The sequence below is a fragment of the Rutidosis leptorrhynchoides genome, chromosome 6, assembly GCF_046630445.1.
Source record: "Rutidosis leptorrhynchoides isolate AG116_Rl617_1_P2 chromosome 6, CSIRO_AGI_Rlap_v1, whole genome shotgun sequence".
Lineage (NCBI taxonomy): Eukaryota > Viridiplantae > Streptophyta > Magnoliopsida > Asterales > Asteraceae > Rutidosis > Rutidosis leptorrhynchoides.
In genome coordinates this window covers 125,074,588-125,146,676 of record NC_092338.1, presented here as the reverse complement: position 1 = coordinate 125,146,676, position 72,089 = coordinate 125,074,588, and the positions used below count along the sequence as shown (strand labels likewise).

Below are 72,089 nucleotides of genomic sequence, written 5' to 3'. Positions count from 1 at the left end.
CGGAGAATGAGTGTAGGGACTGCGGGTCAGAAGTGACATGATGTGATGCCCCGGTGTCAATAATCCAGTCTTGGGAATTTTGGTGAGAGGTAGTAGTGTAGTTGGCTGTAGGAGAGACTTCATTGTCTTTTAAGAACCGAGCTAGGGTGCGGCAATCTTTTGCGAAGTGTCCTACTCGTGAGCAAAAATTGCACGTTGCATCGCTATTGTATGGTGGTGAAGAGCTGTGACAACCCGGAAATTTCTGAGTTAATTTAAACAAAAACCTCTACATGACTTCATTTAACTTTGAACGAATACCGACGATTCACGAACAAATAATTTTAAAACTTGAAATATAATACGACTTAATTGTTATAACTAAAAATGTAAAACTTTATAATATTATTACTTTTATTATTATTATTAGTATTAATATCAGTATTAGTTATATTATTATTTGCAATATATAATGAAATGTGATACAATTAAATTGTAATATTATTATTATCATTTCTAGTATTATTGTTATTATTATTATTATTAAGAGTATTATCATTACTAATATTATTATCATTATTGTTAGTATTAGTAATATCATCATTATTATTATTTGTATTATCATTTTTGTTATTAAACTTATTTATCATTTTTTTTTACTAGTATCTTATCAATATTATTATTAATATTATTAACATAATTATTATTAATTAGTATTATTTTGACATTATTAATATCATTAATATTATTATTAATTTTAGTATAATTATTAGCATTTTTATTATATTTATTAATATTATTAAAAAAATATACAGATATATATTAAAGAAAAAAAAAGACAGGAACCTAATACCTAATTTAGGTCACCAAATTCTTAATTATATATCGTGATTATTTTTTTAATCATTCTCTGATTAATTGAAATCCAGTCGACATATACAAATACATTATAATTAAATCTAATGGAGTACCAGTTGATCACACGTTCTATATATACTCACTGCAGTTCATGAATCAAATTCAGGAAAAAAAACAAAAAAAGAGTTCGTTCCCTGTTGTTGTTCATTTTTTTAAAAACTCGAATTCGAATCATTTTTCAAATTGTGTTAATGTCATGTTGTTAGTAATCATCCACTTAATCTATCTGCAAAATCCGAGGTTCCAATTCATTATATCAAGCTTTAATTCGTGAGTCAAAGTTTTAAAATCAAAAAGTCAACTCATTGTTCATCGTAAAATTTGAATTCATGTTTCTGTTTTAATTTAAATTGATGATTCCTAACGTTTCTAGGAATGATTTAAAACCTTTTTCATTTAGGAATCAGAAGCTAATACGTTTTCTAAATCGAAATCAATTTATTTTTTTTTCTTTTTCAAACCGAAGGCAGCAGTAGCAGCTGCACTCTTAAATTTTTTTATTTTATTTCTTTTTCGTTTCTGTTAAATTCAAACAATCACGCGGTGTTTATGTTTCAATTTTACAACATAATTCAACGGTAATTTAGCTTTTATGGGTTTGATTGTTCTTTGATCGAATTGAACTTTTGAAGAAGAAGAAGAAGAAAGGAACTAAAACAGAAAATTAGTTATATAAATTTGGAAATCGTTTAATATCATAAAAGTAGCAACAGCGGAGTGGTGTGTGGTGTTAGCGGGTGAGCGAGAGGTCACGGGTTCGAGCCCCGTCTTGGGCATTTCTTTTTGATAAACTTTCTAAAGGTAGTTTTCTTTATCAAGTTTTTATTTTTATTATTAATGTTATTATTATTAGCGTTATAATTATTATCATTATTATTATTATTATGATTTTAATCATTATTATTATTATTAGTACTATAACTATTATTATTATTACTAATAAAAATTATCAAGTATTATTAACATAATTAAAATTAAAAATTTCAATTACTATTATTATTGTTACTACTAAAACTATTATTACTAGTATTATTAGTAGTGTTATTATTGTATTATTATTATCATTTTACCACTAGTATCATTATTGTTATCATTATTAATATTATTATTGTTATAATTATTATTACTATCAGTATTTTCATTACCCTTATAATCAAATATAACTTTTGATTATTAATATTAATATTATTTTACTAAATAGATATTATGTATATAAAAACGTATTTACGATTAATATTACATATAAGTATGTGTTAACCATATTATCAATTTTATATGAATATTCATATATAACAAATTAGATATTTTTAAAACAAACCAAATATATATTAATATAATTATATAAATATTTATCATTTTGGATACATATATACAAATTATATATATATATATATATATATATATATATATAATATATATATATATAATATATAATATAAGTTATAATATGTGAAATTGTTTAATTACGATTATAAGTTTTAATATATATAAAACTAATATAGGTTCGTGAATTCGAGGACACCTCTGTACTTGTTCAAGTGTATCATGCGCATATCATACAAACTATCGTATCGTGAGTTCATCTGCTCCCTTTTTATATATTTTTGGGCTGAGAATACATGCGCAACTTTTATAACTGTTTTACACGTATCAACTATTAAACTGTGATATGTTGGGCTATGACCAGCAAGTCCCCAACCGAAAAGTATAAACGATAACTTATTATAGGGAAAACTTGAAAGTCTAGTCTAAATATCAGTACCAACTGTTAAACTATGCTATACCCGGCTATGTCCGACTAAGTCCCTACAGTGATATTTTTAATTGCTGCGGCATTCTTAATTATTGGGGATAGGCCTATCGGGAGTAATGTCCCCGATACATTTGACTAAGTCTTTGTATTACTTGATAATGAAATTAAACGACAAAGACAGAACAACTTGTCACGGGGCAAACAACGTTTAGTCTAAATATCACGCACTGGCATAAATTTTTGATCCTGCGAGAGATCAACTTGACTGGATCTGAGTAATCTACTTATGAAAACAAATCTTGTGGTCTAACACTATTACTGAAATCATTATTTATGACAAACCTATGAACTCACTCAACCTCGTGTTGACTTTTTAAGCATGTTTATTCTCAGGTACTTAAATATTGCTTCCGCTGTATATCTACTGCTTTGATGATGATTGCTTGCTATGCTTGGAGTCTTCATTACATATCATATCAATTAAAGACATATTTATCTTCCGCTGCAAAACTCAACAAAACGTCTCATGTAGAGTCGTTCTCGTTTATACAACTGGATTTGATATAATTAGTCACAAAAACCCCAGGACCTATTTGGGGGTGTGATATATTATTATCAGAGCAGGTTGTTGTAGAGAACCAGGATTGCATTTTATGTGTGCCTTATATAATTAGGTACCTTAGCAATGTAGGACTACAACTTTCCCTGACCATAATGCCTTTAATTGTTGCTTTTAACTGTTAAATGCTACACTATACCTTAGAAACTATGCTTATTAAATTCTTTAATATTTCTTAGAATCCGAGCCAATTTGAGAACTCTGTCTACTCTCCAATTATGCCACCACATTCAAATTGTAGTGACCTGAACTTTTCCATGTTTATATATATTAATTGAGATTGATATTTACATGACTAAATGTTTCCAACGTGTTAAGTAATCAAACTTGTTAAGACTTGATTAAATGAAATAAGTTTCATATAGACAATTGATCACCCATGTTGACCAGCGATTCACGAACGTTACAAAATTGTAAAAACTACATGTTGTGGTATATATATATACATATATATATGGTTGACATAAGATTATGATGAGTAAGTATCGCACTAAGTATATTAACAATGTGTGATATACATAAAAAAATGAGATTACTAAGTTAAGAAACTCGAAATGATATATATAACGATTATCGTTATGATAACGTCTACTAAATACATATGTATCATATTAAGATATTGATACACTATATTTAACATGATAAAATGATATTTAAATATATCATTAAGTGTGTTAATAATGAACTACATATGTAAAAACAAGACTACTAACCCAAGAATTACGAAACGAGTCTTATATGTAACGATTATCGTTGTAACGATATTTTAATGTATATATCATATTAAGAGATATTCATACATCATAATATCATGATAATATAATAATTTAACATCTCATTTGATATAATAAATATTGGGTTAACAATATTAATTGAGATCGTTAACTTAAAGGTTTCAAAACAACACTTACATGTAACGACTAACGAAGACTTAACGACTCCATTAGAATGTATATACTTGTTGTATTTTGATATGTATTCTTACACTTTTGAAAGACTTCAAGAGACATATCAAAATACTTCTACTTAACAAAAATGCTTAAAATTACATTCTCGTTCAGTTTCTTCAACAATTCTACTTGTATGCACCCGTATTCGTACTCGTACAATACACAGCTTTTAGATGTATGTACTATTGGTATATACACTCCAATGATCAGCTCTTAGCAGCCCATTTGAGTCACCTAACACATGTAGGAACCATCATTTGGAAACTAGCATGAAATATCTTTTAAAATTACAAAAATGTGAGTAATCATTCATGACTTATTTACATGAAAACAAAATTACACATCCTTTATATCTAATCCATATACCAACGACCAAAAACACCTACAAACACTTTTATTCTTCAATTTTCTTCATCTAAGTGATCTCTCTCAAGTTCTATCTTCAAGTTCTAAGTGTTCTTCATAAATTTCATAAGTATAGTTTCATAAAAATCAAGAATACTTCCAAGTTTGCGAGTCTACTTCCAAGCTTTCTAATCCATTCCAAGTAATCATCTAAGATCAAGGAACCTTTTTTATTTAAAGTAGGTTATCTTTCTAATTCAAGGTAATATTCATATTCAAACTTTGATTCAATTTCTACAACTATAACAATCTTATTTCGAGTGAAAATCTTACTTGAACTGTTTTCGTGTCATGATTCTGTTTCAAGAAATTTCAAGCCATCCAAGGATCCTTTGAAGCTAGATCCATTTTTCTCATTTCCAGTGGTTTTATCCAGAAAACTTGAGGTAGTAATGATGTTCATAACATCATTCGATTCATACATATAAAGCTATCTTATTCGAAGGTTTAAACTTGTAATCACTAGAACATAGTTTAGTTAATTCTAAACTTGTTCGCAAACAAAAGTTAATCCTTCTAACTTGACTTTTAAAATCAACTAAACACATGTTCTATATCTATATGATATGCTAACTTAATGATTTAAAACCTGGAAACACGATGAACACCATAAAATCGGATATACGCCGTCGTAGTGAAACCGGGGGCTGTTTTGGTTTGGATAATTAAAAACTATGATAAACTTTGATTTAAAAGTTGTTCTTCTGGGAAAATGATTTTTCTTATGAACATGAAACTATATCCAAAAATCATGGTTAAACTCAAAGTGGAAGTATGTTTTCCAAAATGGTCATCTAGACGTCGTTCTTTCGACTGAAATGACTACCTTTACAAAAATGACTTGTAACCTGTAATTCGACTATAAACTTATACTTTTTCTGTATATATTCATAAAGTTAAGTTCAATATGAAACCATAGCAATTTGATTCACTCAAAACGGATTTAAAATGAAGAAGTTATGGGTAAAACAAGATTGGTTATTTTTGCTTGTTGTAGCTACGTGAAAATTGATAACAAATCTATATTAATCATATCCTAGCTAACATATATTGTATTATACATGTATTCTAATATATTATGTAATCTTGGGATACCATAGACACGTATGCAAATGTTTTGACATATCATATCGACCCATCTATATATATTATTTAGAACAACCATAGACACTCTATATGCAGTAATGTTGGAGTTAGCTATACAGGGTTGAGGTTGATTCCAAAAATATTTATAGTTTGAGTTGTGATCTAGCCTGAGACGTGTATACACTGGATCGTGGATTGATTCAAGATAATATATATCGATTTATTTCTGTATATCCAATTATGGACAACTAGTTGTAGGTTACTAACAAGGACAGCTGACTTAATAAACTTAAAACAGTACAACGTATTAAAAATGTTGTAAATATATTTTGAACATACTTTGGTATATATGTACATATTTGTTATAGGTTCGTGAATCGACCAGTGGCCAAGTCTTACTTCCCGACGAAGTAAAAATATGTGTGGCGGGTTAGTCGTAAAGGAGGTTCTCACAGTGTTACCTGTGATGAAGCATTGGCTCTTACTCCTTGTGATCCCTTACGAGGGTTGGCAGTAGCCGAGAGGCAGGCCCTAAAATCAGTATCTGAGGTACACTCAGTGGTCACCAGGCGGTTAGCTGGGAAGGCACTGGGTGGGACGGTGGTTGTCCCCACTGTAATTTCAGTTGGTATCCGAGCGTTGGTCTTAGAGAACTAGAAAATTGCATTAGTGTGTCTTACTGAGTTTGTTAGGATGCATTAATGAGTCTGGACTTCGACCATGTTTTTCTTCAAAAACGATTGCTTAACATTTTTTTGTTGGAAACTATATATTATTAACATGTAAATATTATGTGATATATTAATCTCCTAACGTGTTTGATATTGTGTGATAGATGTCTACCTCTAGTACAAATCCCATTGATTCACCTAATAATAATGAAGATTCGAATATATTTTGGGAAGATTCACAAATTCCCGAAGAGGAACCGGAAGAGGAGGAACCGGAAGAGGAGGAACCAGAAGAAGAGGAACCAGAAGAGGATGAATCGGAAGAGGAGGAACCAGAAGAAGAAGAGGTTCCGAAGGAAGAAATATTGATACCTATAGTAAATCGATTAAATAAAAGAAAATCCTCAACCAACGGACCAAAGTTAATAATGGTCAATGGTGTTTCTGCCGAGGAAGCAAAATATTGGGAAGATTACCAATTTTCCGATGAATCGAATCCCGATGAGGATTCCGATGATGTTATAGAAATTACCTCGACCCAATTTAATAAAGCGAAAGAAAATAATAAGGGAAAATTTATAAAAATAGAGAAACCCGATTCCAACCCCGATGAACTTTATATGTATCGACAACATCCGTATTTCCTAAATTGTAACAATGACCTGGGAACCTCTAAACCACCAGGTTTTTCTAAGCCATTATGGAAAAGGACGGCTCATATTAGAGGAACACAATATATTCCTAGAAAATTAGGAAAATGAACCAAGTCCGAAGAAGAAGAAACCAGTGATTCAGATTAGAAGGTTGTAATCATGTTGTGTATTATATGTATTGTAGTGTACTTGTACTTTTATGTTCTATGTAAAAATTGCTTGTATTGTTTGTTAATTATCTTTTACGAATCTAATCCTTGTCTATTTTACAGTATAAAAACAAAAATGGACGTTAAGGGTAGACAACCGAATATTTTAGAAGACCTACCAGAGGATATGATTGAGGAAATCTTGTCTAGAGTCGGTCAGAATTCATCAGCACATTTAGTTATGGTGAAATTAACTTGTCAAACATTTGAAAGACTTTCCAGAAATGCCTTAGTTTATAAAAGGCTTTCTTTTGATAGGTGGGGTATATCACATTGGGGAGACCGTAAGTTACGCCGTGTTTTCTTTAAAGCGTTAAATGCGGGGAACCCAAATGCAATTTTACGCTACTGGTTAAGAACCTATTTTGACTCAACATATCCCAACATAGAATTTCGTGAATTAGAAAGAGCTTCTAACATGCAACATAGGATTTCGTGATTGATGAGCAATTCCTCTCGGGTTACGTGGATGGTATGGAGACAATGCGTAATAACTTGGTACCGAGAAAGATAGAAATCTTTGTTTGGCGTGCCCTCAAAAAACGAATACCAGTTCGGTGCGAACTCGACAAAAGGGGTATCGATCTTCACTCCGTGAGATGCCCTCTTTGCGATGATGAGTTAGAATCTGCGGATCACATTTTAATCTTTTGCAAACACTCTATAGATATATGGGATCGGGTTTTTAACTGGTGTCACTTGGGATCCTTCTCAAATTATAGTTTGGGTGAACTCCTACACGGTAACATACCAAATGCATGCTCGGGTTTCGGCAAAAAACTAATACAAGCCATTGAATGGATTTGTGCGTATTTCATATGGAAAAATCAGAACAACATGGTCTTTCGCAATAAACATTGGACCGCTCCAGTGATTCTTAATGAAATACAAATTAAGTCTTTTGAGTGGATTTCGAGAAGATCGAAGGGAAAAAACTTTGATTGGTTGATTTGGCTCCATAATCCAAACGTGTATCTTACCTTGTATTTTGTGTGTTGTTTTATAATATCTCGTGTTGCTTGGTTTGCTCACTTTGCAAACTAAGTTGTGTCGTGTCTTGTAACCTTTTGCTGTAAGTGGCCATAATTTTGTAGGCACTTACTCTATTGTACATATCGCTTTTATAATTGAATATACTTGCTTGCTTTTCAAAAAAAAAACATAAAGAAGCATGTTATGCTTACGGATTAGTGATGTTCGCTTCTTACCTAAGTGGGAAAAAGAACATCGAATTGCAACTTTTAAATAAAACCTTCCCACAAGTGACGGATTCAGTAGTTGGGGTGAGAAACAAGGTTTTTAGATTATTACGGGGTTGTTGGACATTACGAAACCCTCGTCCTTTTGACGACATTACAACATGCTGCCTAGCTAATGGTCATAACGGTTATTTTCCACAAGACTAAGGATGGGAAGTCGTCTTAGTAAAACCAGAATGCATGACTTGTTTCTGGACTTATGAATTACGTGTCTTTATTTCCTTTGCTGAACAACTTGCGTATTAACTAGATTTATCTTCAAAACTGTCCTGTATCATAGTGTACTATATTTCATGTTATATGTAATATAGTGAAGTTGTAAGTTTGAAGAATATTTGTATGTGATATATTATTATAATCAGTTTTTCATATGGAATTGTAGTAGTTGAATTGTATATTAGCTACTAAGTATGAACTTAACGGGTAGGTAGTACCCGAATTTAAAATTATAAAACGCTAATATGAAGAAAAAGCTTTTATAAATGAGTTCATATTATGCTACGAGATACTATTAACTACTCTTAATATTCTGTATGATTAAATGGTTTCATTTGACTATTTTGAAGAAAATGGCACCGACTACTCGACACACCTTGAATATGAGCGAAGAGGAATTTCGTGCCTTTCTTGCTTCAAACTTAGCCGCAGTACAGGCTGCGCTACATACCAACAATAACTCTGAATCTAGCAATGCAGCTAACGGTGCAAGAAATCGTGTAGGATGCTCCTACAAAGAATTCACTGCCTGCAAACCTTTGGAATTTGATGGAACCGAAGGACCAATTGGATTGAAACGGTGGACCGAGAAAGTCGAAATAGTGTTTGCCATAAGTAAGTGTACTGAAGGAGACAAAGTGAAGTACGCTACGCATACCTTCACAAGTATTGCGTTAACATGGTGGAATACCTATCTAGAGCAAGTGGGACAAGATACTGCTTACGCGCTACCGTGGTCAGCATTCAAGCACTTGATGAACGAGAAGTACTGTCCCAGAACCGAGGTCAATAAGCTCAAGTCAGAACTTAGAGGGTTACGAACACAGGGATTCGATATTACTTCATACGAAAGACGATTCACAGAATTGTGCCTATTGTGTCCGAGAGCGTTCGAAGATGATGAAGAGAAGATCGACGCGTTTGTGAAAGGGTTACCGGAGAGAATCCAAGAAGATATAAGTTAACACGAGCCTGCCTCCATACAAAAGGCATGTAGAATGGCTCACAAACTAGTGAACCAGATTGAGGGAAGAATTAAAGAACAGGCGGCCGAAGAGGCCAACGTGAAGTTAGTCAAAAGAAAGTGGGAGGAAAACGGTGATAAGAGTCACCAAAACAACAACAACTATCCCAACAATCGCAACATCAATCGCAACTACAACAAACGGCACAACAACAACAACAACAACAACAACAACAACAACAACAACAACAACAACAACAACAACAACAACAACAACAACAACAACAACAACAACAACAACAACAACAACAACAAAAACAACAACAACAATCATCCCAACAACAATAACAACCGCAACAATAACAACAATCAGAAGCAGCTATGTCAAAGGTGTGAAAAGTATCACTCGGGGTTTTGCACCAAATTTTGCAACAAGTGTAAAAGAAATGGTCATAGCGCGGCGAAGTGTGAGGTCTACGGACCAGGGGTTAACAGAACGACAGGAACAAATGGTGTCGGAACGAGTAATGGCGGAGCAAGTAGTCTCGAAGCAAGTTATGCCAATGTAGTTTGTTATAAATGTGGAAAACCGGGCCACATTATTAGAAATTGCCCGAACCAGGAGAACACGAATGGACAAGGCCGCGGAAGAGTTTTCAATATTAATGCGGTAGAGGCACAGGAAGACCCAGAGCTTGTTACGGGTACGTTTTTTATTGACAATAAATCTGCTTACGTTTTATTTGATTCGGGTGCAGATAGAAGCTATATGAGTAGAGATTTTTGTGCTAAATTAAGTTGTCCATTGACGCCGTTGGATCGTAAATTTTTACTCGAATTAGCAAACGGTAAATTAATTTCAGCATATTATATATGCCGGAATCGAGAAATTAAACTGGGTAGCGAAATATTTAAGATTGATTTGATACCAGTAGAGTTAGGGAGTTTTGATGTAATAGTTGGCATGAACTGGCTGAAGGAGATGAAAGCAGAGATCGTATGTTACAAAAATGCAATTCGCATTGTACGAGAAGAAGGAGAACCCTTAATGGTGTACGGAGAAAAGGGCAACATGAAGCTACATCTTATTAGTAATTTGAAGGCACAAAAACTAATAAGAAAAGGTTGCTATGCTGTTCTAGCACACATCGAGAAAGTACAAACTGAAGAAAAGAGCATCAGTGATGTTCCCGTCGCAAAAGAATTTCCCGATGTATTTCCGAAAGAAGTATCGGGATTACCCCCACATCGATCCGTTGAATTTCAAATAGACCTTGTACCAGGAGCTGCACCAATAGCTCGTGCTCCATACAGACTCACACCCAGTGAAATGAAAGAATTACAATGTTAGTTACAGGAACTTTTAGAGCGTGATTTCATTCGACCAAGTACATCACCATGGGGAGCTCCTGTTCTGTTTGTGAAGAAGAAAGATGGTACATTCAGGTTGTGTATCGACTACCGAGAGTTGAACAAACTTACCAAAAAGAACCGCTACCCACTACCGAGAATCAACGACTTATTTGATCAACTACAAGGCTCGTCTGTTTATTTGAAGATCAATTTACATTCTGGATATCATCAAATGCGAGTAAAGGAGGATGATATTCCAAAAACTGCTTTTAGGACGCGTTATGGTCATTACGAGTTTATGGTTATGCCATTTGGATTGACTAATGCACCAGCTGTGTTCATGGACCTTATGATCCGAGTGTGTAGGCAATATCTTGACAAGTTTGTCATTGTTTTCATTGATGACATACTTATTTACTCAAAGAATGATCAAGAGCACGAAGAACATTTGAGAAAAGTGCTAGAAGTATTGAGGAAAGAAAAACTGTACGCTAAGTTTTCAAAGTGTGCATTTTGGTTGGAAGAAGTTCAATTCCTCGGTCACATAGTGAACAAAGAAGGTATCCAGGTGGACCCGGCAAAGATCGAAACCGTTGAAAAGTGGGAAACCCCGAAAACTCCAAAACACATACGCCAATTTTTAGGACTAGCTGGTTACTACAGAAGGTTCATCCAAGACTTTTCCAGAATAGCAAAACCCTTAACTGCATTAAGGCATAAAGGGAAGAAATTTGAATGGAAAGATGAGCAAAAGAAAGCGTTTCAATTGTTAAAGAAAAAGTTAACTACGGCACCTATATTGTCATTACCTGAAGGAAATGATGATTTTGTGATATATTGTGACGCCTCAAAGCAAGGTCTCGGTTGTGTATTAATGCAACGAACGAAAGTAATTGCTTATGCGTCTAGACAATTGAAGATTCACGAACAGAATTATACGATGCATGATTTGGAATTAGGCGCGGTTGTTTTTGCATTAAAGACTTGGAGGCACTACTTATATGGGGTCAAAAGTATTATATATACCGACCACAAAAGTCTTCAACACATATTTAATCAGAAACAACTGAATATGAGGCAGCGTAGGTGGATTAAATTGTTGAATGATTACGACTTTGAGATTCGTTACCACCCTGGAAAGGCAAATGTGGTAGCCGACGCCTTGAGCAGAAAGGACAGAGAACCCATTCGAGTAAAAGCTATGAATATAATGATTCACACTAACCTTACTACTCAAATAAAGGAGGCGCAACAAGGAGTTTTAAAAGAGGGAAATTTAAAGGATGAAATACCCAAAGGATCAGAGAAGCATCTTAATATTCGGGAAGATGGAACCCGGTATAGGGCTGAAAGAATCTGGGTACCAAAATTTGGAGATATGAGAGAAATGGTACTTAGAGAAGCTCATAAAACCAGATACTCAATACATCCTGGAACGGGGAAGATGTACAAGGATCTCAAGAAATATTTTTGGTGGCCAGGTATGAAAGCCGATGTTGCTAAATACGTAGGGGAATGTTTGACGTGTTCTAAGGTCAAAGCGGAGCATCAGAAACCATCAGGTCTACTTCAACAACCCGAAATCCTGGAATGGAAATGGGAAAACATTACCATGGATTTCATCACTAAATTGCCAAGGACTGCAAGTGGTTTTGATACTATTTGGGTAATAGTTGATCATCTCACCAAATCAGCACACTTCCTGCCAATAAGAGAAGATGACAAGATGGAGAAGTTAGCACGACTGTATTTGAAGGAAGTCATCTCCAGACATGGAATACCAATCTCTATTATCTCTGATAGGGATGGCAGATTTATTTCAAGATTCTGGCAGACATTACAGCAAGCATTAGGAACTCGTCTAGATATGAGTACTGCCTATCATCCATAAACTGATGGGCAGAGCAAAAGGACAATACAAACGCTTGAATACATGCTACGAGCATGTGTTATTGATTTCGAAAACAGTTGGGATCGACACCTACCGTTAGCAGAATTTTCCTACAACAACAGTTATCATTCTAGTATTGAGATGGCGCCGTTTGAGGTACTTTATGGTAGAAAGTGCAGGTCTCCGATTTGTTGGAATAAAGTAGGGGATAGACAGATTACGGGTCCGGAGATAATACAAGAAACTACCGAGAAAATCATCCAAATTCAACAACGATTGAAAACCGCCCAGAGTCGACAAAAGAGCTATGCGGACAGTAAAAGAAAAGATATAGAGTTTGAAATTGGAGAAATGGTCATGCTTAAGGTTTCACCTTGGAAAGGCGTTGTTCGATTTGGTAAACGGGGGAAACTAAATCCAAGGTACATTGGACCATTCAAGATTATAGATTGTGTCGGACCAGTAGCTTACCAACTGGAGCTACCTCAACAACTCGCGGCTGTACATAACACTTTCCAAGTCTTGAATTTGAAGAAATGTTTTGCTAAAGAAGATCTCACTATTCCGTTGGACGAAATCCAAATCAATGAAAAACTTCAATTCATTGAGGAACCCGTCGAAATAATGGATCGTGAGGTTAAGAGACATAAGCAAAACAAGATACCGATTGTTAAGATTCGAAGGAATGCTCGTAGAGGACCCGAGTTCACCTGGGAGCGTATAGATCAGATGAAAAAGAAATACCCGAATCTATTTCCAGAAGATTCGTCAACACCTTCATCAGCTTAAAATTTCGGGACGAAATTTATTTAACGGGTAGGTACTGTAGTGACCCGAACTTTTCCATGTTTATATATATTAATTGAGATTGATATTTACATGACTAAATGTTTCCAACGTGTTAAGCAATCAAACTTGTTAAGACTTGATTAAATGAAATAAGTTTCATATAGACAATTGATCACCCATGTTGACCGGCGATTCACGAACGTTACAAAATTGTAAAAACTACATGTTGTGGTATATATATAGACATATATATATGGTTGACATAAGATTATGATGAGTAAGTATCGCACTAAGTATATTAACAATGTGTGATATACATAATAAATGAGATTACTAAGTTAAGAAACTCGAAATGATATATATAACGATTATCTTTATGATAACGTCTACTAAATACATATGTATCATATTAAGATATTGATACACTATATTTAACATGATAAAATGATATTTAAATATATCATTAAGTGTGTTAACAATGAACTACATATGTAAAAACAAGACTACTAACCCAAGAATTACGAAACGAGTCTTATATGTAACGATTATCGTTGTAATGATATTTTAATGTATATATCATATTAAGAGATATTCATACATCATAATATCATGATAATATAATAATTTAACATCTCATTTGATATAATAAACATTGGGTTAACAACATTAATTAAGATCGTTAACTTAAAGGTTTCAAAACAACACTTACATGTAACGACTAACGAAGACTTAACGACTCCATTAGAATGTATATACATGTTGTGTTTTGATATGTATTCTTACACTATTGAAAGACTTCAAGAGACATATCAAAATACTTCTACTTAACAAAAATGCTTACAATTACATCCTTGTTCAGTTTCATCAACAATTCTACTCGTATGCACCCGTATCCGTACTCGTACAATACACAGTTTTTAGATGTATGTAATATTGGTATATACACTCCAATGATCAGCTCTTAGCAGCCCATGTGAGTCACCTAACACATGTGGGAACCATCATTTGGCAACTAGCATGAAATATCTCATAAAATTACAAAAATGTGAGTAATCATTCATGACTTATTTACATGAAAACAAAATTACACATCCTTTATATCTAATCCATATACCAACGACCAAAAACACCTACAAACACTTTTATTCTTCAATTTTCTTCATCTAAGTGATCTCTCTCAAGTTCTATCTTCACGTTCTAAGTGTTCTTCATAAATTCCATAAGTATAGTTTCATAAAAATCAAGAATACTTCCAAGTTTGCAAGTCTACTTCCAAGCTTTCTAATCCATTCCAAGTAATCATCTAAGATCAAGGAACCTTTGTTATTTAAATTAGGTTATCTTTCTAATTCAAGGTAATATTCATATTCAAACTTTGATTCAATTTCTACAACTATAACAATCTTATTTCGAGTGAAAATCTTACTTGAACTGTTTTCGTGTCATGATTCTGTTTCAAGAACTTTCAAGCCATCCAAGGATCCTTTGAAGCTAGATCCATTTTTCTCATTTCCAGTGGTTTTATCCAGAAAACTTGAGGTAGTAATGATGTTCATAACATCATTCGATTCATACATATAAAGCTATCTTATTCGAAGGTTTAAACTTGTAATCACTAGAACATAGTTTAGTTAATTCTAAACTTGTTCGCAAACAAAAGTTAATCCTTCTAACTTGACTTTTAAAATCAACTAAACACATGTTATATATCTATATTATATGCTAACTTAATGATTTAAAACCTGGAAACACGATGAACACCATAAAATCGGATATACGCCGTCGTAGTGAAACCGGGGGCTGTTTTGGTTTGGATAATTAAAAACTATGATAAACTTTGATTTAAAAGTTGTTCTTCTTGGAAAATGATTTTTATTAGGAACATGAAACTATATCCAAAAATCATGGTTAAACTCAAAGTGGAAGTATGTTTTCCAAAATGGTCATCTAGACGTCGTTCTTTCGACTGAAATAACTACCTTTACAAAAATGACTTGTAACCTATAATTTGACTATAAACTTATACTTTTTCTATATAGATTCATAAATTTAAGTTCAATATAAAACCATAGCAATTTGATTCACTCAAAACGGATTTAAAATGAAGAAGTTATGAGTAAAACAAGATTGGTTATTTTTGCTTGTTGTAGCTACGTGAAAATTGGTAATAAATCTATATTAATCATATCCTAGCTAACTTATATTGTATTATACATGTATTCTAATATATTATGTAATCTTGGGATACCATAGACAAGTATGCAAATGTTTTGACATATCATATCGACCCATCTATATATATTATTTGGAACAACCATAGACACTCTATATGCAGTAATGTTGGAGTTAGCTATACAGGGTTGAGGTTGATTCCAAAAATATATATAGTTTGAGTTATGATCTAGCCTAAGACGTGTATACACTGGGTCGTAGATTGATTCAAGATAATATGTATCGTTTTATTTCTGTACATCTAATTATGGACAACTAGTTATAGGTTACTAACAAGGACAGCTGACTTAATAAACTTAAAACAATAAAACGTATTAAAAATGTTGTGAATATATTTTGAACATACTTTGATATATATGTACATATTCGTTATAGGTTCGTGAATCGACCAGTAGCGAAGTCTTACTTTCTGACGAAGTAAAAATATGTGAAAGTGAGTTATAGTCCCACTTTTAAAATCTAATATTTTTGGGATGAGAATACATGCAGGTTTTATAAATGATTTACAAAATAGACACAAGTACGTGAAACTACATTATATGGTTGAATTATCGAAATCGAATATGCCTCTTCTTATTAAGTCTGGTAATCTAAGAATTAGGGAACAGACACCCTAATTGACGCGAATCCTAAAGATAGATCTATTGGGCCTAACAAATCCCATCCAAAGTACCAGATGCTTTAGTACTTCGAAATTTATATCATATCCGAAGGGTGTCCCGGAATGATGGGGATATTCTTATATATGCATCTTGTTAATGTCGATTACCAGGTGTTCACCATATGAATGATTTTTATTTCTATGTATGAGATGTATTTTGAAATATGAAATCTTGTGGTCTATTATTATGATTTGATAATAGATAGGTTAAACCTATAACTCACCAACATTTTTGTTGATGTTTTAAGCATGTTTATTCTCAGGTGATTATTAAGAGCTTCCGCTGTTGCATACTAAAATAAGGACAAGATTTGGAGTCCATGCTTGTATGATATTATGTAAAAACTGCATTCAAGAAACTTATTTTTGATGTAATATATTCTTATTGTAAACCATTATGTAATGGTCGTGTGTAAACGGTATATTTTAGATTATCATTATTTGATAATCTACGTAATGCTTTTAAACCTTTATCGATAAAATAAAGGTTATGGTTGTTTTAAAAATGAATGCAGTCTTTGAAAAACGTCTCATATAGAGGTCAAAACCTCGCGATGAAATCAATTAATATGGAACGTTTATAATCAATATGAACGGGACATTTCACAAATGCGACACCTGTTGATTCTGCTGACTCTGGCTCTAATCATTCACCGGTATATAAACCAACGAGTACTTCCGAATGGGAAGCTATTCAAAGCCTTCCTAACTACAATGGTGACTACTCAGGCTACGAGCCCGAAAAAGAGCCTATTGAGGAATCGTCTAAAAACTTATCTCTAAAGAGAAAGCAAACCGAAACCGCTACTGCTGATAAAGCCGGTCCATCAAAAAGGGCTAGCTCACCATTTCATGAAAACATCGCTCAGATAGAGGCACGCCTAAATAACCTAGAGAAAGAAAACAAAATCTTGAAAGAGATCATCATAGAATCCTTCAGAACTCAAACCGAAAGGCTAGAAGAACTTGTAAAGTATAACACAGAAAAAGTGATGGAGAAGGTGATGGAAGTAAAGGACGATGAAGAACGCAATAACCGCTGGGGAAAACAATCTCTTGCCTATTTGAGAGAAGATGTTGACCTTAGATTAAAGATGGAGGAAGACCATATGAATAATCAACTTTCTATGAGGGACTACATGTACCATGTAATCAACAATGATGTTTCCAATCTTTATGATAACCTCGAGTATCTTTATGAGGAACAAAAAGAGAAGAACGAGAAAGTTGAAAAGTTTTTGAAGAAGGTTGAGGACGAGAAAAAGACATATGAAGACTACTTCAATCTTAATATTTCCTAGTTATTTTTCCTATTTTCTATCTATGCAAAGGCTAGGCCTTAAACTATTTCTATCCCCGAATCGTGTAATAAGAAGGCTTGTTTAAAGCCTCGTTCTTAATAAAATAAAGTGTTTCGTTTATATCATATTCATCTTTATTCCACTTAATTTTTTTTTCAAACTTATGACCTATCAGATTTATCAAACTTCTATACACCCTTATGTTATTGAAGATAATGGTTCGTCCACAAGCTCCTGCTACTACTCCAAACACTCACGTATCTTATGCCTTTATGCATTGGTTTGCGAACTAGAAAATGTCACTGGGTTATCACAGTATACGAATTGAAATTCTTTAATCAATATCTGGTTACAAACTTATTATTTATAATCTCAACACGTCATACCACCATTATTACATAAATGGAGGACACATCATATCTTATCATATCTATCCCAATAGACTTTGTCTAACACTTTTCCTAAATTTCCTCCGTAAATTACGGAAATCTTTTTGCTATAAATGCGTATACAAGGAGACGAATATATCATTCAGTATTCAATACCCACTTCATATCAAACTCTATTCCAAACAGATAATATGAATTTCTCGAACTCCTCGAGCTCTAATGGCAGCGTAACCAGAACAAACGAACCAATCAGCCATCATCTGTTCTGGATGAATTGGAGATGGGTTTGTAGCCATCTCAATCAATGGAGGCAAGAAGAAGGTGATCCCTTCCACCAACCAAATTCACCTCTTGGCGAAGAACCTGAAGCACTTACCGGCAAACCAGTTCGGAACACCATTTTCTCTCTTCTTTCCAGAGTATCCCGTCACGAATATATAATATCGAAGATTCTAGATCTTATTCACCCCCTTGTTCCAACCGCCAATCATCCCGAAATAGTAGAAGAAGTCAATGAGCTTCGCGCTCGAGTGGTGAAGCATCAGTAGCACCAGCAGCATAACCAGCATCACCACCAGTACCATCAGTACCATCAACATCACCACCAACAGCATCAGCTTCATCAACAACAACATTCGCATCCCACGCCTCAACATCACACTCAGTACCTCAAAAATCAACATCATACGCCCATAGATACCAAGGAATATTGGTAATAATGAGTTAAGATGTATTGACTCATTCTTCGTGAAGAGTTATATATGTATACCTTATATATATAGGATTTGGAACAATAATAAATCTTGTCGTACTAAGCAATTACGTGTGAATCTCAACTAGTATGTACTACTTGGTTAATTCATATCACTAATATGCTATGATGTACACCCTTCGTTAATGACTTAACAATTGTTAATCACTGCTTCAACACAATAAACTACATTTCATAATAAATCAAGTGTAACGATGAATATATTGATTCATAACTTCATTAGCGAAATATTTCGCGACAATTATGAAATCTCTAAGGTTTTGGAGATTATTTACTCTCGTTCCAAACCGCAAATCAGATGAGTTTAATATATATTGACTCATTAAATCCATGATTATATCTGAAGAATACATATATGAACGTATATCTTCATAAAGATTGTAAATTCTGTTATACAAACTGTTAATTGTGAAAATATTTTAACGGGTAGGTAATACCAAAGAAATATTTACATCTCACATTAATACACTGTACATTCTTCAATTTTGATTCATAAATCATTAACTATACGCACTACCTTCACAATGATACACAATCATCTTCATACAAAATCAATTACACATTCTGAAATTAACATATCGGAATTCAAGTAAAGCTTTAGCAGGTCTTATCTTCCTAAAGATTACTACATTCATGAATTATATTCATTTGTATTCTGCAATGAATTATCACATCAAACCACCGAAATTATCATTCATCACTTTTAAAATCAATAACGCCTATTCGTTAACCATTAGATCCGTTCACGATTACAGTCAGCGTTTAATCATCTAAAAATAAAATTTCTTGAAACCATTGATAACCGATGATTCAAATATAGATGCATTAAATGCAGAGGAAACATTGTAGAAGGTCTTAAGGGCCAAAAGTTTGATGATAAAGAATGGTATAAGCTCAGATTTGGGACTGGAAAACGGATTGAGCAAAGTATGAAGGAGGCTGTGGATAAATCAAAAATATTAAACCTGCCTTCAAAGAATCCAAATAATTCAGTTTCTGCTGAGGTCATTAACGAATACCTTGCTCCTGACTATAAACCTTTACGGACAAATCTTCTTTATCATCCTTCGATCTTAGAAATTCTAAGATATCACTGTATCTTTCGTTATAAATATCCTCTATATTTCTGAAGATATCTTTATAACGATTCTTGTCCGCAATTAATTATCTCCTTGCGATATCTTTATCACATCATAAAGGAAACTGTTTTAGTTTCTATATTCTGTAAAATTCAAGTTTAAATTATGAATGATTTGAAGTAGTGTTGGGAATTGAAGCATGAGTTAGTATAATATAATGATGTCAGGCCAACGTGATTATATTACAGTAAGTCATGCTAAATTTTTAATGGAAGATGATGATTCATAGACTCTATAATCATCATTTGCCATGTTACACGACTCTTACATTCTATCTAATCTCTAAACATATCAAGAACATATATTCTTGATAGTTTTATCTGGTAATTTGACAAATCAAGATCGTGCTATTGCTTTCTTAGAACATTAAATATGTTCATTCGAAACTTCATACCTACAAATTCTGGACAATTAATCGCTTTACTTAGAGTCAAGAGGAGAATAAAAAGGCAAAGAGCTCCGACATATAAGGGAAAATATAAAACCCGATAACAACACTGAAATTACAAATCGTGTATATCAATGCGTATAGTAATATAAAGACACAGGAGAACTAAAAACACAATAAATCCTAGAACATAGTAGAAGTAAACAGACTCCTCTGGTGGGAGTTAGAAAAGAAGAATGATTGTGGCGATAACCAATATAAGGTCAAGAACAAGAACTGGATTGAGCATATTAACAAAACTTTTGGAAGTATGAATTGAGAAAGAAAGTATAGAAGTGGTGAAGATAATGAAACGGAAGAAGCTAATTTATAGCAAAATTCCAGACACAGCAATCGAGGCAATTCACCGCATTTAATTAAAGAAAATCCTAATTTTCGTAATTACCGGAGAATCAAATCTTATAAAGATTTCGAAGATTTCTTTAATTCCTTGAAATCCGAAAATCAATCGTAACTACGTCAAAAGTTAAGGCGAACATTTAATTTTCTCATTCACTCTTTTATGATAGCTTCGTTTATACTCTTTCTATAATTTAATTACTTTATCCATATTATTTAATGTCGATAAAACACTAATTCATCATTCTTGTTGTAAAGAATGACGATCTCTATCAAATTTCATGACTATGATTTTCATAAACTCCTCTCTGTTTTGTCTGCCCTAATATTGCAGCATAAACGCTTAAGGTTTTAAATGAGCTCAATATTATTCATAACACATTTCATGTATCCAGTTTACTGAAATGACTTGCATAACATCATCATTTTGAATGATCTCTGCATTAATGATAAAATGCACTTCGTAGAAGAACCTGTAGAAATTATGGTTCGTATGACTTAAACGCTTGAAACAAAACAATATTCTATCCGTTGGAAAACACGCAAGGCCTCGAACATACCTGGGAACGTTGATGTGGTAGCGTGGGGGTACGTGATAGTACTATATTTTACTACGAAATACGTTACAATTTACACAAGTTTTAATTATTTATTTACAAATGGGATATACCTAAACCTTGCTACAACACTATAGGCAGTGTACCTAATCGTACAGTAGTGTAATTTTTAGTAAGTCCGGTTCGTTCCACAGGGAGCGGGCTTATTGCACACTATATTTTTAAACAATTATATTTGTACAAAATATATTATATTAATAATATATAAAAGGGGGTTTACCGTTTAATGACCGGTTTGTCGATTTTATATTTTAAGCGAAGCGTAAAGTAAATGACGATATTTAACCAATATAAAATAAATAACAATAATTAAAATGACAATAAATAAAAGTACGAGGAAATATGAAATAAAATATATTATGCTTATTTAAACTTCCGTAACTATGATGTTTGACATTTTGATTTTAATTTATTGTCCTGGGTTAATTGTCCTTTATCCTGGATGTATTTGAAACCTATCTAGTTTTTGTCCACAATAGTTCATCGATCATAATTATAAAATGCTCGGCAAATTTAACCTTATGCCCGAAGTCAAATATTCCAACTAACTGGGGATTTGAACTGTAACAAGGTCTTAATACTTTGTTTAATGAATACACCAGGTTATCGACTGTGTGTAATCCAAGGTTTTAATACTTTGTTAACAATTACACCAATTACCCTTGAATATAATCCACCCCTGTTTTAATGAGTCCATTGACTATTAATCCATCCCCGTGTCCGGTCAAATGAACAATTATTAGTATTTATAGATATCCCGCCCATCGTGTCCGATCGAGCGTATGTGGTTATTTATATCTACGTCAAATTGTAAATCTCTATATTAATTTAATGAGGTATCATTTAGTTAATATAAATCCCATTAATAGCCTATAGTCTAACTTCCACAAGTGTCGTTCTTTTGTCCAAACCCCAATTATGGTACAAAGCCCAATAACCCCATCTTTAATATTTAGCCCAACATCATAATTACTTCGGCTCAAATAAGCATAATAATAACTTAGTTACGAGACATTAATTTAAAAAGGAGAACATAACTTACATTGAGTATTTATCACGTAGTGTTACACGGACAGAATTTCGACTTCAAAAACCCGTAAAATAACCTTTACATAACCCAAACTAATCTAATATAAAACTAACCTATACTATATATATATATATATATATATATATATATATATATATATATATATATATATATATATATATATATATATATATATATTACAGAGTATTATTATTATTATGTATATATATATTTTTTTATTAAAACTGCAGAAGCTCGTGGCCTTTTATAGGCATTTTGGAATCTGGCTGCTCCGCGAGTCGTGGAGTTTTTGGCCTTCAAACTCCGCGAGTCGTGGAGTTTGATTTTTCAGCTCACAATTTTTTGGATCTTAGCTTGTCGACATAATTTATATATAAATATAAAATATAAATAATTAATATAATTATTTATATATTATATTATATTCTTGTCCATAGTAGACTTGTAATTTTTAGTCCGTTGCGTCGGGCGTTGATAGTTGACTCATGTCCCGGTTCCGGATTTTCGAACGTCCTTTCGTATAATTTAATATCTTGTACTTTGCGTTCCGCAACTTGTACTTTTGTCATTTTTAGACGTTTCTTATCAATAAATTGAACCACTTGGATTGTATCTTGTACATTTGATCTTTTTGGTCATTTGCGTCTTCAAATCATCATTTTCGCCTTTTGTCTTCGCACTTATTTAATATAAACGATTACAACTTAAAATAGGACAATTACAACTAAATAATTTACATGTTGGGAGGATATTGCTACTAAATATATGTTCATTTGGAGCACTATCAAATATCCCCACACTTGAACGTTGCTTGTCCTCAAGCAATACAGAACTTGAAATATAATACATCACACGAATCACTTCTTTATTCTTCACACTTTATACATTAGTGATTTTGAGATGGCGGTATGAACAATGGTAGTAACGATGTGGTTTACAGTCCCACATGACTATAAAAATTTAGATCCTTTAGGAAATTGGATCTTTATGAAAGCATTTGATCTTTTGAAAATTCATTCCAGCTTTTATCCTAGATAAGTTTTCCGGAATAACCCTTCACCGGTGTTTGCAAAATGTTTTTGTGGGTTTTGTGGGTTTCAGATTTGAAAATTTTAGCTCAAAACTTATGGTTTTGTGTCACCCACTTGCTAACCTTGTATTAGGAAAGTAACACGTCCAGTATACTTGCTCCGTATATTACCTTTCGGTAAACTACCGTCCGGTTGTAAAGGAAAGCGTTGAACAAGCAACTGTTAAGGCAATGTCCCCTGACATGCTTTTAATTATGGTCTATAACGTGTCGGACGCAATTACTATCCTTTGTAGGAGCAATAGTAAAGCTCACCCTTATAATTTTCTGGTCTGGCACAAGGTCCTGTCTTCGACCATGCTATGCAACCACCGTTCTTACGGTTGACACCCGATTTGGTTCAGGTGACCTAATGAATTCCAGGTGAATTCCTAGGATTTTACGTTCAATGGTAATGAACGCATTGAAAATGTGTTTTCAGAAAACAAATCGGTTTATAATTTGATCAAAATATTTTCTCGTTCAAGCTCGAGTTTAGATATCATTGAATTCCATGAGTTTGAATTCTCAATCTTTAAGGTCAATCTCAAGGATTGAGTAATATCAGGCTTAAAAGCTGATTTTTGATCTTTTAAGGAGATTATCCTTTCTGGAGATCTGATTCATTAGTCTTATCAAGCTAATTTGCACGGCGCCCTCCCCATTTTACGAGACAGATCCTCTCATGGTTAGGATAAGTCTGACCACTTGGCGACCCTGTTTGATGCCGAGGTCCGTGGATTTCCTGCTGATTTTAGAGATGACTTTTTTAGATTTTTCGTCAACCTACAGCTGGTCTGGACGACAACTTCATGACCTAAATCAAGAAGCGCGTTTCTTTTTCGGAAGACTTTACTTCCTTTTAATGATGGAATTGATTCATCGTGTAGATCCATCTTTTCTTTCAAATATATTACAGTAAATAGGGTAAAACTGATTAAAATCGTCCAAAACAAAAGTACCTGCAATAACTTTACAGAAACATGTGATAGATAGTTTTTAATTGAATAACTTGGTACATTCTCCCCATACTTAGTTTCTTTCTTTGCCTTTTTATTCTCCTTTATTCCATTTTAAATGAATTCAATCGTTTTAGGGTGTTTCTCAATTTATGTCCTTTCCGAGGTAATGATAATTTCGGTATTAACACCTAGTTTTCATCGTTCATAAATATGTATAAACATGATTTTGACTTCATTTCGTTGAAAATTTTTCAAATTTTCACAAAATTTGGCAAATAAACTAAGTGCAAACCCGAGAGAATTTATAACCCTTCCCCACACTTGAGATCATGCAATGCCCTCATTTGCATGAAATCAGACTATAATTATAAATTCATGAGGGTGATTAGTGTAGAAAAGTAATTAAAAATACCCAGTTTGTAATTACAAAGCTCGTCGAATGATAGATGGCGCGCCTCATCGTTCATTCCTTCTTGTTTTATCACACATATTTTTCTTCAAAAACGGTTGCTTTTCTGAACTGTTTGCTAATCTTTAAAAATGAGTCTTTTACCCTAATTTATTATGCATGTTTATTAATGAGTTATGCACTAATCCGAACCCCTAATTTAACGTTAAGTGGGGTTAGACTTCCCCACACTTAGCTGACGACATGTGAAGTCGGTAGAATAAGTTCCACGAATTAAAATAGTGAGCCAGTTATTTACATCTCGGGTGGTGTATAATATATCAATGGGTTTAAAGTTTAGACTCACTCGATCGTCACTACTTAATTCTTTTTTAAGTGTAGCTTTTAGTAAATGGATATGTCTCTTTTCTGGTTCTTGGTCAAATGGATCGATATACACCGACATACTTATTTCTATAGGGTGGACAATTCCTAATATTTCCTTCCTTTTATTCTCAGGATCAAAGTTTTCACCTCTATTACCCAATTGGGTAAAATTCGAGGTGTCATTATCTATTACAGCTCGTAGTTCATTTCCGGTGGATGACTCGTCTATTGAGAATATTGAGTTGGAAGGTTGTGGAATGGTGAAGTTCAGTTTGGCCTCGGGGGTAAAATTTTCAACGTTATCGTATTCCCAAGAGTACCAATTTGTCACCCTTACTTCTTCTTTATCCATTGATGGATCGATGATTTCGTCGGTAGAGGCTAATGTGTCGATATGTTGTGAAATTGGTAAGACTGAATAAAAAGTATCATCGGGATAGTTGGTGATTTCGGAGCTCTCGAATTCATCAAAATTCGATGATATGAGATTTTCTTGCACACGACTCCTCAGATCAACAGGTGTGTAGTCTGATAGAGTTTCAGCTTGCCGGTTTACAAACTCTCTCATTTGTTCATTTTGAGGATTGAGTTCTTCGAGTTTGATTTTCATATTGTCTAATAAATTTTCAGACACGTAATTTTCCTCGTCTACTGGTTGTTGAGTTTGGAAATATTCTTGGGAATAATCCCAATTTGAATTGTATTCTTCATAATCATTCCATTCAGGTTCCGTGGGTGCGTAATTTTCCATAGGAACGTAATAATAACATTCTGATGTTGAGTGATAATCTCCACAGATTTCACAACCAGTTATTGTTTTGTCATTCGTGATCCAAGATTGACCGAACGAATTTTCATCAACACCCGTTTGAGAGTATTGATTTAATTGATTTTGGATATCAAAAAGAGTTTCCATAGCCTTGTTTTCAAAATTTTCCATTTTATTGCGATGGCCAAATTTTAGCTACAATGTGGTGCATTTACTAATTATCCTATTAGTTATAAAAATAGAAAAACTTATATAAGTTGTCCAATTAATAGACTTTTCTGCTTTTGCCCACGTTTCGAATAGCCAAAAGATGCAGCAGGGAGCCAGAACCCTTTAAATCGGAAGCTCACAACTCATCCACTAACAAATCCAACTATTACTACGAAGCAGAAAATTGTCAACGTCCATTAATTTAACCACTTAAATAATTTTTCTTTCCGTTTGAGATATTAGATAAGAAATAGAGAAAATTTCTAAGTCCTAAAAACTAAAGCGTCGAGAAATAAGAAAGAAAAAGAATGCGCGTCGAAAAACGTCGAAAAATAAAAATAAGAAAGTAGCGAGTCGTGACTTAAAAGGCACTAAAATTTTAAAATCGTCGCAAAATTCTAAAACACCTAGATCTTAGTCTAAAGAAATAGCACTTAAGGGATTTAACGGCAAAGCCTAAAAATCTAAAAATAAAAATAAGCTACGGCAAAATACTAGAACTTAAAACTAGCTACGAACAATAAAGATACAAATATTACACTAAAAAAATACAAAATATAAAAATAAACTTAAAGTTGTAAAAAGTACAATTTTTATAAAAATATTATTTTTATATTTTTATTTTATAAAAGTATTAATTTTTATATATAATAACACTAATTAAAAGTAATTATTACAAATTTAATTAAAACTAAAAATTAAATATTAAATTAATTAAACCTAATTAGGGTTTTAAAATAATAATAATTAATATTATTCCGTAATAAATGCGAAGTAGGGTTCCTGGGTGCGCCTGTCAGGGTGGTTCCGCGAGTCGTGGAGTTTTAAGCCTGCAAACTTCGCGAGTCGTGGAGTTTGAAAAACATTTTTTTTTAATTTATATTATTTTTCTAAAAATATATATAAATATATTTATACAAAAATAAATTAAAAATATAGCGTTTCGCCGAGTCCCCGGTAGCGGCGCCAAAAACTTGATGTGGTAGCGTGGGGGTACATGATAGTACTATATTTTACTACGAAATACGTTACAATTTACACAAGTTTTAATTATTTATTTACAAATGGGATATACCTAAACCTTGCTACAACACTATAGGTAGTGTACCTAATCGTACAGTAGTGTAGTTTTTAGTAAGTCCGGTTCGTTCCACAGGGAGCGGGCTTATTGCACACTATATTTTTAAACAATTATATTTGTACAAAATATATTATATTAATAATATATAAAAGGGGGTTTACCGTTTAATGACCGGTTTGTCGATTTTATATTTTAAGCGAAGCGTAAAGTAAATGATGATATTTAACAAATATAAAATAAATAATAATAATTAAAATGACAATAAATAAAAGTACGAGGAAATATGAAATAAAATATATTATGCTTATTTAAACTTCCGTAACTATGATGTTTGACGTTTTGATTTTAATTTATTGTCCTGGGTTAATTGTCCTTTGTCCTGGATGTATTTGAAACCTATCTGGTTTTTGTCCACAATAGTTCATCGATCATAATTATAAAATGCTCGGCAAATTTAACCTTATGCCCGAAGTCAAATATTTCAACTAACTAGGGATTCGAACTGTAACAAGGTCTTAATACTTTGTTTAATGAATACACCAGGTTATCGACTGTGTGTAATCCAAGGTTTTAATACTTTGTTAACAATTACACCAATTACCCTTGAATGTAATCCACCCCTGTTTTAATGAGTCTATTGACTATTAATCCATCCCCGTGTCTGGTCAAATGAACAATTATTAGTATTTATAGATATCCCGCCCATCGTGTCCGATGGAGCGTATGTGGTTATTTATATCTACGTCAAATTGTAAATCTCTATATTAATTTAATGAGGTATCATTTAGTTAATATAAATTCCATTAATAGCCCATAGTCTAATTTCCACAAGTGTCGTTCTTTTGTCCAAACCCCAATTATGGTACAAAGCCCAATAACCCCATCTTTAATATTTAGCCCAACATCATAATTACTTCGGCTCAAATAAGCATAATAATAACTTAGTTACGAGACATTAATTTAAAAAGGAGAACATAACTTACATTGAGTATTTATCGCGTAGTGTTACACGGACAGAATTTCGACTTCAAAAACCCGTAAAATAACCTTTACATAACCCAAACTAATCTAATATAAAACTAACCTATACTATATATATATATATATATATATATATATATATATATATATATATATATATATATATATATATTATATATATTACAGAGTATTATTATTATTATTTATATATATATTTTTTTTATTAAAACTGCATAAGCTCGTGGCCTTTTATAGGCATTTTGGAATCTGGCTGCTCCGCGAGTCGTGGAGTTTTTGGTCTTCAAACTCCGCGAGTCGTGGAGTTTGATTTTTCAGCTCACAATTTTTTGGATCTTAGCTTGTCGACATAATTTATATATAAATATAAAATATAAATAATTAATATAATTATTTATATATTATATTATATTCTTGTGCATAGTAGACTTGTAGTTTTTAGTCCGTTGCGTCGGGCGTTGATAGTTGACTCATGTCCCGGTTCCGGATTTTCGAACGTCCTTTCGTATAATTTAATATCTTGTACTTTGCGTTCCGCAACTTGTACTTTTGTCATTTTTAGACGTTTCTTATCAATAAATTGAACCACTTGGATTGTATCTTGTACATTTGAGCTTTTTGATCATTTGCGTCTTCAAATCGTCATTTTCGCCTTTTGTCTTCGCACTTATTTAATATAAACGATTACAACTTAAAATAGGACAATTACAACTAAATAATTTACATGTTAGGAGGATATTGCTACTAAATATATGTTCATTTGGAGCACTATCAAACGTGAAGACCAAACAAAACGTAAATATTCTCGTCTATGTACGAACAACGCCGATTGATGGCAACAACTAAATTTCGGGACGAAATTTCTATTAACAGGGGGATACTGTGACAACCCGGAAATTTCCGAGTTAATTTAAACAAAAACCTCTACATGACTTCATTTAACTTTGAACGAATACCGACGATTCACGAACAAATAATTTTAAAACTTGAAATATAATACGACTTAATTGTTATAACTAAAAATGTAAAACTTTATAATATTATTACTTTTATTATTATTATTAGTATTAATATCAGTATTAGTTATATTATTATTTGCAATATATAATGAAATGTGATACATATAAATTGTAATATTATTATCATTTCTAGTATTATTGTTATTATTATTATTAAGAGTATTATCATTACTAATATTATTATCATTATTGTTAGTATTAGTAATATCATCATTATTATTATTTGTTAGTATTATTATTTGTATTATCATTTTTGTTATTAAACTTATTTATCATTTTTTTTACTAGTATCTTATCAATATTATTATTAATATTATTAACATAATTATTATTAATTAGTATTATTTTGACATTATTAATAACATTAATATTATTGTTAATTTTAGTATAATTATTAGCATTTTTATTATGTTTATTAATATTATTAAAAAAATATATATAGAGATATATATATTAAAGAAAAAAAATACAGGAACCTAATACCTAATTTAGGTCACCAAATTCTTAATTATATATCGTGATTATTTTTTTAATCATTCTCTGATTAATTGAAATCCAGTTGACATACACAAATACATTATAATTAAATCTAATGGAGTACCAGTTGATCACACATTCTATATATACTCACTGCAGTTCATGAATCAAAATCAGGAAGAAGAAAAAAAAGAGTCTGTTCCCTGTTGTTGTTCATTTTTTTAAAAGCTCGAATTCAAATCATTTTTCAAATTGTGTTAATGTCTATCCACTCAATCTATCTGCAAAATCCTAGGTTCCAATTCATTATATCAAGCTTTAGTTCGCGAGTCAAAGTTTTAAAATCAAAAAGTCAACTCATTGTTCATCGTAAAATTTGAATTCGTGTTTCTGTTTTAAGTTAAATTGATGATTCCTAAAGTTTCTAGGAATGATTTAAAACCTTTTTCATTTAGGAATCAGAAGCTAGTACGTTTTCTAAATCGAAATTAATTTATTTTTTTTTCTTTTTCAAACCGAAGGCAGCAGTAGCAGCTGCACTCTTAAATTTTTTTTATTTTTATTTTTCGTTTCTGTTAAATTCAAACAATCCCGCGGTGTTTATGTTTCAATTTCACAACATAATTCAACGGTAGTTTAGCTTTTATGGGTTTGATTGTTCTTTGATCGAATTGAAATTTTGAAGAAGAAGAAGAAGAAGAATAAAGGAACTAAAACAGAAAATTAGTTAAATAAATTTGGAAATCGTTTAATATCAGAAAAGTAGCAACAGCGGAGTGGTGTGTGGTGTTAGCGGGTGAGCGAGACGTCACGGGTTTGAGCCCCGTCTTGGGCATTTCTTTTTGATAAACTTTCTAAAGGTAGTTTTCTTTATTAAGTTTTTATTTTTATTATTAATGTTATTATTATTAGCATTATAATTATTATCATTATTATTATTATGATTTTAATCATTATTATTATTATTAGTACTATAACTATTATTATTATTACTAATAAAAATTATCAAGTATTATTAACATAATTAAAATTAAAAATTTCAATTACTATTATTATTGTTACTACTAAAACTATTATTACTAGTATTATTAGTAGTGTTATTATTGTATTATTATTATCATTTTACCACTAGTATCATTATAATTATCATTATTAATATTATTATTGTTATAATTATTATTACTATCAATATTTTCATTACCCTTATAATCAAATACAACTTTTGATTATTAATATTAATATTATTTTACTAAATAGATATTATGTATATAAAAACGTATTTACGATTAATATTACATAAATATTACATATAAGTATGTATTAACCATATTATCAATTTTATATGAATATTCATATATAACAAATTAGATATTTTTAAAACAAACCAAATATATATTAATATAATTATATAAATATTTATCATTTTGGATACATATACACAAATTATATTATATATATATATATATATATATATATATATATATATATATATATATATATATATATATATATATAAGTTATAATATGTGAAATTGTTTAATTACGATTATACGTTTTAATATATATAAAACTGATATAGGTTCGTGAATCCGAGGACACCTCTGTACTTGTTCAAGTGTATCATACGCATATCATACAAACTATCGTATCGTGAGTTCATCTGCTCCCTTTTTATATATATTTGGGCTGAGAATACATGCGCAACTTTTATAACTGTTTTACACGTATCAACTATTAAACTGTGATATGTTGGGCTATGACCAGCAAGTCCCCAACCGACAAGTATAAACGATAACTTGTTACGGGGCAAACTTGAAAGTCTAGTCTAAATATCAGTACCAACTGTTAAACTATGCTACACCCGGCTATGTCCGACTAAGTCCCTACAGTGATATTTTTAATTGCTGCGGCATTCTTAATTATTGGGGATAGGCCTATCGGGAGTAACGTCCCCGATACATTTGACTAAGTCTTTGTATTACTTGATAATGAAATTAAACGACAAGGACAGAACAACTTGTCACGGGGCAAACAACGTTTATTCTAAATATCACGCACTGGCATAACTTTTTGATCCTGCGGGAGATCAACTTGACTGGATCTGAGTGATCTACTTATGAAAACAAATCTTGTGGTCTAACACTATTACTGAAATCATTATTTATGACAAACCTATGAACTCACTCAACCTCGTGTTGACTTTTTAAGCATGTTTATTCTCAGGTACTTAAATATTGCTTCCGCTGTATATCTACTGCTTTGATGATGATTGCTTGCTATGCTTGGAGTCTTCATTACATATCATATCAATTAAAGACATATTTATCTTCCGCTGCAAAACTCAACAAAACGTCTCATGTAGAGTCGTTCTCGTTTATACAACTGGATTTGATATAATTAGTCACAAATACCCCAGGCCCTATTTAGGGGTGTGATAAGAGCTGATGGTTTTGGGTTTCCAGGTAGTTCGTTGAGTATTGGGGGAGTTGGAGCTGCGGTTTGTGTCTTGAGGTTTTGAACCACAACCAGAGTAATTATTATAGTTCGAACGACTGTTACGTGCTCCACGTTGCACATAATTGGCTGGGGGTATCACTGGTGCTGTGGTTTTGATTGAGGCTTTTTTGTTGCATCTCAGAATTGATGAGTTTATCATGAAGTTCATCAAATGTTATTGGGGTGTCACGAAGTCGTACTGCTGCACAAATTTCTTTGTATTCGGGTCCTAGTATGTGAAGGATGTAAAGTACTAAGTCATCATCATCCACTTTAGAACCTTCCAAAGCGAGTTCATCTGCTATACCTCGCATTTCTTGGAGGTATGTCAAAATTGTTTTGTTAGCGAAAGTATTTTCCATGAGACGTTGCTTGAGAGAGATGATTCGGGTGCGCGATTTGTTGGCATAGAGTGTTGAGAGTCGATCCCATGCTTCTTTCGAGGTGGATACAGAGGCAATATGGGTTTGAATTGGTGGTGAGCAGCTGCCCAACATGGTGTGACGACCCGAAAATTTCCGACCAAATTTAAACTTAATCTTTATTTGATTCCGACACGATAAGCAAAGTCTGTAATGACGAGTCTCGAAAATTTTGAAACTATGTTCATATAACCAATTACCCTTTGAATGTTCTCGACGATTCACGAACCACTATTTGTAAATAAATACATATATGAATATATGATATTAATTTGAAATATGTTTTAAAATAATATATGATTTAATTGTAAGAACTAAATTGTAGAATAATAAACGACATAATAAAGTTGTATTTTAAAATGAATATAATATATATATATATATATATATATATATATATATATATATATATATATATATATATATATATATATATATATATTATATTAGTATTATTATTGGATATCATTATTATTAATTATTATTATTATTATTATTATTATTATAAATTATTACTATCATTATCATCTTAATTATTAGAAAATGATACAAGTCATTATTATTAATAATAATATTATTAATATCATTTTTAATTATTTGATAACATTAATATTATTATGAATATTATTAGAATTTTAATTATTATTAGAATTATAATTATTAGTATTATTATAATTTATTATTATTATAATTATTATTATTAATATTAATAATAGATTTATTAATTAATTGTATTTATTATAAAACTATAAAAGAATCAAACAAAATCGTACAATTCTGTTTGATGTATCCTTCAATCTATAGTTAAACTTTGTTTCTTGTCTCAAATTTGTTAACTGTCGAACTCAACAATTCTAATACAACCAAGAATCTGTGAACATCCAAATTTTCTTTCCATTTTTTTTATTTTCTTTCGTCCTTTCTAATTGATTCTGCTGTCGACCTTTTTTCTATAGTACTCGACCAGGCCTTGTGTAAGTCATTCGTCCACCTTCATTCATCCAACATAAGTTGTACATTACAATTGTACGCCTAAACTAAATCAATTTCGACATACAAACCAAGAACAGGTACGATACCTATGTTCTTAAAACTTTTTACTCAATTCTCGAATTCAAACGAAATTTAAAAATCTAATAATGCAAAGTTGTTAGAAATCTTCCATTTAAACTTTCTGTAAATTTTCAAATCTCAATTCTTAATATCGAGTTCTGATTTTCGAGTCAAACTTTTGTTTCAAAAAGTCAAACTATGTGTTCATAGCAAAATTCGTAAATTTCTTGATGTTTGAAGCTAAATTAACGATCCAGAAAGTTTATAGGGAAGATTTAGAATCTTTTTCATGTTGAAATTGTGGTATAAAAACGTTCTAAATTTCAAAATCAAACCTGGTGTTCTTCGTGTTCAAATGAAGCTGTACAGCTTATTTTTTTTTATTTTATGTTTAAACTAATAAAATCAGTTCAGGTTAATCGATTTTATTTCAATTAAAGAACCAAAAACAGTTTAGCTAATTGATTATTTGGTTTAATTTTTAGTATTGGGCGTTTTGATTTTTAAGAAGAAGATGAACCTGTTTGAATCGAATATACCTGTACTTGATCGATAGATTGTTGCTGCAAATTCCTAGTGCTCGATTAATATTGATAACCAAGTTCCTGTTTTTTCTACTATCATCAAAACTGAAATTAGGGATTCGTTGTTGTTGTAATACTCGATGAACACACATCTGTGTTCTGATTTACTGCTATTCCAGATTATTTTTTTTATACTGACGAGATATATTGGACACACTTTTAACCTGGGCCATTTACTTGGGCCGATGTATTTCTGATCATCCACATGGACCGATCACTTGGGCCGAAGCTATTTCTATTAGGTATTATTATTATTATTATTATTATTATTATTATTATTATTATTATTATTATTATTATTATTATTATTATTATCATGATTACTAATTAATATGATATAAAGGAAAATATTGATTTAGAACTATTAAGATAAAAGTAAATATGGTTATGATCATGTATTATAATTAAAGATTATGAATAATATAAGAAGAGATAGGTTTATGATTAATTTGGGATATGATAAAAGAATATAATGTAATTACATATGATATTGATAAGGATAGATATAAACTTGTTATGCTCATGAAAACGCTTATGTTATATATAAGAGTAATATGGATATGATTATGCCTAATGCTATAATTAAGATATTAAGTATTAAAAACGATGTTACTATTATGTGGACATGATAAACATGGATGTTATAAGTTAAAATCATAAAACTTAATCGTTATTATTTTTAAGTATTATTTTTATTATCTTTATTATTATTATTATTATCATTATCATTATTATCAGTATCAATATTATTGCAAATAGATTTTGTTATATAAGAATACAATACAATAATATTAATATTACATATAACTATATTCTTATTATTAAGAGGATATTAATTAAACTATATATAAAATATATCAATTAATATATAAATATATATAAACCCTAATAGAATAAACTACTTAAATAAGTATTTACTATATTAATATTAATTAATGTATCATGAAAATAAATATTAACTACTTGAAATATATAGAATAAAAATAAGTTATTTAATTATTAATATAACATATAAATTATTAATATAAGAAGTATATTAATAACATCAAACTTGTTAATTGTTATTATGAGTGTTAATATATATACTTGATATAGGTTCGTGAATCCGAGGCCAACCCTACATTGATCAGTTATTCAATGCCGTCATATGTATTTTTACTACAAAATACAGTATTGTGAGTTTCATTACTCCCTTTTTAAATGCTTTTGCAATATATATTTTTGGGACTGAGAATACATGCGCTGATTTTATAACTGTTTTACAAAATAGACACAAGTACTTAAAACTACATTGTATGGTTGGATTACTATACCGAATATCGCCCCTTCAAGTCTGGTAACCTAAGAATTAGGAAAATCTAATTGACGCGAATCCTAAAGATAGATCTATGGGCCTAACAAACTCCATTCTGGAATTTGGAATGCTTTAGTACTTCGATTTAAATGGTGATTGCGATTGCCAATATTAATGGCATACTTGCGAGTATGCGGGAGATATTCTATATGCATTATGCTAATGTCGGTTACCAGGTGTTCATCATACGAATGGATTTTTATAAACTTGCGAGTGTAATGATATTTATGAAAATGAAATCTTGTGGTCTATTAAGATTATGGAAATGATTATTATGATAAACCTATGAACTCACCAACCTTTTGGTTGACACTTTAAAGCATGTTTATTCTCAGGTTTGAAAGAAATCTTCCGCTGTGCATTTGCTCATTTTAGAGATATTACTTGGAGTCATTCATGACATATTTTAAAAGACGTTGCATTCGAGTCGTTGAGTTCATCAAGATTATTATTAAGTCAATTATAGTTGGATATATTATGAAATGGTATGCATGCTGTCAACTTTCGATGTAATGAAAGTTTGTCTTTTAAAAACGAATGCAATGTTTGTAAAATGTATCATATAGAGGTCAAGTACCTCGCGATATAACCAAATGTAAAGTATTCGTCCAGATGGATTAGGACGGGTCGTCTCACATGGCATTGAGGATCACCTGATCTTGTCGATACCATTGGAGGTATGAGGGGTTTGGCTTGTTTTCAAGTGTTTTTGGCGGAGATGTAATGGTACCATCAACATAGCCCAGAAGGTCGAAACCAATGAGGGTAGAGAATAGTTGTCGCCGCCATACGACAAAGTTTAATTGAGTGAGTTTTGTGGGTAGATGAGTGGGTGCTTGTAATTGCACGATTTCAGTGTTTGATGAAGTGCTCATGATGTATAGTGATGAATGATTTGAACGACACATTTAAGTCGATTTACTAGCTGCTAATACCATATAATGGCGAGTTATATTATTCTCATTGATATGAACACATATATATACATCAGATACATGTACAACAAATGTGCTATAGAAACAAGATAAGAACTACAATACAGGAGATGCTACAACAACTTGGTTTGACTATTCCAAGATATACGGGAGTTAGCTGGTGAACATTAGGTGCTATTACATCGCTGCCCGGGAGGAAATCTTGAAACCGATCCGAGTGAGGTATATAAACTTGACCTGATTATGTGAATCAATGTAATATCCATTGTCTGGCACAAAAAAAACATCAGTATTTGCACATTCTTCAATTATTGAATATTTTGTATAAAAATTCACCCACACTAAAAAAGGAATAATAATGTCGTAGAAAATAAAACAAGTGAAGGACAGTGCAATAGGCCATTAGTATAAGGCCCAAATCTATATTTACAATATTGGGCTATCCCCAAAACTAAAGCCCAAATTCTAAAACCCTTGATTTAATCATCCGGCCAAATTTTCCGATACACACACAGTGAAGTTCATCTATTGTTGAATCAATCGATCCATCTGATAATTTCCACCATTTTATGCGATTTTTCTATTGAAGAAGAAATGCAGAGATCGTGTAGAAGCTTACCTCTTCGATTTATTGTATCAAATCGAGGGTTTTGCACATCGACAACAAAAAATGTCGATAATAAAAATAGTGATAAGATCGTAGCATCCGTACTCTTCGAGAGACTTCCTGTTATTATACCTAAGATCGATCCAGTCGTTTACGCTTTTCAAGAATTTTCGTTAGTTATTTTTCAATCTTTTGATATATTTATTTGTATGTATGCACATTTTTAAATTAGTATACTACCTGATTTAGAAAATTAGGGTTTATATATTTATTTTTGTGAATATTCACTTATCATTGTGTTTGTTTCTCAGAAATGATATTATTTTATAATTATTTTTTATTTTTCCTGAAATGTATAGCTTTCGTTGGAGACAGCAGTTTCGTCGAGCCTATCCTGAAGAATTCCTTAAAAAATCAGATTCTAGGTAATTATGTGCTCCAATTGAGATATTTTATGATAAAATATGCTCGAAATTCGTCGAATTAGTTTGCCTTTTCTATGAAATCACATATATAGATTATGTTGTATACCTTTAAAAGTGTTGCAATAAGTAGGAAGTTAATTGTGCTACAAACATTACACGGTATTCACAGTGCAGGGTTCTGTAAACTTTTGGCTCTGATATATATTTGTGCTCATTTAATCGGTTATTGTACGTCACCTGCTTGGTTAAGTGCGCATTCGTTTTTTAATTCGATGAAATGTATAATCTTCAGGGGTGAGGGTGGTGAATACCACATTGATTTTGTACCAGCTCCTAGGATCACAGAAGCTGACAAAACCAATGATAAAAGGTATCGATGTGCCTATCTTTTAATTTAGAAGGTGTATATAATTATTTTCTTTACTTTTGATACTTTACTTTGATGATGTAACCAGTCTTTGGCAACTAAAGTTTTCAAATGAGTTTGAAGCTTGAAAATTTTATACGTGTGCATATTCTGTGCTTAGCCTTTTGAGTTCTTACATTTTATAATATGACTATTTGGTTGGATTCTTGGATTTTGAGATGTTACTGGGACAATTATATCAGTAATATTTATGCCTTTCTTATCTTGATTTGAAGGATCAGCTTCTTTTACTCAAATTTGGTGTAACATATGTCGATTCCCCTTTCATATGTTCTATTTTTTTTATTCTTCTAAAGTAGTTTGTATACAGGATGTTGTACATTAGGGATTGTGCTACCTTGTAGCATTAAAAAGATTAGGAATTTAGGATACTTAACCTTAAACACTCTTTGTCCAACCTTCTAAGCAATACTTAGTGTGTTAAATTCAAACGAATAGAACAATTTAGGAAGTTTTGCTCTTTAAAAGTTCAAATTGGGCGATTCTAGACCCGTTTTTGTCCCATATGACGTATTTTCTTTTTTGCTACTCTTTTGTATGTTACCAGTTAGAGATAGAACCTTAACCTGAATCACCTTTTATAAAAACTTAACCTGAGTCAACTGGATTAAAAAAAAAACAACTATCTGTGAAGATTTGTTGCCAATTTTGACCAAGTTTTGATATTTTGCAAGTAGTGTTCAACGCTTAACATGTTTTTTGAAGGTCATTGCAAAGAGCTCTTGACAGAAGGCTATATCTTCTTCTTTTTGGTGATGCCTATGGTTCTCCAAAAGGTCAGCCTGTTTGGCACTTTCCTGAAAAAGTTTACAACTCCGAAGAGACACTGCGTAAGGTAATCGGCAATCTACTTGCATGTTCCCATTAATAGTGTGTATTCTTTTATTGATAAACTGTTTGTTCAGTGTGCAGAGTCTGCACTAGAATCTGTTATTGGAGACCTATCTCATACATACTTTGTTGGAAATGCTCCAATGGGCCATATTGCAATGCAACCTACTGAGGAGGATAAGGATACTCAGTCTTTTAAGGTATGATATATATACTATGTTCCATCCACATTCTATTTTTGTGTTGCCATACAATTTTTCACCATCTTTTGGGTAGGAAAATATGTGAGTCGTTACATATTCTCGTTTGTTATTTTCACATCCTCCTCTCGAAATGGAAAAAAACTGTATTTGAAAGATGATTATTGGATATACATCCACTTGAAGTTGCAATAATTAAAAAAAATAAAAAAATTGACCGAAAGAACAAATGATTATTTATAGTTAGATTGCGTTTGATAAAACTGAATGATTTAGCGTTGAATGATTCATAATCTGAATGATTCAAAGTCTCTAAATGAACTTGATTATGAATGAACTTGATTTTGAACGAAAATAAGCTGTTTGATAATCATTTCAAATGAACGATGTGAATTGGGTAAAATTACCTTATTAGTGTGTTACATGAATAAAAAATTCAATATACTTGTTTGTTAAGTGTATGATTTGAGTAGGATATTACAGAGAAAATCGGGTGCTTAATGTTTAATACTTGATAGAGTATTTCAAGAATGTTGAACCATTCAGCATTATATGTCATTCAGAGAGGTCAGAAACAAATGCACTGAATGTTGAATGGTTCAACATTCAGCGCAGAACCATTCAATTAAGAGGTAAACAAACACACTCGTAGTTAGGTTTAAGCTAGGTTTAAGCTGGTAAGAAGTAGCAGTCTGGAAACTTTGATTATACATATATGATAAATGTATGCTTACTCGGTTATCTTTTATTTTTACTCGGGCCGTTATATTATTTTTATCCCGTAAGTGGCAATAGTAACTGTGGAAACACTCATCCATACAGTTGTATCCTACATATTATTAAAACTATTAATGTAGCTTAATTTTTACGTCGTTTCTGTTTAAGCCCAATACTAATAGTAATCAACTATGCTATAACCGGTACGACATCAGCACTATTTGTTACAAACTTCTCTTATTTCATTTGTATTTGTATTTGCTTTCAGAGGTTTTTCTTCAAATCGCAAGTGATAGCAACAAATAAGCTCGATATTAAATGCAAGGATTTCGTGTGGGTCACCAAGGACGAGTTGCTGGCATACTTTCCCGAACACAGTGAATACTTGACCAAAATGATTATCAGCTGAATCGAACAAATCAAGATTTTTATATGCTCGAATAATTTTATCGATGTTCATGTCAAATGCATGTGTTCTAGTTCTAGAGTTTAGTGATCAACTCGAAATATATCTGCATGACTTGTTTGAGTTTGGTCCAATCAGTTAAGGCATTTGGAAATGCAAAATTTTAGTTTTGATGAGAAATGTAGCAGTTGTATGATTTTCAAGACACTTTTAAATAGGTTTGGAAATTTCCTTCAGTAAAAATGTTTTACAATAGTCACTCTAGCTACATTCAGGGAAGGTTTTTGTTACTTAAATGTGACACTATGGCTACAAAAGAATATAATTTACCAGTTGCTAAAACAACTCAATTGACAGCAATAAGACAAAGCAACAAGAAAGCAGTTGTGGATATCATTTGCATCAGATTACAGATATAATAAAAGTTTGTACTTGAATGTCCAAAGCTGTTCTAATCTTTACTCTTGGATTTAGTAGGAATGGGTGCTTGCAGATATATACTAGCAAAAATGGATGATAATCTTATTGACTACTATAAAGTCGTCGTAGTTGGCCGACTAGTCGGAGTTGGGAGGTAACTTGACCTGAATTAGTCCAACTAGCTCAAGTAAGTCGGTCAATAACCAGTCAACGGTGGTATCACCCCATCAATCACAAAACCCAAGTTTTTTTTTCCAATTAAATTCCAACAAAAACCATATATGTGAAATTGAGGCCACGATAAATCTTTGATTTGAAGGAATTCAATAAGATCGTCCGTTAGGCTGATCGTGACGTGGAGACATTTTGAAAGTTTTTAAGCGGGCTAATTTTAACATGACAAAGAAATTTACAGTGTGTTTTGGAGCAAGATAGGAACTACTCTTGCTACTCATTTCATAGCATTAAATCCTAATACATAGCTTATATTCGGATTCAATGTAATGTTGGTTAAAATCTGTTAAAATAAAAGTAACGTTCCAATAGTCAGGTACTTGACGGACTAGTCCTAAAAGGTCCGGTCGCCCACAAATTGCAATGCAAAAGACAATCATATAGGACGGAAAACATATAAATAAATATAAATATATAATCATAATTATTATTATTATAATTTTTAATCATCCATTTAGGAACTTATCAATCACACAAAGTATTAAGTAGCATCACGTGTGATCCATTCTTTGTGGCTCGACCCACGGACCAATGGGCCGACCCACGCCATCCCGAGTCGGTTGTAACCTACCCACTCACCTATAAATAAATTTATCTTCTTATTAATTACGGAGTATATCTTCCATCATACCAAGTTGCAAGTTATATAACAAAAAGCATAATTTTCCTAGTGCAAAACAATCCAACGCGTTTAGCTTCAATAGTTGGCTCTGAAATTTTTTACCGGATATCGTAATGGCCGGTTTACTAGAACAAGCCACGAATTACGTTTCCGAAAAGGTTGCTAGCATACCGAAACCGGAGGCAACGGTAACTGATGTTGATCTGAAAGGTGTGAATCTAAGTTCAGTCACATACAATGCTAAAGTCAATGTTTCAAATCCTTATAGTACTCCTATTCCAATTGGTGAGATCCGCTACGTTCTCAAAAGTTCTGGCAGGTTTGTATCTTTTCATCGTTTTCTTTAATTATTTTTCCATAGAAATTAATCGCTCTAAATCATTCTGCACGTGATGATTGAATAGAATGAAAATCATCAGTATATCAATATTAGGTTAGAATAATTTGATCGCTTATGTTATGTTAGAGTAAAAATAGTACATTTATCAAATTATTTAAATATCAAATATCAAATATCAATACTTTGTCATGTATTCTCGTATTACGCAGTTAGTTTTCTTATGAATTTGTTACAAGTGGGCCCACAAAGAAATGTACATTTATCGTTACTGTTCATGTATCTAAGTGATTATCGTTAAAATGGTTGCTGAAGAGGTTTGGGATATAGCAAAGTTTGACTTCTAAAAAAGATTTTTCAAACTCTGCCAACCTTGTAACTTTAATAAAGAATTCAACAATCTCTTAGTTACGCCCACTATTCTTGAAAGTTACCTTCGGAGAAAACCGTCAAGTTCACAACTTTTTGACATTATTACTTAAATGGGAATATTGTGCACATTTAAGGCTAATTTGTATTCATTAACGCGTTAGAAACACGTTAACTAGACTACTATTATTGTTTATTAGTATAACACTACAAGAATACAACAACTTATCGGTGATCACCCACGGACCGAATCCATGGGCTAAATTTGTGGGTAATATGCGAATACACGTGAATTACTCACAAACAAGTAAATTGGCAAACTCTTCGGGGATAAATATTTATTCACGAAAAAGGTAATATGTCGGAAATTAATCAGGGACACGTGGAGAAATGATTTCTCTTTATTGAACACGAATATGAAGGGTAGACATTTGAATTCACTTTTACACATGCGTATATTCATGTCATATGTTTAAGACTGACTGTGTATTAACTTTAAATGTACCAGTGAAATTGCATCCAGTACAATTCCTGATCCAGGGTCACTAAAAGGGAGTGGTGACACCATGTTAGACGTTGAAATCAAGGTTCCACACAGCGTGTTAATAAGCTTGGCGAAAGACATTGCTGTAGATTGGGACATCGATTACGAGCTTTTAGTCTACCTAGTTGTCGATATCCCATTAATTGGCGACATTAGCATACCCGTAAGTAGCAAGGGTGAGATCAAGCTCCCTTCGCTCTCCGACTATTTTGGTAAATAGTTATCGATTAAGATTGGGAAACTAGATCTACGAGAATGCGATCACATACATTTCACGTATGTTTTAAACTCCTCAATATGTAGTTGAACTTGAAGGATTATATATTTATATATGTGTGTTGAGACAAGCTTATATAGTAAACTTGTTTGTCTAAAGTTTATCTTATTTTCAACCACTCTTGCTGCTTTTGTTTCTTAGTTCAATGTGATTGAGTAGCTTATAATGTTTGGTCTGCTTTTTATGCGTTGGTGATTTATATCATTTAAACATACTTAGAATTCCAATCTATGATGGCCCTTAGATATTGAAACTGATAAGTTTTTTCCCCCTGTTTGTTACTCGAAGATACTGCTATTTTTACTTGGTGTATGCTTCTAATCGAGTTGTCTCGTTACCGTTTTTCGACCTTAAGAAATTGATAGATAATTTATGTATATATTCATATAAAGCTCTAAAATGATAATGGTGATGTAATCATCTCAATAATTAGCCTTAAATTTTGATAATGATGATGTCGAGTATTAATTTAATTAAAAAAATAATATGACATCTTTTATAAAAGGAAATACTAATCTCTCATAAATAATAGTTAACAAACTCTCATCCGTTATAATTTATTCTTCTGCCCATTTTATTGTTCAACAACCATGTTGTTCTTCTTTACAATCAATTTAATTCTACATTCTAGCCTTGCAAATACAATTACTCGATCTAACCCGGTTTGTTGTTAACTTCTACAATCAATTTTGTTTGATTATATGTTATCGGTTTTTATTTGATGGAACCACGGTTTTGTTTGATTGATGGAACCACACTTAATATACTCAAAGTTTTATTGATGTTTCTCTTAGTTGTGTTATTATGTAGTAGTTGAATATTCTTAATACACTTAACTTAATTACGATTAGTGTTGTTAACTTTTATATTCAATTTTGTTTGAATATTTGTTATCAATTTTTATTTGATGGAACCACGAGTTTGTTTGATTGATGAAACCACATTTAATACACTTAAAGTTTTATTCATGTTCTCTTAGTTGTGTTATCATGTGAGAGTTGAATATTCTGAATTTAAAGCTTAGTTTTATGAAGAAACTTTGAGTGTATTAATATAGGGCTTAGTATGTTCTTAAATTTTGAGTGTAGTAATATGATATTTATATATGCATCTTTGTTTATTATTCTGAAATTGATGGCATATAGCCTACTAGTTAAGGGAATATCCATTTGCTATACATAGAAATAATTTTTATGATAATAATTCAACTCTGAATATGTAGTATATATCTTACTGGTGACATCTTTTCTTAGAATGTAGGTTACGACGATGCAACATCCATGATGGATATATACATATTGTAGTGATGTTAATGAGTTTAGATTGCTGTTCTTCAACTAACCCGTGAATTTACGGGTCAGTCGACTAGTTGTTAAAATGATCAATCTATTTTTTATTTTATTTTATTCTTGTTCTCATTATATGATTAGTATGTGCAGGTTTCTAGTTGATCTTGCTTCATTCAAAGGTGTTCTATGACTAATGAGCCAACAAGCATTAGAGTTTGAAGAGCTAAACTCTTTGTGAACCGAGTGTAATGCAAAATTAGCTAACATACATGGTATGGGGGCAAAATTGTAATTACACAATGACGGGGCATAGTTGAGTTTAGTTTGTATTCATCTTGAGGGACTCAATCTGTCAACACTTAAAAGTTTTATAGTTTAAGGGTCTGTTTTGTAATTATTATAATGTTCAGGGTGTTATTTTGTATCGGTGTTGATAGGTTATATCTATAACAGATTAGGGTTAGAGATGAAATGTCCCATTTTTATTGATTAAAAACGTTCCATATTAATTGATTTCGTTGAGAGGTTTTGACCTCTATATGAGATGTTTTTCAAAGACTGCATTCATTTTTAAAACAAACCATAACCTTTATTTCATAAATAAAGGTTTAAAAAGCTTTACGTAGATTATCAAATAATGATAATCTAAAATATCCTGTTTACACACGACCATTACATAATGGTTTACAATACAAATACGTTACATCGAAATCAGTTTCTTGAATGCAGTTTTTACACAATATCGTACAAACATGGACTCCAAATCTTGTCCTTATTTTAGTATGCAACAGCGGAAGCTCTTAGTATTCACCTGAGAATAAACATGCTTTAAACGTCAACAAAAATGTTGGTGAGTTATAGGTTTAACCTATATATATCAAATCGTAACAATAGACCACAAGATTTCATATTTCAATACACATCCCATACATAGAGATAAAAATCATTCATATGGTGAACACCTGGTAACCGACATTAACAAGATGCATATATAAGAATATCCCCATCATTCCGGGACACCCTTCGGATATGATATAAATTTCGAAGTACTAAAGCATTCGGTACTTTGGATGGGGTTTGTTAGGCCCAATAGATCTATCTTTAGGATTCGCGTCAATTAGGGTGTATGTTCCCTAATTCTTAGATTACCAGACTTAATAAAAAGGGGCATATCCGATTTCGATAATTCAACCATAGAATGTAGTTTCACGTACTTGTGTCTATTTTGTAAATAATTTATAAAACCTGCATGTATTCTCATCCCAAAAATATTAGATTTTAAAAGTGAGACTATAACTCACTTTCACAGATTTTTACTTCGTCAGAAAGTAAGACTTGGCCACTGGTTGATTCACGAACCTATAACAATATATACATATATATCAAAGTATGTTCAAAATATATTTACACCACTTTTAATATATTTTGATGTTTTAAGTTTATTAAGTCAGCTGTCCTCGTTAGTAACCTACAACTAGTTGTCCACAGTTAGATGTACAGAAATAAATCGATAAATATTATCTTGAATCAATCCACGACCCAGTGTATACGTATCTCAGTATTGATCACAACTCAAACTATATATATTTTGGAATCAACCTCAACCCTGTATAGCTAACTCCAACATTCACATATAGAGTGTCTATGGTTGTTCCGAAATATATATAGATGTGTCGACATGATAGGTCGAAACATTGTATACGTGTCTATGGTATCTCAAGATTAGATAATACACAATACAAGTTGATTAAGTTATGGTTGGAATAGATTTGTTACCAATTTTCACGTAGCTAAAATGAGAAAAATTATCCAATCTTGTTTTACCCATAACTTCTTCATTTTAAATCCGTTTTGAGTGAATCAAATTGCTATGGTTTCATATTGAACTCTATTTTATGAATCTAAACAGAAAAAGTATAGGTTTATAGTAGGAAAAATAAGTTACAAGTCGTTTTTGTAAAGGTAGTCATTTCAGTCGAAAGAACGACGTCTAGATGACCATTTTAGAAAACATACTTCCACTTTGATTTTAACCATAATTTTTGGATATAGTTTCATGTTCATAATAAAAATCATTTTCTCAGAATAACAACTTTTAAATCAAAGTTTATCATAGTTTTTAATTAACTAACCCAAAACAGCCCGCGGTGTTACTATGACGGCGTAAATCCGGTTTTACGGTGTTTTTCATGTTTCCAGGTTTTAAATCATTAAGTTAGCATATAATATAGATATAGAACATGTGTTTAGTTGATTTTAAAAGTCAAGTTAGAAGGATTAACTTTTATTTGCGAACAAGTTTAGAATTAACTAAACTATGTTCTAGTGATTACAAGTTTAAACCTTCGAATAAGATAGCTTTATATGTATGAATCGAATGATGTTATGAACATCATTACTACCTCAAGTTCCTTGGATAAACCTACTGGAAATGAGAAAATTAGATCTAGCTTCAAAGGATCCTTGGATGGCTTGAAAGTTCTTGAAGCAGAATCATGACACGAAAACAATTTCAAGTAAGATTTCCACTCGAAATAAGATTGTTATAGTTATAGAAATTGAATTAAAGTTTGAATATGATTATTACCTTGTATTAGAAAGATAACCTACTGTAAGTAACAAAGGTTTCTTGATCTTGGATGATTACTTGGAATGGATTTAGAAAACTTGGAAGTAAACTTGCAATCTTGGAAGTATTCTTGATTTTATGAAACTAGAACTTTTGGAATTTATGAAGAACACTTAGAACTTGAAGATAGAACTTGAGAGAGATCAATTAGATGAAGAAAATTGAAGAATGAGTTGTAGGTGTTTTTGGTCGTTGGTGTATGGATTAGATATAAAGGATATGTAATTTTGTTTTCATGTAAATAAGTCATGAATGATTACTCATATTTTTGTAATTTTATGAGATATTTTATGCTAGTTGCCAAATGATGGTTCCCACATGTGTTAGGTGACTCACATGGGCTGCTAAGAGCTGATCATTGGAGTGTATATACCAATAGTACATACATCTAAAAGCTGTGTATTGTACGAGTACGAATACGGGTGCATACGAGTAGAATTGTTGATGAAACTGAACGAGGATGTAATTGTAAGCATTTTTGTTAAGTAGAAGTATTTTGATAAGTGTCTTGAAGTCTTTCAAAAGTGTATGAATACATATTAAAACACTACATGTATATACATTTTAACTGAGTCGTTAAGTCATCGTTAGTCGTTACATGTAAATGTTGTTTTGAAACCTTTAGGTTAACGATCTTGTTGAATGTTGTTAACCCATTGTTTATTATAACAAATGAGATGTTAAATTGTTATATTATAATGATATTATGATATATAATATATCTTAGTATGATGTATATACAGTTAAATGTCGTTACAACGATAATCGTTACATATATGTCTCGTTTCGAAATCATTAAGTTAGTAGTCTTATTTTTACATATGTATTTCATTGTTAATACACTTAATAATATATTTACTTATCATTTAACATAATTAACCAAGTGTATCAATATCTTAATATGATTCATATGTACCTAGTAAGACGTTGTTATAACGATAATCGTTATATATATATATATCGTTTTCGAGTTTCTTAAATTAATAGTCTCATTTTTATGTATATAACTCATTGTTAAAATACCTAATGAGATACATACTTATAATAAAATCATGTTAACTATATATATAACCATATATATGTCATCGTATAGTTTTTACAAGTTTTAACGTTCGTGAATCACCGGTCAACTTGGGTGGTCAATTGTCTATATGAAACGTATTTCAATTAATCAAGTCTTAACAAGTTTGATTGCTTAACATGTTGGAAACACTTAATCATGTAAATAACAATTTCATTTAATATATATATAAACATGGAAAAGTTCGGGTCACTACAGTACCTACCCGTTAAATAAATTTCATCCCGAAATTTTAAGCAGTTGGAGGTGTTGACGTATCTTCTGGAAATAAATGCGGGTATTTCTTCTTCATCTAATCTTCTCATTCCCAGGTGAACTCGGGTCCTCTACGAGCATTCCATCGAACCTTAACAATTGGTATCTTGTTTTGCTTAAGTCTTTTAACCTCACGATCCATTATTTCGACGGGTTCTTCGATGAATTGAAGTTTTTCGTTGATTTGGATTTCATCTAATGGAATAGTGAGATCTTCTTTAGCAAAACATTTCTTCAAATTCGAGACGTGGAAAGTGTTATGTACAGCCGCGAGTTGTTGAGGTAATTCAAGTCGGTAAGCTACTGGTCCAACACGATCAATAATCTTGAATGGTCCAATATACCTTGGATTTAATTTCCATCGTTTACCAAATCGAACAACGCCTTTCCAAGGTGCAACTTTAAGCATGACCATCTCTCCAATTTCAAATTCTATATCTTTTCTTTTAATGTCAGCGTAGCTCTTTTGTCGACTTTGGGCGGTTTTCAACCGTTGTTGAATTTGGATGATCTTCTCGGTAGTTTCTTGTATTATATCCGGACCCGTAATCTGTCGATCCTCCACTTCACTCCAACAAATCGGAGACCTGCACTTTCTACCATAAAGTGCTTCAAACGGCGCCATCTCAATGCTTGAATGGTAGCTGTTGTTGTAGGAAAATTCTGCTAACGGTAGATGTCGATCCCAACTGTTTCCGAAATCAATAACACATGCTCGTAGCATGTCTTTAAGCGTTTGTATCGTCCTTTCGCTCTGCCCATCAGTTTGTGGATGATAGGCAGTACTCATGTCTAGACGAGTTCCTAATGCTTGCTGTAATGTCTGCCAGAATCTTGAAATAAATCTGCCATCCCTATCAGAGATAATAGAGATTGGTATTCCATGTCTGGAGACGACTGATGTCAAAGCTAAGGGATACGAAATAGTTTATATTTTACTAGGAAAAACTATTAAATACGATACAATTTTACACAAGATATTTATTTATTTATAGAATGGATATACTTAAACCTTGCTACAACACTTATAGGCAGTGTACCTAATCGTAAAGTAGTGTAGTTTTTAGTAAGTCCGGTTCGTTCCACAGGGAAATCTTTAAACAAAGCTTAACGCTATATTAGTTTACTTTTATAAAAATACAAATATATATATAAGTAATATTATTATTATAAAGGGGGGTTTTTACCGTTTAATGACCGGTTTGTCGATTTTAAAACTTTAGTCGCAGTTAAAACCTAATGTAAAATATTAAAAAAATAAAAGACTTAATTTAAAGCGTAAAATAAATAACGATAATGAAATTGCAATAAAAGTGCGATAAAATAAAATTGCGATAATTAAAAAGTACGATAATTAAAAGTGCGATTAAATAACAATAAATAAAAGTGCGATAATTAGAAGTGCAATTAAATATAAAATAAAGGAAATTAAATATGAAATAAAAGAATTATGCTTATTTAAACTCCCGTAATCATGATGTTTGACGTGTTGATTTTAGTTTTATGCCCATGGGTTAATTGTCCTTTGTCCTGGATTATTTAATATGTCCGTCTGGTTTTTGTCCATAACAGTCCATCAGTCATAAATATAAAGTGCGAGTGTCCTCGTCAAATTATTCTTATACCCGAAGTTAAATATTCCAACTAATTGGGGATTCGAATTGTAACAAGGTTTTAATACTTTGTTTAATGAATACACCAGGTTATCGACTGCGTGTAAACCAAGGTTTTACTACTTTGTTAACAATTACACCAATTACCCTTGAATGTAATTTCACCCCTGTTTTGATTATTCTAGTGGCTATTAATCCATTCCCGTGTCCGGTTAAATGAACGATTATTCGTACATATAAATACCCCGCCCATCGTGTCCGATCGAGTGTATATGGTAATTTATAGGGACGCCCAATTGTAAATATTTATATTAACATTAACAAACTATCATTTAGTTAAACAAATATAAAGCCCATTAATAGCCCATAGTCTAATTTCCACAAGTGTCGTTCTTTTGTCCAAACCCCAATTATGGTACAAAGCCCAATTACCCAATTTTAGTAATTAGCCCAACATCATGATTACTTCGTTTTAAATAAGCATAATAATAACTTAGCTACGAGACATTAATGTAAAAAGGTTGAACATAACTTACAATGATTAAAAATAGCGTAGCGTTACACGGACAGAATTTCGACTTACACCCTTACAACATTTGCTAACATACCCTTATTATTAGAATTATAATTAAAATTAAAATATAAATTATAAATATAAATATAAATTTTACGTATGAATGAAGAAGAAAAAGATGATGAAAATGATCAGATTTCGGTTTGCTTTATAGGGAGTTTTTCATTTTGGGGCTCCGCGACTCGCGGTGAAATCCTCTTCAAACTCCGCGAGTCGCGGAGAATGAATTTACAGCTCACACCCTTGGAGTCTTTCTCTGCCGACGGTTTTTATTTATAAATATAATATATATATAATTAATATAATTAATTATATATTATATTATATTTATATACCTAGTTAACTTGTAATTTTTAGTCCGTTGCGTCGAGCGTTGAGAGTTGACTCTGGTCCCGGTTCCGGATTTTCGAACGTCCTTGCGTACAATTTAATATCTTGTACTTTGCGTTTTGAATCTTGTACTCTTGTAATTTCGAGACGTTTCTTATCAATAATTGGAACCTTTTTTATTGTCTTTTGTACTTTTGAGCTTTTTGGTCGTTTGCGTCTTCAATTCATCGAATCTGTCTTTTGTCTTCACCTTTTATTATTTAAACGAATATCACTTGTAAATAGAACAATTGCAACTAAAAGCTTGTCTTTCTTGAGAAATAATGCTATGAAATATATGTTCGTTTTTAGCATTATCAAATATTCCCACACTTGAGCGTTGCTTGTCCTCAAGCAATATCGTCTTGAAATACTAGAATCACTTCTTTATTCTTCACACTTTGTATATCAGTGATTTCTGTACGGCGGTATAAACAATGGTAGTAACGATATGGTTTACAGTCCCACATGACTATAAAAATTTAGATCCATTAAGGAAATTGGATCTTTATGAAAACATTTGATCTTTTGAAAATTAAATCTAGTTTTTTTACCCTAGATAAGTTTTCCGGGATAACCCTTTACCGGTGTTTGTAAAATATTTTTGTGGGTTTGGTGGGTTTCAGATTTGAAAATTTTAGCTCAAAACTTGCGGTTTTGTATCACCCACTTGCTAACCTTGTATTTGGAAAGCAACACGTCCACTTTACTTGTCCCGTATATTACCTTTCGGTAAACTACCGTCCGGTTGAAAGGAAAGCGTTGAACAAGCAACTGTTAAGGCAATGTCCCCTGACATGCTTTTAATTATGGTCTATAACGTGTCGGACGCAATTACTATCCTTGGTAGGAGCAATAGTAAAGCTCACCCTTATAATTTTTCGGTATGGCACAAGGTCCTGTCTTTGACCACTATGCAACCACCGTTCTTACGGTTGACACCCGATTTAGTTCAGGTGACCTAATGAATTCCAGGTGAATTCCTAGGATTTTACGTTCAATGGTAATGAACGCATTGAAAATAGGGTTTTCAGAAAACAAATCGGTTTGTAATTTTGATCAAAATATTTTCTCGTTCAAGCTCGAGTTTAGATATCATTGAATTCCATGAGTTTGAATTCTCAATCTTTAAGGTCATTCTCTAGGATTGAGTAATATCAGTCTTAAAAGCTGATTTTTAATCTTTAAGGAGATTATCCTTTCTGGGGATCTGATTCATTAGTCTTATCCAGCTAATTTGCATGGTGCCCCCCCATTGTACGAGATAAATCCTTCTCATGGTTAGGATAAATCTGACCACTTGGCGACCCTGTTTAATGCTGAGGTCCGTGGATTTCCTGCTGATTTTAGTGATGACTTTTCTAGATTTTTCGTCAACCTACAGCTGGTCTGGACGACAACTTCATGACCTAAATCAAGAAGCGCGTTTCTTTTTCGGAAGACTTTACTTCCTTTTAATGATGGAATTGATTCATCGTGTAGATCCATCTCTTCTTTTCTTTCATCGGGTAAAAACAGTTTAGTTTAGTCCAAAGCAAAAGTATTTTCAGTTATTTGTTACAGATATATGTGACATATGTTTAAGATAACTTGGTAAATTTTCCCACACTTGGCTTTTATTTTCCTTTTTATCGTCCTCTATTCCATTTTAAATGAATTTTAACATTTTAGTTTGTTTCTCAATTTATGTCCTTTCCGAGGTAACAATAATTTCGGTGTTAAAACCTAGTTTTATCGTTCATAAATATGTATAAACATGATTTTGAATTCATTTAATTGAAAATTTTGAAAAATTTTACTAGAATTGGGTAGTCAGTATATAAGACTAGGGCTGTTCTTTTTTATCAGAGAGCACTAGATTCTAATACAACTACTGCTTTACTAGTATTTTTAATGGTAACCAAGTGTTTAAGATAAAAATTTTAAAATCCGAAAGAATTTAACCCCTTCCCACACTTAAGATCTTGCAATGCCCTCATTTGCAAGAAATCAGTAACAATTTAAATTATTGAGGGTGATTTGTGTGAAAATGATTAAATTTTTACCAAAGTTTCCAAATATATTGGCGTTTGTTTGCTGAATGATAAATGGTGCACATCATTTGTTCATTCCGTCTTGTTGTTATTTCACATATATTTTGCATCTTGTCGTCAAAATTAGTTGCTTTTGCTGAACTTAATGCCAGTCTTTGAAAATGCGTTGTTTTACCCTGTTGTGTACATAAGATAATCTGCAAACATATATACATATTTTTGAAGTTTGGTATATTACCCCACATTCAAAAATTATTAAAATCTAAGAATAAAAGTTAGATAATTATAAAAATGATTACAATATTAACAAAAGTATTAAACGTATCAATAATTACAAATTACAAAATTAAAAAAAAAAAAATAATAATAAGTAAACTAAGGATGATATTGGTACCAATAGGGGTTCCAGGTATAACCATAGGTGCTATAGAATGCTTCGGCAGGGTCATACGTAGGATATGGTGGCTGCATCTCTATAGACCAAGGAGGGAAGATGGGTTTCGGTGTAGGAATATAGTTTCTACCTATATGTTGGCAATGAGCTATGATTTGGTTCTGATGAACTTGCCAATCTTCAAATGCTCTCTGTCTAGCATTTTCGTATTCCTGAGAAGCTATAAACCTTTGCATTTCTTGCATTTCATTCCCCCTCCTACATTACCTTGCTGCTGGTTTCTCTCCACCTGTGGATGTCTACCATGGTATCGTACTGCGGCGTTATTTCGCCTCTTCAAAACTTTCGCACCATGGTATACATTTAAACCTATAGTATCGCGGGGTTCCGGTTCTTCTACTAATAATCCCCCCCGACTTATATCCACACCGAGATATTCACCAATCAAAGTAATAAAAATACCACCTCCTATTATGCTATGCGGTCGCATCCCCCGAACCATAGCTGATAAATAATAACCCACACAATATGGTATACTTACAGCGCTTTGTGGGTCTCGAATACACATATGGTAAAACAAATCCTGTTCATTTACTTTTTCCTTGTTCTTACCCCTTTGTGTAATCGAATTAGCTAAAAACCTATGTATCACTCTTAATTCGGCTCTATCTATATCCAAATAAGAGTAATTTCCCCCTTTGAAACGGTGATGGCTTGTCATTTGACTCCACACACCGTGTGTATCAAAATTTTCATCTATCTTTCTACCGTTTAGTATCAATCCTCTACAATCGGCAGACGCTAACTCCTCAGGCGTATATATACGTAAAGCCTGAGCCATGTCCAGTAAAGACATGTGGCGCATCGAACCGCCTAACAAAAATCTAATAAAAGAACGATCGGTTAAACTAGCTACCCGATCATTCAACTCTATACTACATAACAATTCTTCACACCATACTTTATATACAGGTCTACGCATGGTGAATAAACGTACCCAGTCATTAAAAGAAGAATTACCATACCTCTGTATAAGTAATTCCCTAATTGGCCCGGCCAATTCTACAGCTTCTAAGGGTCCCCATTCTATGACCCTCGGTACCTCAACAACCTTAGAATGAAGAGTATGCAAACCCCGTTGATATTTTGGATAATCTATCCAAAGTCTGTCAAATCTCAGGTTCGGGTGCAACTCTTCCAAGTGCATATCAGAAAAGGTCATGACTGGATGAGGTATATCCTGCTTGTAGTAGTTATCCACCTCCTGTTGTTCCAAATTCTCAGCAGGAGCATTGCGGGCTTGGGATGAAGATTCACCCCTTTCATTCTGCAAAACACATCAAACACAATTTTTGTGCATCCAAATATGCATTAGTGTCAGCAAAATCATCAATCAAAATAATTACAATGACATTATCAATTTATATCAAACTTAAGCTCATTTTCACATTTTTATAAAATCTACACTTTTTAAAATAAGCATATACGAAAATGTTCGCCAAGTTCATAAGCATTCAACTCAAATAACATGTCAAAATAATCATTACTAGCAATTAAACAAGTCTCAAATGGCATTATCTTTCAAAAATCAAGTTCATGAATTTTAGACTTGAAAAAGTCCACTTTAATTCTCAAAATCATGTTTAGGCTCAAAGTTTGGATCATTTAACTACCTAGACATGTTACACTACTTATTTTAGCAACAATTCATGACAAAAATCGGCCATAACCTGTTTATATCAAAAAGCCCCAAATTTGCTCAAGAACACAAACCCTAGATTATTCAAAATTTGAAGTTTAAGGATTCTAATCATGTTAAACAGCATCAATCTAGGTTATACAAGCATAATACATAAACAATTTAAGCCTAATTACACTAAAAAACATCAAAATCAAATTGGAAAAAAAATGACTCAAGAACACCAAATTTCGGATTAAATGGTGTTTAGGTGTAGAAATTTACCGTTTTTCTTGAGTAATTCTTAGATAGCATCCGTCTCAACATGATTTTAGCAAAAGATTTGGTGATTAACGGTTAAAAATTGTGATTTTGGGGTGTATTTTTCGTGTATTTTCGGGGTTTTTTCGCTGTGTTCTTCGCAGTGTGTTTTTGTGGGGAGTAAACTGATCTGTTTTTACGTTTTATTTTTTTCTGGGTTTTGGTCCCTCCGCGAGTCGCGGAGTTTGCTTTTTTTTTTTTTTTTTTTTTTTTTTTTTATATAATCTTTAACTTATAAAACAATTAAGTAATTTAATTTTAAAATTTTGTTTCCCTTGTTATTTAGGACGAGGTCGTTTCGGATTGATGTCCTAGTACGTCCTTCGACAAAATTTTAAAATTTGTCTTTTTGTAGCGATTGTTTTAAAAGCTAAGATTTTTGGGTTTTTTCAATGTTTTTGGCATACTTTAATTCAATAAGATTAAAAATAATGATAATAAAAGTTCTCGTCCCTCCCTCGGGTAAAGCAATTTCGGTTCAAAGACCTAGTCTTCAACTTACGACGAATTTTAAAAATCATATTCTTAACTTAATGAGATAAAGTAAATTTTTGTTTTTAAATTCACACAACTTAAATATAAAATTCAAAATTAATATTAAAAATTCACACCAAACTTAAAATTTGAAATGCATAAAATTAAAAATTTATATTTTAAAAATTAAAAATTCACACCAAATTTAATTTAAAAATTTATAAATTCATATCAAACTTATATTAATTTTTCAAATATTTACAATTTTAAATATATTGTTTTTACAAAGTTTACAATATTAATTTAAGATTTAAATATTAATTTTAAAAACATGGTAAAAATAAAATTAAAAATCTTTTTGTCTTTTTATCCCACTTTAATCAATCAAATATTATCAAAAATATGTGCCCCTCTTTTCGGTAAAGTAATTTCGGTTCCAAGACCTAATTTAACTCATGACGAATTTTTGAAATATTTTGGGTTGATTGTTTAAAGATATTTATACCTTAAGAATAAACGTTAAATTTCGCAGTGATGTAATAAATTTTTGAATGATATCAATAATTTCGGTCGCCAAACCTAATTTTATTTAATACCAATTTAATACTTTTTAGCGAACAAATTAGCGTTTATTATCAAAAGGTTAAAAATAAAAATAAAAATAAAAACTGTACAGACATACCTGTGGAATAGATTTCTTAGTTATATGATCTATCCCATTCATAAGATAGTCGGTTTAATTGGTTTTCCATGGCTACATAGGCGTAACCTCGAGCATTCAGTGTCTTTTCTTCTAAACATATGAACGGTCCGTCTCTGCATAAAGTAACAAATTCGGTATTTGAATAGGTTTGATTATTTGAACATTTACCTCCATGTGACCATTTTCCGCATTTGTGACATCTTTCTAGGTGTCGTGCTCTTCTTTTCGCTGCGGATTTTGATTTTCCTTTACCAAATTGTAACTTATTATCTTCGCATCTGGATTCTTTTCTAACTCCGTCCATTCTTTCTCTGATTACTGATACTATTTCACTCGGTAGTATGTCATTATTACGTTTAGTGATCAAAGCGTGTAGCATTAGACCATGGTTTAGTTCACAAGCAGTCTTCATTTCGTAAAAACCTAAAAAAAATAAAAATTCAGAATAGGGGGAGAAGACTAGTTCTTTAGGGTCTGCTAGGGAAAGACCATTCGGGTTCCATTTTCGAGAACTACACGAAAACAGACAATCTAACTCTAACAGAAATACATATTATCCTTTAAAGACTTGATTCTCCCCACACTTAGTTAGCTGTGGTGTCGAAATTATGATTAACTTTGTTGTCGACTTCCATCGGACCATGTATGTAATGTTTAACTCTGTGACCATTAACTTTAAATTCCATCCCATTTGAATTTATTAATTCTATCGTTCCGTATGGGAAAACTCTTTTGACTATGAATGGTCCAGACCATCTTGATTTCAATTTTCCAGGAAATAGCTTGAATCGTGAATTGAAAAGAAGAACTCTGTCTCCTTCTTTAAATTCTTTTGCACTTCTGATTCTTTTATCATGCCATTTCTTCGTTCTTTCTTTATAGATTAATGAATTTTCGTATGCTTCATGTCTTAATTCTTCCAATTCGTTTAGTTGACTTAATCGTAGACGTCCGGCTTCATGTAAATCAAGATTACATGTCTTCAAAGCCCAAAATGCTTTGTGTTCAATTTCTACTGGAAGATGACATGCTTTTCCATAAACAAGTCTAAAAGGTGTGGTTCCAATTGGAGTTTTGTAGGCTGTTCTAAAAGCCCAGAGTGCATCCTCCAATTTAATGGACCATTCCTTCGGATTTGATCCTACGGTTTTCTCTAGAATACGTTTTAAAGCTCGGTTGGTATTTTCAACTTGTCCACTTGTTTGTGGATGATATGCGGTGGAGATTTTATGAGTTACTCCATATTTTTTAAGGACTTTCTCAAGTTGATTATTACAGAAATGAGTACCCCGATCACTTATTAAAGCTTTCGGTGTTCCAAACCTTGCAAAAAGACGTTTTAAAAAGTTGACTACAACTCGTGCATCGTTAGTTGGGAGAGCTTGTGCTTCCGCCCATTTAGATACATAATCAATGGCTACGAGTATACATAGATTATTATGAGATTTTGGAAATGGACCCATAAAGTCAATACCCCAAATGTCAAATACTTCACATACTTGGATGACATTTTGTGGCATTTCATCACGTTGACTTATTTTTCCGGCCCTTTGACATGCATCACAGGATTTGCAAAGAAGGTGTACGTCTTTGTAAATTGTAGGCCAATAGAATCCAGCTTCATAAACTTTTCTTGCTGTTAGTTGAGGCCCATAATGCCCTCCTGTTGGTCCAGTGTGACAATGGTTTAAAATTTTACTAGCTTCATCTCCAAATACACATCGGCGTATTATTCCATCGGGACAACTTTTAAACAGATGTGGATCTTCCCAGAAATAGTGTTTTATATCACTGAAGAATTTCTTTCGTCTTTGGTACGATAATCCTTTTTCAAGGAATTCACAAACTAAATAGTTTGCATAGTCTGCAAACCATGGGATTTCTTTATAATCTATTTTCAATAGATATTCATCAGGAAAGTTGTCTTGTATGGCTGATTCATTTAGAACTTCTAATTCGGGATTTTCAAGACGAGAAAGATGATCAGCGGCGAGATTTTCTGCTCCTCTTTTATCTCGGATTTCAATATCAAACTCTTGTAAGAGTAAGATCCAACGGATTAATCTTGGTTTAGCATCTTGTTTTGAAAATAGGTATCTAAGAGCAGAATGGTCGGTATAGACCACCGTTTTTGCTAGAACGAGATATGATCGAAATTTGTCAAAAGCAAAGACAATAGCAAGGAGTTCTTTTTCAGTAGTTGTATAGTTCGTTTGTGCTCCTTGTAATGTCTTACTAGCATAATATATAGGTTGAAATCGTTTTTCAATCCTTTGTCCTAAAACGGCTCCCATTGCAAAATCACTTGCATCGCACATTAGTTCAAATGGTAGATTCCAATTTGGTGTTATCATGATCGGTGCATTAGTGAGTTTCTCTTTAAGAATATTAAAAGATTTGATACACTCATCTGAAAAGATGAATGGAGCATCCTTTTCTAGGAGTTTATTCATAGGGGTGGCAATTTTAGAAAAATCTTTTATGAAACGTCGGTAAAAACCGGCATGCCCTAGAAAACTCCTAACTTCTCTAACATTGGTGGGATGTGGAAGTTTAGCAATTACATCTACTTTAGCTCTATCCACTTCAATTCCTTCTTTTGAAATTTTATGTCCAAGAACGATGCCTTCTTTAACCATGAAATGGCATTTCTCCCAATTAAGTACTAGATTTGATTTTTCGCATCTAATTAGCATTCGTTCCAGATTAACTAGACATGATTTAAATGTATCACCGAAGACTGAAAAGTCATCCATGAATACTTCCATGCATTCTTCTATCATGTCGTGAAAAATCGCCATCATACACCTTTGAAAGGTTGCAGGGGCGTTGCAAAGTCCAAATGGCATGCGTTTGTAAGCAAAAGTACCATAAGGGCACGTGAATGTGGTTTTCTCTTGGTCCTCGGGTGCTATTGGAATTTGAAAATATCCGGAAAATCCATCTAGAAAACAATAGTAACTATTTCCGGCTAATCTTTCCAACATTTGATCTATGAAAGGTAAGGGAAAGTGATCTTTTCTGGTGGCGTCATTTAATTTTCTATAATCAATACATACACGCCATCCTGTTACAGTCCTAGTAGGAATAAGCTCATTTTTCTCATTTGTGATGACAGTCATGCCACCCTTCTTAGGCACGCATTGAACTGGGCTTACCCATGGACTATCAGAGATTGGATAAATTAAACCTGCATCTAGCAGTTTAATAATCTCTTTCTTAACTACATCTTGCATATTAGGATTTAGTCTTCGTTGGCGTTGCACATACGTTTTATGACCTTCTTCCATAAGGATTTTATGTGTGCAATACGAAGGACTTATTCCTTTAATATCATGAATCTTCCATGCAATGGCTGGTTTATGAGCTTTTAACACAGAAATGAGTTGTGATTTCTCATTTTCAGTAAGAGAAGACGATATTATTACAGGTAATTCAGATTCACCATGTAAATATGCGTATTCCAAATGGTTTGGAAGTGTCTTTAACTCTAATTTCGGAGGTTCTTCTATCGATGATTTGTATCGATATCTGTCTTCTTCTTTTAGCATTTGAATTTCTTCTGTTGTTGGTTCATATCCATTAGCTATAAGTGTAGCTAACATTTCAGCTTCATCAATTGGTTCATTACCTTCTCCTAAAGAACATTCTCCTGTTCCTTGTAATTCTGGAAATTCTTCTAATAATTCTGCATGTGCATCTATAGTTTGAATATAATAACATGTATCATCTGCAGATTGTGGTTGTTGCATTGCTCTATCAACTGAAAAGGTAACACTCTCATCCTCTATACTTAGGGTCAGTTTCTTACCGAACACGTCTATCATTGCTTTAGCCGTGTTTAAGAATGGTCTTCCTAATATGAGAGGAACTTGAGAATCTTCTTCCATGTCCAAAACAACAAAATCTACTGGAAATACTAAAGTACCAACTTTAACTAGCATGTTCTCCATTATCCCTCTAGGATATTTTATTGATCTATCGGCTAGTTGTATGCTTATTCTGGTTGGTTTTAATTCTCCAAGGTCTAGTTTAGCGTATAGTGAATACGGCATTAGATTTATACTAGCACCTAAGTCTGCCAATGCTTCTATTGAACTAAGACTACCCAGAAAACATGGAATTGTGAAACTTCCTGGATCAGATAGTTTTTCTGGTATCTTATTCAACAGCACTGCTGAACAATTAGCATTCATAGTAACAGCCGAGAGTTCTTCCATTTTCTTTCTATTTGAGATTAGATCTTTCAAGAATTTAGCATATCTAGGCATTCCTGAAATCACATCAATGAAAGGAAGATTTACATTTATTTGTTTAAACATATCCAAAAATTTGGATTGCTCGGCTTCAAGTTTCTCTTTCTTCATTTTACTCGGGTAAGGAAGTGGTGGTTGATATGGTTTAACATAAGGTTTATCCTTAACCGTGTTATCTTCATTAACCTTTTCAACTACCGGTTCTTTTTCCTAATCTTGATCAGGTTGTGGTTCTTGTGGAGTAGGAATGGTTTCATCAGAAGTTACAGGTATTTCAGGTGGTTTAAGTGTTGTACCACTTCTTGTGGTAATAGCTTTAGCTGTTTCATTCCGGGGTTAGCATTTGTATCACTAGGTAGACTTCCCGGTTTTCTTTCACCTATTAACCTTGCTAGGTTACTTACTTCTTGTTCCAGATTTTGAATAGAAGCTTGTTGATTTCTAAATGCTTGAGCATTTTTTTCATTAGTTTGTTTCTGAGATGTGAAAAACTGCGTTTGAGTTTCAACTAGCTTCGTCATCATATCTTCTAAATTCGGCTTTTTATCATCGGTTTGTTGTGGTGGTTTGTTTTGAAAATTAGGTCTTTGCTGATTATAAGTATTATTGGATACTTGTTGATTGCTAGGACCTTGTTGGTTGTTGTATGGAATATTTCGGTTATAATTCTGGTTTTGATTGTAAATTGGTCTCGGCGGTTGATAATTATTCTGATAATTATTTTCAGGCCTTTGGTTTATGTATGAAATATTCTCTCTTTGTTCCATTGTTAATTCAATACTGAGACAATCTTTTGTCAAATGTGGTCCTCCACACTGCTCACAACTAATTCGTATTGAGTGAATATCCTTAGTCATCTTTTCCATTCGTCTCTCCACAACATCTATCTTTGCGGAAATGGAATCTAAGTCATGGCTAGAATCGGCTCTAGCTGCTTTAGATGATCTAATGATATCTTTTTCTTGGTGCCACTCATGTGAGTGGGAAGCAGTGTTATCAATAATTTTGTAAGCATCAGTTTCGGTTTTCTTCATAATAGAACCACCAGCTGCTATATCTATGTCTTTCCTTGTAGTGATGTCGCATCCTTGGTAGAATATTTGTACTATTTGACAGGTGTCTAAACCATGTTGCGGACATCCTCTTAATAACTTTCCATATCTTGTCCACGCCTCATATAGAGTTTTATTTGGTTTCTGTGTGAACGTAACAATTTCTGCTTGAAGTCTTACGGCTTTAGATGCAGGAAAGAATTGTTTAAGAAATTTGTCAACTAAAACATCCCATGTATCGATCGCCCCTTCAGGTAACGATTCCAACCAATCTTTGGCTTCTCCCTTTAAAGTCCAGGGAAATAACATGAGATATATCTGTTCATCCTCCACTTCTCGGATTTTAAATAGTGTGCAGATCCTATTAAAGGTACGTAGATGTTCATTTGGATCTTCCTTCGGCGCACCACTAAATTGGCATTGATTAGTCACCATGTGTAGAATTTGTCCTTTGATTTCATAATCTGGCGCATTAATGTCTGGATGAGTAATTGCGTGACCTTGACCAGTGCGTTTAGCTCTCATTCGGTCTTCCATACTTAAAGGTTCCAGATTCTCCATAATTGAATTTGTTGAATCGGAATCACTAGAGGATTCTGATTTAATGGTTCGTTCCTCAACAATCTCTGTTTGAATGATTGGTGGCTCCGGAGGAAAGTTTAGTGGTTCAGGATCTACGAACCGTTCCTGAATATTTTCCGGATTCTCAATTGTGAGGTCGGGTTCAAAAAATGGATTATCGGAAATTTGAACTGAAGTACTTGGTCGACTGGATGACGATTCTAAAGAAAAATCAACGGCGGTTATATTTGCTAAATGTCTTGATCTAGTTACAGGTGGTGAACGTACAAAAGGTGATGAACGTCTTGCTCGGTGCATTCACTGAATATCCTATTAGTTTTAAAAAGGAAAGAAAAATTATAATAAGTTATCCAATCAATAGACTTTTCTGATTTTGCCCACGTTTCGAATAGCCAAAAGATGCAGCAGAGGGGCAGGATTCGTTTGGTCTCAATATAATTGAGGACTGTTTGGCTCCAATAACCCGGTCCACGTACAAATCCAACTATTACTACGAACCAGAAAATTTTGATGTCTATCAATTTAACCACTTAAAATAAATTTTCGTAATTTTAAGAAAATTTAGATAAGAAGTAGAAAAAATTCTAAGTCCTAAAAACTAGAATAGCGAGAAATAAGAGAGAAAAAGAGTTCGTCGGAAAAGGTCGAAAAAGAAAAATAGTTGAAAAATAATAAAAGGTGACGGAAAAATAAAAGAAACTTATAAAAAAAAATTAAAAATACTTGACTAACCTAATCTTATTACTACAACTAACTTAAAATTATAATCGCAAATTGATATCACTAATTGGAATGATAATTGATACATAGGTAAAAGTCGTCTAAAAATATTAAAGCTTACAGGAAAAACTAAATCCCAAATGGAAATAACTTAAAAAGAAAATAAAACTTAAAAAGGCGTCGCAAAATTCTAAAGCACCTAAATCTTAGTCTAAAGAAAAAGCACTTAAGGAATTCTACGGCAAAGCCTAAAAATCTAGGAGTAAAAATGATTATGGCAAAAACTAAGTTTAAAATTAAATATGAGCTAAAAATACAAATATTACGCTACAACGATTAAAAAGGGACAAAATATAAAAATATACAAAAAGTTGTAAAAATTACAATTTTTATAAAAATATTATTTTTATATTATTTATTTTATTAAACTATTAATTTTATAATTTAATAAAACTAATTAATACTAAATACATAAATTAAATAAAAAGTAAAATTTAAAAATTAATAATAATAATAATAATTATTAGGGTTAAATAATAATAATAATTAATAATTATCCGTAATTAATGCTGAATTAGGGTTTTGTCGCCTGTCAGTAAATCTCCGCGAGTCGAGGTATTTATTGCATCAAACCCCGCGAGTCGCGGGGTTCAGAATTTCAACTCTGGAGCAGTTTTAATTTACGCGTTTTTTTTTATTTATTATTTTTTTTTAATATTTTCTGTTTGTATAAAGAAAAATATGTGTATAATAAAAACTTATATTTAAAACTTAAATAAAAATAGAATTACTTTATAATTTTATAAAAAAAAAATCTTAAAACTAGATTTATATATATTTTTTATATGTTTTTAAATAAAAACAAAATACTTAAATAAAACTTATATAAAAATAAAGAAACTTTATAAAACTTAAATATTTATCAAACTCCTAAAATTATTTATATTTTTGTTTTTCTTTTTATATTTTTGAATAATTAAAACGTAATTTTACAAAAACGAATTTTAATAAAAGTTAACTAAAAATCTTTTTTTTTTATTTATATATTAGCGTTGCGCTTCCGGCGTTTAGAAAGATCCCCGGCAGCGGCGCCAAAAATACTTGATGTCAAAGCTAAGGGATACGAAATAGTTTATATTTTACTAGGAAAAACTATTAAATACGATACAATTTTACACAAGATATTTATTTATTTATAGAATGGATATACTTAAACCTTGCTACAACACTTATAGGCAGTGTACCTAATCGTAAAGTAGTGTAGTTTTTAGTAAGTCCGGTTCGTTCCACAGGGAAATCTTTAAACAAATCTTAACGCTATATTAGTTTACTTTTATAAAAATACAAATATATATATAAGTAATATTATTATTATAAAGGGGGGTTTTTACCGTTTAATGACCGGTTTGTCGATTTTAAAACTTTAGTCGCAGTTAAAACCTAATGTAAAATATTAAATAAATAAAAGACTTAATTTAAAGCGTAAAATAAATAACGATAATGAAATTGCAATAAAAGTGCGATAAAATAAAATTGCGATAATTAAAAAGTACGATAATTAAAAGTGCGATTAAATAACAATAAATAAAAGTGCGATAATTAGAAGTGCAATTAAATATAAAATAAAGGAAATTAAATATGAAATAAAAGAATTATGCTTATTTAAACTCCCGTAATCATGATGTTTGACGTGTTGATTTTAGTTTTATGCCCATGGGTTAATTGTCCTTTGTCCTGGATTATTTAATATGTCCGTCTGGTTTTTGTCCATAACAGTCCATCAGTCATAAATATAAAGTGCGAGTGTCCTCGTCAAATTATTCTTATACCCGAAGTTAAATATTCCAACTAATTGGGGATTCGAATTGTAACAAGGTTTTAATACTTTGTTTAATGAATACACCAGGTTATCGACTGCGTGTAAACCAAGGTTTTACTACTTTGTTAACAATTACACCAATTACCCTTGAATGTAATTTCACCCCTGTTTTGATTATTCTAGTGGCTATTAATCCATTCCCGTGTCCGGTTAAATGAACGATTATTCGTACATATAAATACCCCGCCCATCGTGTCCGATCGAGTGTATATGGTAATTTATAGGGACGCCCAATTGTAAATCTTTATATTAACATTAACAAACTATCATTTAGTTAAACAAATATAAAGCCCATTAATAGCCCATAGTCTAATTTCCACAAGTGTCGTTCTTTTGTCCAAACCCCAATTATGGTACAAAGCCCAATTACCCAATTTTAGTAATTAGCCCAACATCATGATTACTTCGTTTTAAATAAGCATAATAATAACTTAGCTACGAGACATTAATGTAAAAAGGTTGAACATAACTTACAATGATTAAAAATAGCGTAGCGTTACACGGACAGAATTTCGACTTACACCCTTACAACATTTGCTAACATACCCTTATTATTAGAATTATAATTAAAATTAAAATATAAATTATAAATATAAATATAAATTTTACGTATGAATGAGGAAGAAAAAGATGATGAAAATGATCAGATTTCGGTTTGCTTTATAGGGAGTTTTTCATTTTGGGGCTCCGCGACTCGCGGTGAAATCCTCTTCAAACTCCGCGAGTCGCGGAGAATGAATTTACAGCTCACACCCTTGGAGTCTTTCTCTGCCGACGGTTTTTATTTATAAATATAATATATATATAATTAATATAATTAATTATATATTATATTATATTTATATACCTAGTTAACTTGTAATTTTTAGTCCGTTGCGTCGAGCGTTGAGAGTTGACTCTGGTCCCGGTTCCGGATTTTTGAACGTCCTTGCGTACAATTTAATATCTTGTACTTTGCGTTTTGAATCTTGTACTCTTGTAATTTCGAGACGTTTCTTATCAATAATTGGAACCTTTTTGATTGTCTTTTGTACTTTTGAGCTTTTTGATCGTTTGCGTCTTCAATTCGTCGAATCTGTCTTTTGTCTTCACCTTTTATTATTTAAACGAATATCACTTGTAAATAGAACAATTGCAACTAAAAGCTTGTCTTTCTTGAGAAATAATGCTATGAAATATATGTTCGTTTTTAGCATTATCAACGACTTCCTTCAAATACAGTCGTGCTAACTTCTCCATCTTGTCATCTTCTCTTATTGGCAGGAAGTGTGCTGATTTGGTGAGACGATCAACTATTACCCAAATAGTATCAAAACCACTTGCAGTCCTTGGCAATTTAGTGATGAAATCTATGGTAATGTTTTCCCATTTCCATTCCGGGATTTCTGGTTGTTGAAGTAGACCTGATGGTTTCTGATGCTCAGCTTTGACCTTAGAACACATCAAACATTCTCCTACGTATTTAGCAACATCGGCTTTCATACCCGGCCACCAAAAATGTTTCTTGAGATCCTTGTACATCTTCCCCGTTCCAGGATGTATTGAGTATCTGGTTTTATGAGCTTCTCTAAGTACCATTTCTCTCATATCTCTAAATTTTGGTACCCAAATCCTTTCAGCCCTATACCGGGTTCCGTCTTACCGAATATTAAGATGCTTCTCCGATCCTTTGGGTATTTCATCCTTTAAATTTACCTCTTTTAAAACTCCTTGTTGCGCCTCCTTTATTTGAGTAGTAAGGTTATTGTGAATCATTATATTCATAGATTTTACTCGAATGGGTTCTCTGTCCTTCCTGCTCAAGGCGTCGGCTACCACATTTGCCTTCCCCGGGTGGTAACGAATCTCAAAGTCGTAATCATTCAACAATTCAATCCACCTACGCTGTCTCATATTCAGTTGTTTCTGATTAAATATGTGCTGAAGACTTTTGTGGTCGGTATATATAATACTTTTGACCCCATATAAGTAGTGCCTCCAAGTCTTTAATGCAAAAACAACCGCGCCTAATTCCAAATCATGCGTCGTATAATTTTGCTCGTGAATCTTCAATTGTCTAGACGCATAAGCAATCACCTTCGTTCGTTGCATTAATACACAACCAAGACCTTGCTTTGATGCGTCACAATAAATCACAAAATCATCATTCCCTTCAGGCAATGACAATATAGGTGCCATAGTTAGCTTTTTCTTCAATAACTGAAACGCTTTCTCTTGTTCATCCTTCCATTCAAATTTCTTCCCTTTATGCGTTAATACAGTCAAGGGTTTTGCTATTATGGAAAAGTCTTGGATGAACCTTCTGTAGTAACCAGCTAGTCCTAAAAACTGGCGTATGTGTTTCAGAGTTTTCGGGGTTTCCCACTTTTCAACAGTTTCTATCTTTGCCGGATCCACCTTAATACCTTTTTTGTTCACTATGTGACCGAGGAATTGAACTTCTTCCAACCAAAATGCACACTTTAAAAATTTAGCGTACAATTCTTCCTTCCTCAATACTTCTAACACCTTTCTCAAATGTTCACCGTGTTCTTGGTCATTCTTTGAGTAAATAAGTATGTCATCAATGAAAACAATGACAAACTTGTCAAGGTATGGTCCACACACTCGGTTCATAAGGTCCATGAACACAGCTGGTGCATTAGTTAAACCAAACGGCATGACCATAAACTCGTAATGACCGTAACGTGTTCTGAAAGCAGTCTTTGGAATATCATCTTCTTTCACCCGCATTTGATGATACCAGGAACGTAAGTCAATCTTTGAATAAACAGACGAGCCTTGTAGTTGATCAAATAAGTCGTCGATTCTCGGTAGTGGGTAGCGGTTCTTGGTGGTAAGTTTGTTCAACTCTCGGTAGTCGATACACAATCTGAATGTACCATCTTTCTTCTTGACAAACAAAACAGGAGCTCCCCACGGTGATGTGCTTGGTCAAATGAAACCACGCTCTAAAAGTTCTTGTAATTGGCTTTGCAGTTCTTTCATCTCGCTGGGTGCGAGTCTGTAAGGAGCACGAGCTATTGGTGCAGCTCCTGGTACAAGATCTATTTGAAATTCAACGGATCGATGTGGGGGTAATCCCGGTAATTCTTTCGAAAATACATCGGGAAATTCTTTTGCGACGGGAACATCATTGATGCTCTTTTCTTCAGTTTGTACTTTCTCGACGTGTGCTAGAACAGCATAGCAACCTTTTCTTATTAGTTTTTGTGCCTTCAAATTACTAATAAGATGTAGCTTCGTGTTGCCCTTTTCTCCGTACACCATTAAGGGTTTTCCTTTTTCTCGTATAATGCGAATTGCATTTTTGTAACAAACGATCTCTGCTTTCACTTCTTTCAACCAGTCCATACCGATTATCACATCAAAACTCCCTAACTCTACTGGTATCAAGCCAATCTTAAATGTTTCGCTAACCAGTTTAATTTCTCGATTCCGACATATATTATCTGCTGAAATTAATTTACCATTTGCTAATTCGAGTAAAAATTTACTATCCAACGGTGTCAATGGACAACTTAATTTAGCACAAAAATCTCTACTCATATAGCTTCTATCCGCACCCGAATCAAATAAAACGTAAGCAGATTTATTGTCAATAAGAAACGTTCCCGTAACAAGCTCCGGGTCTTCCTGTGCCTCTGCCGCATTAATATTGAAAACTCTTCCACGGCCTTGTCCATTCGTGTTCTCCTGGTTCGGGAAATTTCTAATAATGTGGCCCGGTTTTCCACATTTATAACAAACTACATTGGCATAACTTGCTCCGACACTACTTGCTCCGCCATTACTCGTTCTGACACCATTTGTTCCTTTCGTTCTGTTAACGCCTGGTCCGTAGACCTCACACTTCGTCGCGCTGTGACCATTTCTTTTACACTTGTTGCAAAATTTGGTGCAGAACCCCGAGTGATACTTTTCACACCTTTGGCATAGCTGCTTCTGATTGTTGTTGTTGTTACGATTGTTATTGTTGTTGGGACGATTGTTGTAGTTGCTGTTGTTGTTGTTGTTGTTGTTGTTGTTGTTGTTGTTGTTGTTGTTGTTGGGCCATTTGTTGTAGTTGCGATTGATGTTGCGATTGTTGGGATAATTGTTGCGATTATTATTGTAATTGCTGTTGTTGTTGTATTGGTGATTCTTATCACCGTTTTCCTCCCACTTTCTTTTGACTTGCTTCACATTGGCCTCTTCAGCCGTCTGTTCTTTAATTCTTTCCTCAATCTGGTTCACTAGTTTGTGAGCCATTCTACATGCCTGTTGTATGGAGGCAGGCTCGTGTGAACTTATATCTTCTTGGATTCTTTTCGGTAATCCTTTCACAAACGCGTCGATCTTCTCTTCCTCATCTTCGAATGCTCCCGGACACAATAGGCACAATTATGTGAATCGTCTTTCGTACGTGGTAATATCAAATCCTTGGGTTCGTAACCCTTTAAGTTCTGTCTTGAGCTTATTGACCTCGGTTCTGGGACGGTACTTCTCGTTCATCAAGTGCTTGAATGCTGACCAAAGTAGTGCGTAAGCATCATCTTGTCCCACTTGCTCTAGATAGGTATTCCACCATGTTAATGCAGAACCTGTGAAGGTATGCGTAGCGTACTTCACTTTGTCCTCTTCATTACACTTACTTATGGCAAACACCGATTCGACCTTCTCGGTCCACCGTTTCAATCCGATTGGTCCTTCGGTTCCATCAAATTCCAAAGGTTTGCAGGCAGTGAATTCTTTGTAGGTGCAACCTACATGATTTCCTGTACTGCTAGATCCAAGGTTATTGTTGGTATGTAGCGCAACCTGTACTGCGGCTATTTTTGAAGCTAGAAAAGTACGGAATTCCTCTTCATTCATATTCACAGTGTGTCGAGTAGTAAGTGCCATTTCCTTCAAAATAGTCAAATGGAACAAGTTAATCATACAGAATATTAAGAGTAGTTAATAGTATTTCGTAGCATAATATGAACTCATTTATAAAAGCTTTTTCTTCATATTAGCGTTTTATAAGTTTAAATTCGGGTAGTACCTACCCGTTTAGTTCATACTTAGTAGCTAATATACAATTCAACTACTACAATTCTATATGAAAAACTGATTATAATAATATTTTGCGTTCAAACTTTTATACAATATTTTACAAACTTACAATACCGTTTATTTTACATAAAGCATGAAATATAGCACACAATAACTTTGATACAATATAGTTGTGAAGATAATTCTAGCTAGTACACAAGTCGTTCAGCAAAGGCAATAAAGACACGTAATTCATACGTCCAGAAACAAGTCATGCATTCTGGTTTTACTAGGACTACTTCCCATCCTTGGTCTTGTGGAACATAACCGTTATGGCCGTTGATAAGACAGCGTGTTGTAACGTCGTCAAAGGGACGAGGGTTACGTAATGACCAACAGTCTCGTAATAACCTAAAAACCTCATTTCTTACCCCAATTACCGACTCCGTCACTTGTGGGAATGTTTTGTTTAATAGTTGTAGCCCGATGTTCTTTTTCTCACTTTGGTGAGAAGCGAACATTACTTACCCGTAAGCATAGCATGCTTCTTTATGTTGCATGTTAGCCGCTTTTTCTAAATCATGAAGTCCTATATTCGGATACATTGAGTCAAAATAATTTCTTAACCCGTTGCGTAAAATAGCATTTGGGTTCCCCGCAATATATGCGTCAAAGTAAACACATCGTAACTTATGGGTTTCCCAATGTGGTATCCCCCATCTTTCAAACAAAAGTCTCTTATAAACCAAGACATTCTTGGAACGTTCTTCGAATGTCTTACAAACTGATCTCGCCTTAAATAGTTGTGCCGAGGAATTCTGACCGACTCTAGACAAGATTTCATCAATCATGTCTCCGGGTAGGTCTCTTAAAATATTGGGTTGTCTATCCATTTTGTGTTTTTATACTGTAAAATAGACAAGAGCTAGATTCATAAAAAAAAAATACTTATTAATACAAGCAATTTTTACATATATCATAAAGCATAAGCACACTATATTACATATATTACACCATACGAATACAACTATCTTATTCCGACTCGCTCGTTTCTTCTTCTTCGATTTTGGTTCGTTTTGCCAAGTTTCTAGGGATATATGATGTTCCCCTAATACTAGCTGTCATTTTCCACAACGGTTTAGAAAAACCTGGTGGTTTAGAGGTTCCCGGGTCATTGTTACAACTTAAGGACTTCAGGGATTGACGATACATATAAAGTTCATCGGGGTTGGAATTAGATTTCTCTATTTTTATGACCTTTCCCTTATTATTTTCTTTTGCCTTTTTAAATTCAGTTGGGGTAATTTCTATAACATCATCGAAATTCTCGTCAGAATCCGATTCATCAGAGAATTGGTAATCCTCCCAATATTTTGCTTCCTTGGCGGAAACACCATTGACCATAATTAACCTTGGTCGGTTGGTTGAGGATTTTCTTTTACTTAACCGTTTTATTATTTCCCCCACCAGTTCTATTTCCTCCTCCGGTTCCTCCTCTTCCGGTTCTGATTCTTCTTCCGGTTCTGATTCTTCTTCCGGTTCCTCTTCGGGAACTTGTGAATCAGTCCAATATATATTCGACTCTTCGTTATTATTAGGTGAGTCAATGGGATTTGTGCTAGAGGTAGACATCTATCACACAATATCAAACATGTTAAGAGATTAATATATCACATAATATATACATGTTAAAAATATATAGTTTCCAACAAAAATGTTAAGCAATCATTTTTAAAGAAAACACAGTCGAAGTCCAGACTCACTAATGCATCCTAACAAACTCGATAAGACACACTAATGCAAATTTTCTGGTTCTCTAAGACCAACGCTCTGATACCAACTGAAATGTCCCGTTTTTATTGATTAAAAACGTTCCATATTAATTG

The 72,089-nt window shown here is 32.6% G+C and overlaps 2 protein-coding genes across 2 annotated transcripts; both read left to right on the top strand.

Annotated features, from left to right (window-relative positions):
* Positions 1 to 37,393: 37,393 nt before the first annotated feature.
* On the top strand, positions 37,394 to 40,740 carry LOC139855676 (uncharacterized). The gene is made up of 6 exons (XM_071844923.1): positions 37,394 to 37,648; positions 37,836 to 37,901; positions 38,194 to 38,271; positions 39,034 to 39,163; positions 39,234 to 39,359; positions 40,345 to 40,740. The coding sequence occupies exons 1-6, from the start codon at positions 37,464 to 37,466 to the stop codon at positions 40,483 to 40,485; spliced, it is 726 nt and encodes a 241-aa protein (XP_071701024.1). The 5' UTR covers positions 37,394 to 37,463; the 3' UTR covers positions 40,486 to 40,740.
* A 1,028-nt stretch (positions 40,741 to 41,768) lies between these two features.
* Positions 41,769 to 43,403, top strand: LOC139855556 (desiccation protectant protein Lea14 homolog). The gene is made up of 2 exons (XM_071844793.1): positions 41,769 to 42,077; positions 42,973 to 43,403. Exons 1-2 carry the CDS (start codon positions 41,872 to 41,874, stop codon positions 43,226 to 43,228), a joined length of 462 nt encoding a protein of 153 aa, XP_071700894.1. The 5' UTR covers positions 41,769 to 41,871; the 3' UTR covers positions 43,229 to 43,403.
* Positions 43,404 to 72,089: the final 28,686 nt, after the last annotated feature.

Coding starts and splice junctions, on each gene's coding strand:
- LOC139855556 (XM_071844793.1), top strand. CDS start 41,872: ATGGCCGGTTTACTAGAACAAGCCACGAATTACGTTTCCGAAAAGGTT. Junction 42,078..42,972: donor GTTCTCAAAAGTTCTGGCAG/GTTTGTATCTTT, acceptor TAAATGTACCAG/TGAAATTGCATCCAGTACAA.
- LOC139855676 (XM_071844923.1), top strand. CDS start 37,464: ATGCAGAGATCGTGTAGAAGCTTACCTCTTCGATTTATTGTATCAAAT. Junction 38,272..39,033: donor GACAAAACCAATGATAAAAG/GTATCGATGTGC, acceptor TGTTTTTTGAAG/GTCATTGCAAAGAGCTCTTG. Junction 39,164..39,233: donor CCGAAGAGACACTGCGTAAG/GTAATCGGCAAT, acceptor CTGTTTGTTCAG/TGTGCAGAGTCTGCACTAGA.